Genomic DNA, 72,089 nt, shown 5'->3' with positions numbered 1-72,089 from the left:
CCTCCCTTCTTTCTTCCTCTTTACCTTCTCCCCTCTCGCCGTGAGGGATTCACGGTGAGTATTGGCAGTTGTAGCGCAACAGTCAGCAAGGAAGAGGAAGAAGAAAGGGGGGGAAAAAATAGAGGGATTGCAGATTATTCCCTCTTTTCATAAAAATGAAGCGGTGCAATGGGGGAAATGGATAAAAAGGAGGAGGGTGCATTCATTTTTTATAGAGACTCACATTTCTCAGAGTTCTCAAAGTGCCAAACAACAAAAGCTGCATGGAAAAGGATAAAGAGGAAACGGGTAGTGGAGTGGCTCACGCCCAACGCGAGCTGTAGCCGTAAAAATGTTACACCGGCCTTATTCACATGAAGCTTGAGGGCAAGCTGAGCTGGTGAGATGTGTGTGTGTGTGTGTGTGTGTGTGTGTGGGGCGGTTCAGTATACAGGGGTGAAATTCGGGGAGTAGGGGGGCTACACGGAACAAGGAAATGGGGTGGTTGCTTGGAAGGTGCGGATGGGAGAACCAAATGCCCTAGTAAGACATCTGAAAGGGCTTTGAAGGAGTGTGTGTGTGTGTGTGTGTGTGTGTGTGTGTGTGTGTGCAGAACTGTGTTGTATTTGACCCAGTTCATGTTAAGATACACACACTACTGAGATAAGGGAAGGTGTACTTTGTGTGTTTGCAGGACAAGTGTGCACAGTTGTGCTTCAATGCTTGCTTGTGTTTGTTTGTTTGTGTATGTGTGCGTGCACGTGTGTGTGCGTGCATGTGTGTGTGTGTGAGGCCTGCGGGCAGCGTAGAAGAGCTGATGTCTGGTCAAGTGGTCAAGGCTTCTGCAGAGTCGATTCTGCTCAGAGCTATCGACTGACTAACCCTCATCACTGCAGTGTAACAGGGGAATGTACACTCATCTATCCGTCTGTCTGTCTATCTACAAACACCAATAAAATGTGGCACGCATTGACACCGACTGCAGCTCACCTACTTTTGTGACTCCAAATGATTATCACAGCTATCTGCATCTGTGCCATTCTCTCTCTCTCTCTCTCTCTCTCTTTCTTTCTCCCTGTCCCTGTTTAAAGCACCACTGAGTGCTGGTCTATCATTAGAATAATTAATTGTTCAACCAAGTGGCGTATTTAAAGGGAGCCACTCGGGCAGAAGAAACAAGACAGCGGTTAGTGAGGAGGAGGAGGAGGAGGAGGAGGAGGGTGAAGTCAAGCGTGAGACTACAAAACACAAACAGGTTTTCCTGTTATGAGCCCGAGCAGCCGTGAAAACGGAAAAAAAAGAAGAAAAAAAAAAGAGAAAAAGAAAATGACATCCCTTCATGTGTACTGTATGATGAATAAATGAGTCAAGCTCATCTTTTGACCTTTTGATCTGCCATAGTGAAACTGCTTGTAGAAAAGACAGAGAACTGGTGAGGGAAGGAACATTGCCCAGAATTAACAAGCACATAAATTACACTGACTCAGGTTTGGTGGTAAAAGTATGATATAATACATTATATTATCAAAAGGATGTGCAAAATAGAAAAAAGGAAAAAAAAATGATAATGTTAAAATATTACAAAGAAGGGAAACGTATGCAGTATAATGTAAAAATGCTAAATATAATCTATCCAAATCATCCCACTTATTGCATAACCTAAACTTCTAAACAACAGCATCAGTCTTTTGGAATTAGCACGTCCACAGAGCCAACTACATCATATTTGGACATCTTTATCTTGCTAGCTGAAGTTTAACCTGCTATCCCCTAGCTTATCTTGCTAGCTAAAGATAGCAAGATAAAGAAGACAAAGAAGCTGAAAACACAACATTTGCCTAGCCGACCATATTTTCAAACCCCCAAACTGGGACCATTATGTGTACCACACGTTCATGCACGTGCACATGTATGGGCTCATGCACGCACCACAGGCGTTTTCATCAGGATGGGGGCCAGTTATTTCAGCACTTAGCACACCTTCTGAGCGCACCTTTCAACACCATGGACAACACCTCAGCAGACGAAAAATGATGTTTTGTCTCCCAAAATTCATCAAGGTATTTGTCAGTGTGCACACGACACTGGCTAGATGGCCGACTGTGACACGCTCTCTGCCAGCTTTCTTTTTTTCTTTTTAAAAAAAAAGAGGTACAAACTTTCTAGGCTATAACATAAAAATAACTTTAACTTACATCTTCACACACTATGCCACACGCTGGTCGCAAGTTTACAAAGATTAAAATGTCAAAACATTAAATCACATTGGCAGTTCGTTAATAACAAAAACAAAAAAGGAGTCTTTAAAGAAAGTTAGCTTTATGAAGATTGCCGGGTACTTTACAAAGGAAGGAGTAAGACTACTATGCTAACCGTTAACATACTGACAGGTTCTGTCAGAAAGAGCCGCAAGCGTCATAGGCTAGCAACAGCCTTGACAATGACACGTTGATTGAATGACACACATACAGACAAATTAGTGATGAATTTGTATACACATACAGGATAATATGTTGGCATTGTGGTTGTCTGCAAGAAAGTGTCATAAATTGACTTTTATTCAGTTTTAAGCCACATTTTTACGATAAACCTTTTATATCTTGATTGTTTTTTAAATATATCTTTTAACTGGATGAAGGATTTTAGTCATCGGACGCCTGGATCTTAAGTTGTCAGAGAAACTAGCTGAGCAGCTGTATGTTTGTTTTGGAGAGGAGGAGACCTCTGCGGATATTTCGGGCTCCCAGTAAAAACCTGCTGAACGTTTGTTCTTACGTTCTTAAGTCGTCAGAGAAACAAGTTGAGCAAACGTTAGCAGCAGCTTGGCTCGCAGCCCATCCTTGTGTCCTGTGTCCACCAAACAGCGTTGGGAAACACTAATTTTTTATGTGAAACTGTTTTATTCAATGTTTTCCTGGTTTTAATCACCGGGTGTTTGTTTTGGAGAGGAAGACAGGAAACCTCAGTGGATAATTTGGCTCCTGGTAAAAACATCCTGAACAATGAACACTGAAGGAATCCTAACCGCTACTTCACAATGTCATCATATTCCGTCTTTTGTTATTGTTTTGATTGAGAGACCTCTAGCGGCATGAATTACATATTCTGTGTTTTCAAATGTAGTGACTGGTGGTCACATCAAACATGTTTTCACATAAAGTACAACTCAGACAAACGCTGCACATAACTCATCTTTTACAATACATCAGATCAACTGACAGACTACTTGCTCCATGACTTCAACAGCAACTGATCATCTGAATTGAGCACTCCCCAAACTCTCTTATAAACTGTACATGCTCATCATATATTTTTAACATTCACATCCATTCTTCTGCCAATCTATATCTCACTTTTTCAGTGCTTTGCTCTCTAAACTTCCCATTCAGGACTTGAAATTAACAACTACATTTTCTCGGAGACCGTGAAGTCTCCAAGTTGCTTTGGCAATAATCCAACCTGTGCTCTGCCTTTATCACTCTGTATACTCCTTCTGCCCTGTGTGTTCACTCTAGAACTTAAGTCTTCAGCTGCAGAACAACATTTTCAATCTAATAAAATATATAGCAGATATAATATTTTACCATACTTTAACTTAAGGCACATTTGGATCTCAGAAATAAGAGATACTGATCTGAATGTTAGACACTTTAATTCTCAGTGCAGCATTACCACTGACTCCCAGTGTAAGAGCATTTTCAGGGAAGATGGAAGTAGTCAGAACTGACACCTATTACTTTGCCTCGATACTATCTGAAAGGGGATGCAAGGTGTCATAAACATCATCACCTTTCAAATAGTGCTGCTGGTAGCTACAGTCTATCTCCATTCTGTGATACTCCATGTGGTGCTGCTGTCTAATCAAAGAATTGGTGATTGGGGTTTTACACTGAGCTGTACGACTGCTAGGCACAGTGCACAGAGGAAATACAGGCAGTGGTGTAATGTCTTACAAATGGCACTAGGGTTGTAATTATGCACAATTTTGTGATACTTTGTGTAACTAACAAAACTAGAGCTGAGGAGCTGTGCCAGGTTTGAAGCTCTCTGTGTCTTGATTTCTACAAGCTACACCTTCTCATTGGGCAGAATTATTTGACTCATTGCTAATATAAAAACATCAATTAGTCCAGTACAAAAGCTAAAAAGCCAAAAACCAAAGACCAATGAACATCGACTACACACTGGTCTTCACCAGTTTGACCTTGACGTTGGAGAAGACCAGTGTGTGATTGATATACATTGGTGTTATTTTGAACCCTGTTGCTTTTTAACATTTGTGGTTTAGCACAGCAGTGTGCCTTGATTTTTAGTTGGGATCTATTCTCTTTATGATTGATTCATTGTTTTAGAGATCACCAAATTGTAATTTTATATTAACTAATTATTTTTATCAGCTCAAGACACTTAGTAGAAATAACCCAAACAACAGATGATATTTATCATCCTGCAAAACTGTTATATGGAACAAAAACCAAGTGGGACATTAATGTTTATTAATTAATTAACTATTAATGTGTCCAAATACAGAAATGGACACATTTCAAAATCTGGGGACCATGAAGGTCTTTTGAGATATTTCAGTTTGAACAAAGTGGTGGACCAACCGACCGACTGATCCATTACTTGAGCCATGCTGCCATTAAAAAACAACACAAAAAACCCAAACAAAAACAAAAGCAACTCATGTTGAGGTTCGTCCACAACATTAGTTACAAATTAGTTTCAGATACAAAATCTGCTGTCAATTTGGAAGTGAGGTTGGACTGATGTAAACACGTAAAGTGCTATAATTCGCCTCATCTGTATCACACAGAGCAGGAGGAGTAGGGCTGGTGGGTGGGGGTGAGGGGGGTAGATATGTGGATGACGGCTGGGGGGTGTTGTGGATGGGTGGGAGGGGGTACTCATCCTTTCTTATCTGCCATGTCGCCCAATCGATAACTAGGACATCAAGATAAGGCCTAGCAAGCCTTGTGCACACACAGTTATCCCACTGAACCACTGAAGGACACACACACACACATTCACACGGACATACACACATCCACAAACACAACCAGGGCTTCATAGACAGCAAAGCATATTGTGTGCACACAAATTCGAACACACAGCTTCATAAACAACAAAGGACCCTCAAGCACCGTATGCACACCTACACACACACACACACTCCCGATGTTCCTCTATCCCGCAATCTGTCGTCTCCTAAATCACCCTCCCAGCAGTCCACAGGTCTAGATACACATTTCTGATAGATCTCAGAGTAGCGACTGCTGCAGCTCCTCCCGCCCTGCCCATCACTTTGCCATGAAATTCGCCGGTAAGCTGTGGCGTTTTACGCTTGATCGAGCAGCGACTATTTCCTCTGGTGGAAGCCACATCTGCTTTCTCCATCCAGGCTCCAGCCGTTAGGGTCCCAGAAGGCAGTGTTAAATTAGGGAACACTGCAGCTTTATACAACGTTACGAACCAGCTATAATCTGGCTCTGACGTGACCCTGAGACCTTGTAGAGGAAGAGAGGAGAGGGGAGCATTTAGAGTGTGGATGAATGTGTGTGTGTGTCTTCATTTCTGTTTATAGGGGGAGAATATCGACTATATTCCACACGCATGCTGTACATTGGACTCACTTGACATCTTTAATCTCATTTTGATGGTGCTAAGGCCATATCTCACAGAAGTTCTTTTTGATCTTATTCTGAAATTCAGAGCAGCTCTTACTCCTCTTTACCACTTCCTTCTCTCTCTTAGTGCTTTTTTTTTGGGTCTTCCCTTCTTTATTTTATCAGTGCAGCTATGTGCATTTCTACACCAATGTGTGTGAGTGCGAGCTTGTGCACAACTATGTGTGTGCAGCTGGATGGATGGCTGGCCAAGGTCTTTGAACACTAAGACCTGGATGAAGGATTGAAAGGCCCCTTGAAGCCCCCTGGAAGCCCCTTCAGCCAGCGCTGACACCCTCCAGGGGCCGCGGAGCCAGGGAAGGGAGATCAAAACCGGAGAGAAGAGGCCAAGAGGTCGACGTAAAAAGCGAAAGATCCGGGGAGCATCTACAGTCCAAGGAAGTATCTGTGGTCTCTGCAGAATTTCTAAAAGGGTCAGTGCAGTGAGCAAAAAGGCATCAAAACCAGGAAGAGTATGCTGCTGTGAAATGTCGGCTACTCCTGAAGAACGGACTGAAACATCGCCCTGAGGGGCTATGCCAAGCTGAATGGCACCCAATTCCTGTGATGGTGAAGTTGCTCTGAAGACTATGACACTTGAAATTTTTTCAGATGCCTGTTGAATTCCTGAATCTTGAACTTTGGGTTGCCAAGAACAGCACTGAAAACCAACTTTTGATTGGGTTCATTTGTATTTAGAAGCTATGTTTTAGTCATGAGTTTATAACTTGTCCCATCATTAATGTATACCTGTCATGGTTTCTATGGAAAGTGTAACAATGAAGTGAAGTAAAGATGAAGTAAGATTCTAGCCCTCTCGTTTGCCTTGACCTCTCCTTAAGGTATCTTGTCGAAGCACAGTTTGTAAGTTTCGTTTCTAAGCCTCTTTCAATTGCCTCCCACTCTCTACTTTGCAATTCAACGAGAAACAATTAAAAAAGTGAGTAGCCTTAGCCATGACACTGAAACAATGAAGCACTGTGATGGCGATCAATAGTGTGTCTGCAATTCACCACTCGAGGTCAGTGAACTTAGCAGCACACTATGTAGGCTAATGGTCATTGAATGCTGGTCTGAACGAATCCCTGGCTGAATCCTCTGGTAATAATCTTTAATTCCTGCACCGACACTTTCCACAATTAGTCTGCCCTCGCCCCATCCATCACTGGCCAAAAAAAAGGCACCTGGGGCAGACGGGAATGAAAAACAAAAAAAGAGTCAAGAGAGCATTCCTCATTTAATTATTCATTCATTATTTTGGTAAACAGATGCACAGTTTGATGAATATTTTGTGTGTAATCAGTGGGCTCTTAGTCTCTCAATTTTGCTCATCTGTCTTTCTTTCTCTTTTCTAACCTTCATCAGTCCAGTGTAGAGCAGCTGAAGACACATATGGGCATTGATTTTCGCCCAGAGCCATGTGGGCTGAACTCAAAGAGAGTTCGTCAGAAGAGTCGGCAAGAGGGAGAGCGAGAGAGAGAAAGAAAGTAAAAAAGGAAGACAGAAGGGAGGACGGAAACCTCCCCAAACGAGCATCTGACAAAAACAAGGTGCTGACCTGACCCTCAGTACCTTCGACATGTGGAACTCTGAGAGGGGAACGATGCTTAAACAACAGCGAAACAAGAGGAAGGAGGCAAAAATAACAAAAGAAAAGAAGCTGCTTTCATTTCCCCACTTTGTGCTCGCCTTTTCTACATTTTCAACAAAGAAATTAATGCCCACTTCGAGTGTGTCCGTTGGGCCACAATCTGTCGGCATGCTTTGATGTGCTCATTGCAGCCTCCTCTGAAGTCCTGTACGCCGAGTTCCTCGAACAAAGGGAATAAAATAGGAGGATAAAGAAAGACGAGAGAGATGCCTGTTTTTGTATTTGGCAAGGCACAGCATGTATTCCTAGCGGACATTCTGCCTTCAGCTCTTGTTCCTCACACTCTCGTTCTCCTCTCAATCTCTCCCTCTTTCTCCTCTCCAGTGTTGGTCCTTGTTGGCAGGTAAGGACTTGGAGAAAGTTAATGATCAAACAGGTAAATTTCATTTTCGTTTGATGTTTATTTATGTCTTTTCTCCATCCCTGCAGCATTTTACCCGAGACCCCACACAGGTTTGTTCTTTCTCCTACTTTAAGTGCCAAAATGTACCTCTGTCAAAACTTCGAAACAGATGTGAATACTAATACACCAAGCTCTACACATGAATTATGTCAAGGACAAAATACTTACTTTCAAAACAACTTTTTGCATCATTGTTTGGCCACTTGGTGGCAGCACAAAGAGCTGTAAATACAACACCGACATGTCATCACCTTAAGTTGATATGGCAAATGTGTTAGCAAACAGTCACCTATTTACACATCCAGCAGACACGCAGCAACATCAACATCAACATTTATTTGGAATCGTGTTTTCGATCATCCAATGAATGTAGGTCCAATATTCATCTCTCTTTTAGCCCTGCTTTGGTCTCAACCAACTCCTGATAAAAGGGGCCGTAAAACCAAAATAATGAATTAAAAGATGCTCAAGTTCTCTGGAGATCTAATAACTGCAGAGTCTGAAAATAAAGCGATTGCTGTCACATCACATATAGCCAGTTTTTTAAAATCATTTTATTGATTTATTTTGTAAAACCTTTCTTACAAAAACTTAACAAAGCAACAAACAACTGATAATTGCTTAATAGTCCGCATGAATCTACCATATCTGCTGTTTCCAATTAGACAATAAGTAAAGCCAGCGGAAGTTTGAAATATCAAGACAAAATTTCTTGTAAATGTATAGTGCGCAAATGAAGAGAGTGAAACATACATCCACTTAAATAAAAAAAAGATTTAAACATCAGTTAAAAAAGACCTTGATGTGGTGTTTCAGTTGTGTTCTTTTCTCTCTCCAATGAGTCAAATGTGAAATGATGGAGCATCATCACATTGTCACATTGGACAACTGTCAGATGAATTCAGGTAAAATTTCTTAGCAACAAGTGTTTGCATCTTCAGAGCTTCCCCACACAAACACCTCAGGCCTTATTTGTTTCTTGTTGTTATTTATTTTCTTAAAGCAAACAGATCAAATCTGTCAGTACAGATTGTCCACATTCTTTATAATGCAAATCAGCTTGTTTCAGTTAATTAATGACAGTTCATTTTTGACTTTGAAAACATTTGTTTGACAAAAAACAACAACAAAATTTATTTTTTTAAATACATCTCACCATCTTTCTCTGTTTTCTTTCTCAGGTTTAACTCCATCTGCTGAGGAAGACCATGAGATGTGATTGGAAGGCCTGGAGAGAGCTAGTAAGTGGACTAGGAGTTTTTTTAAAAAAAAACAAACTTATTTCAAGTATTTTCTAAAATTAAGAAGTTACCTGCCTTATTCTTTCTGTTTCAAAAGAGGAACACTCCTTTTTACAAAACTCTCAAAAAAGAGTTGAGTTTAAATATTTGCACTTCACTGGCTGATTTTTTCATTTGTTTTAAGAAAAAGAGAAACTATTTGATAAGATGGCGATCATAGCAGTATAATGCTGATTTTCATTTTTAACTTTTAAATTATGTCATTATGTAATATAGCACATATCCAAACCTTGTGGTGAGGACTTTAACAAGGGCTCACTGGAGATGAGACAAAAACACATTTCTGACGCACAATTGTTTCCCAAGCTGTCCTCTTTTTTTTTTTTTTTTTTTGCTTTTTTCCTTGTGAATTACTGTATTTTATCTCCTCAAGCCTCTAAAAGTTATTCAAATAAAACAAAGTAGGTCATTTTTCATTTAACTGGTAGACAATGCAGTGTGTGACATGGGGTTCCAGGTAAACTTTGCTTCACTTTGAGGAGTCACTTGCCAAAAAATCACTGATCTATACAAGCAGTACAGTAGCTGTTGCTTCAACACACTACATAGTGTTTGCTACTGAAATGGTATACTGCAAGTCCACTTCTGCACAGCTAGATTCCTGTTGTCTGAAATCAATCACCGCCCTCAATCTGAGAGACACACACATCCCTTGTTTCACATCAAAGGTGTGTCTGTGTTTTCTGTGTTGTGTAAGCCTGTTCTTATTCTGTACACTTGACCTTCTGGCACCAAGGCCCAGTTATGGCTGATAGAGACAACAAACAAAGAGCGATCTCTATCTCCCAGATCATTACACAACCGACGCCGGGGAAGGCATGGTACAGAAATAGCCAAAGGGCAAGGTGGACGGCCCATCGTCAGGGCTCATCTTTCATACAACCTGTACACCTGCATGCTGACACACACACATACACACACAGATACATCATATTCGGGATGTCAAGCCCTCACGGGGGCATAGTACATGTACAGTACACACATGCACATGCAATAGTAAAACCTGTTAAAACCTTATGAACAAGTTTGAACTGAAATGGTATGGGCTGAGAGAAACCTACGACCCTTGAGGCTTATGAAAACCTTTCAAACTACATTGGATAAGCTGAAAAAGACATGGAGGTCGAGCTCAGAACAAAGTTGTCTTTGTAGACCCTGAAAAGCTGACCTTTTGGAGATATGAGGGTGACCAGTGGGATGGACTTGTGCACACAGTTATGTCCTAGAAGGGTGTCCAGATTAACAAATACAACAAAGATTCTTGTATAAAGGATAATTCATTCAAAACACTTATTTTTGTTGTTTTGTCCATCATTCCTATTGATAATAATATTTTATTCACCAAGTTTATAGTGCAACATCACTAAAAACTATTCAGATGAGGCAAGGACCATGAGTTGTCAGATGATCCGATACAGCCAGCTTAGTCAAACTTATTTGGAAGAGAAAATGACAGTAAACGATAAAATCACTGCCCAAACTGTCTCTTGTTAACATCCGCCATCAAATAAATTGTTCTTGGAGTCCTTTCTGACTTTGGAACGATCAGTATTCAAGGTGCCATTAACACCATGCCACCTCTAGAACTTGACCGGGTTCTCCAACCGTGCATAGATCAAACTCATCATGGTGTTCCTGTTCAAAGCAGTAATGACATCATACTGTTTAAAGCCACCTTCAGCCACTTTAATCTGATCTTGAAGCTCAAAGAAGTCATGAAGATGTATCACACAAAGAAGCTGGTTTCTCCTCCACTAGTTACACCGCAAAAGCCGATGATGTACTTCTTGTGTTTGGATGGGGAAAGCTTGTAAAAAGTCGTAAGACAAAATGTCAATAAACTGTTTGTGGTTCAACCTTGACCTACTGTAGTTTTCCTGTGTACTCACTCTCAGTTTTACCTCCAAATGAAATGGTTCAGAATCTGGCTAAATTCTTGATTTGTTTACAACCTGTCTGATTACCTGACTGTTCCTTTTCAGACTTTGTTTTAGTGTTTAGTCACCATGTTCCCAGATGTCAACAATGACTTAGCTGAGTACAATATTATAGGTAAAAGAAATGATGGTCAAAATGACAAATAGAAGGCTAAAGTTGTAATAAACTAGAAATATCCTTTAACTGCATGTCTGCCCAGACATCAGCTAAGAACACCATACTGTAAGGGATTATTAATTTGTTTATTAGGCAGTGCCCATGGCTGGCCAGTAACCAACCATCAAAGGCTTTGCCCCAATACCACAGAGCCATCACTAAAATAAAGCCGAGTTTCTTATTTCTCCCTCCCTCTCACACTGCCATCTCTCATTCCTCCCCTTAGGGGTCGTCTATGAAATTAAAATAAAGTGAATGAAGTTCCCCTTTGAAGAATGGACAGATAGAGAGAAAGGGCTAAAACGACAGAATGAGAAAGAGACAAGGGGGAGGCATGAGCAGTCGGGGGCCTTGTGTAGAAAGGGTGAGTGAGGGGCAGTATGTGTGAGAGAGAGAGATATTTGAGGGACTGGGGGGCAAGCGATGGGAGTGCAATTAAAAGTGCACACACTGGCAAAAATCTGGGTGCTTTCAAGGCAGAGTAGCCGCAGACCTCTTCGGGGAACTCATCACACTAAGGCAGTGTGTTTGAAGATGTGGAGGGCTCCGCTAACTGACGGTTTAAAACAGTCCAGGAGGTACTGCAGCACTCTATTAGGCCTCTCTGAACCCCCTGCTTTCCTCTTTTTTCCTTTCTTTCTTCTTTGCCTGATTCCTTACTTACTAGTTGGCATCATGTGCATGTGTTAAGATTACTGGGTCACTTTAGACCAAGTTTGGCCATTCTGATAATCACAAGGGATGTCTTGTCTTGTTAAAGGACCAGTGTGCAGGATTTAGTGGCATCTAGCAGTGAGGTAGCAGATTGCAACAAACTGAATACCCCTCCCCCTGCCCTTTCAAGCATGTAGGACAACCCACGGTGGCCATGAAACTTGCGAAAAACTTGAAATACCCTTTCTATAGCCAGTATTTGGTTTGTCCAATGTGGGCTACTGTAGAAATATGGAGGTGAAAACACAACTATTCTCATTTTCAGGTGATTATAAACTAATTAAAACATACATGTCAATATTGTGTTCCATTTCTGCCAACTCCGTTCTACTAGATGCCACTAAATTTTACGCACAGGACCTTTAAAAGAGTACTCCACTGATTTAGCATTGCACTCCTATAATATAAGGTCAGATGTAGCCTACTAATGTAGCCTGGAGCTGCTAGCCTGTAGCAGAGACGAGGAGCGAACTACAGAGGTCTATAACCTAACTTCTTTATAACTCCACACCTCCAGATTTGTTTCATTTTCAAATTTATAGTCTTCAGCCCCAACCGACTCTGACTCAAGTGACATCACTTGAGGCAATTTATCAGATTTCACACATCTCCCTCTGGGGACACTAAAGGCTTTATACAACTTTCTTTCATATATACAGTAGTGCTCCCCAACACCTGGAAACACACTTTGATGTGTAAAATCGGTGTAGTTCCCTGTTAAAACAATACTCTTTTTGAGCGTACATACCACTGGAAAGCTTACAATGGTGGTGCTAGTTTGAAGTTTTTTTCTACATGGAGAAAGCAGCAGTCAGTGGTCAGCTTTAATTCACATTAGCCACAATGGATTCCCGTGGTGACAAGTTTTTACTGCGAAAAACATTGTCAAAATGGCCATTGAAATTCTGTAATTCACTTTTTACATTGTCCATTTACATGCACAGTATGTTCATCAAAATTACTGTCCAATTTTCTTGTAAAATAATGGGTGTTTAGAACATGGTGTGCAGATGTAATGGAAAAGTGAAAAACTGATTGGTCAGCATGGGCTGCTTGCAATTTCTCCTACAAGTTTCTGATGCTGGTTGAGACTGTTGTGAGTGAAGACAACATTAAACAAGTTGAAAAAAGACTCACACGTCTAGCAAATCCATCTCCACTGCAATCCTTCTGCTCGCTGTTCTCAGTCAGAGTTATGAAAGCATATACCTGCTGTCTGCACGGCAGTAGTCTCCTATTCCATAATGAGACAAAGCAAACCGTCCCACCGCCTCTCCATATCACAAAGTGAATGGAAGAATGTAAACACAATCACTGTGTGGTGTATAATTAAAGCAACATATGGCCTGATCATGTACAATACATACATCTGGTGTTGTGGTGGTATCAACAGATGAAATCTGACACTGAATATATACATACATCACAACCTGTGCATGTCTACAAAGAGCGACCAAAGAGTGATTTTTCCTTTTCAGGCGCCTGAAGACGTAAAATGATGATTCACTAGAAAAAAACAGAATAGTCACAGAAATAGTTTTTTTTTAGTTTTCTTTCATCTTATGACCCCTCAGACTTATCTTTTGACCTGACATGCTTCCTCCCCGGGTTGGGACACACTGATCTATTTAAGAGTAAAGAATGAAGGTGAACATTTCCGACACTGTTCATTTTTAATCTCATTAGACCTGACAGAGCAACTTTGACCTGCAGTGCTCATCAGTTTTTAAAATGAGTCTGGACTCCAGTCTTCTTACTTTGTCCCAAACATTACTGACGATGTTCCACAACAGGATAATTTTCCATGCAACAAAATATTTCCGAGTGTCCTTGAGCAAAATACACAACGTCTACCTCCTCTTCTGGCGCCATATTAGCTGGTCGGGAGTTCATGATGGCCAAAGGGAGGAAAGATAGTTTCTCCAGTGTTGGACAGTGTTAGAAAGCATAAGCTGACTTGCTTACTTGTTTCCCTGCTTATGAGCACATCTGTGTTTTCATTTTTGGTCACAAAGCTGTCGGACACGGAGGCCCACTTATGTGTGTGTGTGTGTGTGTGTGTGTGTGTGTGTTGCTTGCAGTATCTATGGGCCACTCTCTCCTTTCCTCACCTTGTGGAAGCCATAATAACCAGTGATGGATCGCAGAGCTGACGTGTCTAATTGCATTCCTTCCTACTCTGTTCTGTAATGACAGCTGTTTTAAGGGCAAACCTCACCCACTGTGAGTGTCAAACACTGTACAGCATACAAGAAACATACATAAGCCTGCATCAAAATACACACTGTTAACCCACATGTGTGTGCATATAATGCAATCTATCTGCTCTGTAAAAAAATTACTGGAAAAATGTTGAATGTGTTTATGCAAAACACCTTGTAGTATCATGAGAGGATTTAACCTTGTATCTGTAGGAACAGCTTCCTATAGGTTGTGGTCACAGGAAGCGCAATAAATTTTACCAAAAAAAGAAAGAAGTCAAAAAGAATATATAAGAAGGAGAGGAGAGGAGAGGAAGGACAGGGGGAGGGGAGAGGAGAAGGGGACAAGGAACTAAGGTAGAGGAGTGGAAGAAGGAGTTAAAGGTTATACAGGAGGACATGGGAGGGGAGAGGAAAAGAGGAGCAGAAGAAGAAGAGAGAGAATGAGAGGAAGGTAGGGGAGAGGAGAGGGGATGAGATGGGAAAGAAAAGGAAAGCAGATGACAGAAGCGGAGGGGAAAGGAGAAAGGAGAGGAGATGGGAGGAGAGCTAGCGTTCTTTCATGTCATAGTTAGTGTTCATGCCGGAGATATAACGCATAAAAGATGACCAGGCGCGGCTGTGGACGATCACAGAGCCGGTGTGGCAGAGCGAGGTCTGAGAGGACAACTCAACAGGCCATTAGTGCTCCATAAATGATAATTTATGCGTCCATGTTGAAATCCGGCCACGGGAGCTTCATCACTGGCTCCTTCAGAGTGTCTTCTGCCACTAATTACGGGGTCAAAAAAGCAATTTGTACCATCCGAGAACAGCTTCCGTTCTTTCCCACATTCTCTCTCCGTGTCTCTCTGACACTCACTCACACACACACACACACACACACACACACACAGACACGGAGAAAGATGAAAAACGCACATAAACACCTCGCACATTATGCAAAGACACCAGCTGCTGGTGACACCTCCCCAACAGGCTGGCAAGAGGGCGAGGAGAGAAATAGTGGTGGAGCTGGTGGCGGAGTGGGGAGATCATGGATGGGTGGCTGCGTTGGAGGGTTGGGGTGATGAAAAAGTGAGAAGGAGTGAGAGTGACGGCGGTGAGAGCAGGCATAACGAGTGCTGTTATCAGCTTTGTTTACGGGCCTTTCTGAAAAAGGGTTGAAAAGTTGTGTTGGATGTTAGGTGTTAGGCACCACATCACATTTCTATATCCCACATACAAGTATCCCACACATACTTATTGTGTTGCATACCGATTTTTTTCTTCTGATTTCTTCACCAACGTACAAAACAAACAGAAAAGACAGAAAAAAGAAACTCCAAAGAGTCACTTCCAAAACTGTGTAGGCACTTATGTAGCGGTGCTTCCTCCCTGTAGCAGAAACTGAGGTTGCAAGACATATTTGTGCTGGATGCTTGATGTGGCTAGGGAAGAGGTTGAGTGGGTACACACACACACATGGGCTCACAAGATTTGTGTTTGCGTGCTCTCCCTAGCCCTGCACACGGTGTAAGGGACAGGCCAGTGCTTTCAGAGGCATGTCAACTGGACACATTAACTCATAAAATACCCCCCTCTCCATGAAATATGCAGCGCCAGGCCACGAGGATGGAAGTTGACTATCCATAATTGATGTAAATGAGGAGCTCTCCCACGGCAAACACTGTGCGTGTGTGTGTGTGTGTGTGTATCTGTGTTGCAGGGGAAATAGACTTGTGGGCTGAATTTTAAGTTGCCAGAGGTAAGGTCATATCTTGTACCATCATGCACCCAAGCTTCACAAGACTTTCAATGCAGTTAAGAACAAAACCAAGACAATGTAACACACAGTGTGCCACACAGTTGTGAGAATATTAAGAAATGTGATGGAGCGGGAAAGGTAGAAAGCAGGAGAGCAAGTATGTGAGCCAAACAAGGAGAAATCTTTGTCTTGACACTGGCACAAATTGAAATCTTCCATATTGACCTTGTATGAATTGATAACATCCTGGCACTTCAATAATGTATGCACCCTGCCCCCCGTTCTTCTTTTCAGTTGCCATGTCTGCCAAGTAGCTGGATGTTTCACTTGGCTGGCCTGCAAGCAGAATGAATATTTTACTGAGCATAACCGCCATCTCTTTCTCCATCAGCATCTCTGACATGCAAACGAACAAGACGATCGTGTTCACACAGGATAAGTGAGGTGACGGTGATAGCATGCTTTACAGATGATCTGATCTCCCTCCCTTTTTTTGATTCCTCACTTATTCTCTGTGCCACCGGTAATCAAGCTCTACTTCACCTGTTCTGAGGTGTCCTAATAGAGGAAACATTGCTGGTGACTTAATCAGTGTTGGGCAACATAGTCAAAAAATGGTATTAATTACTCATTGTGTATTGCTTGTTGAAAAGGTAACATTATATTTTACAAAATTCATTCTTGAATATGGAAACAGCACAGTAACTGAGAGAGAGATTTGCAGTCAAAGGGCCACTTACTAGCCTTTTCTGGAGCTTTCAGACACATAGTGCTTCATCAGTGAATAGATGACTCAGAGCAGAGACAGGAGTTGCAGTCTTTCCCCAACCTGATTTAGAAGTTCAATACTCTGATCCATCCTGTTTTTAATGAAGACTAAGAGATGTGGTTAAAAGTTCAGGAAAAAGCTTGTAAGTGGACCTGTGAGTTAAGATTATTCTTTTATACTAATTAGTTACATTATATGTTGGATTACATTGTACACATATCCATTTAACGCATGTAGAAAGCAAGATGATTTAATAAGTTACCAGCCTGCAGGTATTTATTGAACATCGATAGCTAGCTTAGTCCTTTTCTCACAGTGAGCCATTTGTTAGGAGTAAAGGGGGCGGGGTTTATAGTTCCTCTTTCTTCCTTTCCCTTTTCTTAAACTGGACTGGTTTTCATTGAGAAGATAACAAGGGGGTGTGGTTAAGCTGCGGGTTGATAAAAGGACGCCACGGTGAGGGGCGTGCGCAACCACTGGAGTAATGTGAGACAGCTCAGCTGGGAAAGCGCGAACCTTTGAAAGTGATACGAGTGAGTTAAAGCCCAGAGAGACGTCCTTTGTAGAAGCGTTCGAGACATTACAGCCGCACACCTTTCCTGCACCCGGACCCTTTAGTAAAACCAGTTTCGGTCTTCGGGGACCCATCCCCCAACCACCAAAACCTGAACTGAACCGCCAGAAGGAGCTCGCGGCTCACGAGAGCAACGCCAGAGCTGGCGAGGCCGAGTCGGAGGGACTTGCACTGCTAGTCGGCGTGGCAACCCGATAAGGTAACCCACCTCCAGCCTGTCTATCTCTAACACTGGAAACCAGTCCGTCTTTCTCTGATTCCTTCCTAGTTTTCTCCTTTTCTACACCCTCCAGGTTAGGACTAGTATTGGTTCATTGATACTGAATCCCCTAGACTTGACTAGTCCGTAACACATTCAACTTGGAACGAAACCCAAGTGATACTTGTATATGCACCAAAAAATACACAACATTTAAATAAAACACCTTTTGATTTACTGGAATGTGTATTTCTTCTCTTTTGGTGAAGGCTAACTGCGCCAAGCTAACATGTGTCTGACCAGAACAGACAAAACTGATATCAATGATGTCATCCATCTCCTCACAGCAAGCAAGCTGGCCCCTAAAAATGTTGAAACAGTTAAAGTTTAATGGGACTGTAATGAAATTACAGAATTTCACCAACTAAAATAATTACATTGCTGTAACCTGTTACTTTGTAGTGTATTACTGCCCAATACATGTTCTACAGTAGTATGTGTCCTGATGAAGTTTGGGTAACCTATCACACATTTTATTATTACAATACTGCTTGTACCATTAATAGAAGTAGCATTCTTACAAATATGATGACTTTGACTAGTGCAAACCATTCATAGAGACACCTTCCTATGCTATGACTATTGGTTGGTTGCCTTATTCAGTCAAATATCCAGCCTGTGATGTGGCTTTCTTTGCAGGGAGTTATGACAGCAATGGGTGGAAGCATTTCAAAAATGTGAGAATGCTCCTGTCTCCTTACACCTTTTTGAATATGCTGATATGCCAAAGAGAGAAGAAATTCCAGCAGTTATTATGCAGTCAGCTCTGAGTCTGCAGCTGATTTTGAAACATGCAAGATATGTCTGAAAAATTTGCAGTCATAGGGAAATACCTCACTCCTACACAGAATGTGCTCAAAAGCCAGAGCCAACTAAACAAGTATCACTCTATCCAAACTGGCGATGTTTAGTGACCTCTCAGACCACCCTTGTGACTTTTTTTCTCTCAAAGCAGAAATAAGACTGGTGACAAATGTAGGGACTTTTTCAGACTGCTAAGGAAAATATGGTGTCAAGGCCTAGCATTTGGCAACAACTAAGCATGGCTGATTATAACAGCTCCTCCCATATGCAATGAAGTTGTACTGTGTTAAAGTGTGTGTTAGTGTGCTAAGAAGGCAGAATCAGTGTCACAAACATATTCAAATAACATATGTGAGTAGCTCACAACCAACTTTTTGAGTATATGGCAGCAGCTTTCCTTGAAGAGCTGGCAAAACTGACAAGAAGTAAGAAGAAGAAATGAACTGAGTTACACATTAAACTCCAGAACTCAGACTACTCATAACATCTGTCTTAAATATTAAATACTTGCATCGACTGAGAAGGGGTCAAGTCATCGACCAGGAGTCAGATTCCTTTTAACTAGGGCGTATGGCAGTTCCATGAGAATCTCTTTTGAACTGTTAAAAACAGAAGAGACCTGCTGATAACCAGTTACATTCAAGTCCAACATTTCTCACTTACCAAGTTTTTTGACACTCAGTAGTCCCGAGAGACTATTAATTTGCTAGTGTTCTTCCAGCTGTCATCTGTGTACTAAAATCAGCTTTGTCTCATGAGAACAAAGCTGCCAGCCATCAGGTTTACGCTCTTAAAAAATATATGTTGAAAAATACTGATGGACACGTTGAAATCTGACACAAGATGGACACATTCTTAAGTATGTTTAAAGCTGTTATCAGTGCAGTCTGGCCTGCATCGGTGGCTTTTCATTCTAATCCCACTTTTTCTTGTCTTTGTTTCAAACAAAGTGTAGATATAAAATACATTAATTGAGGAAATAACTACCAGAGACCAATCATGGCCAAACCATTACCATTTTGAAAGAATTGCGACTTTACACAATCCGGCATGTGTTAAAGTGTATTTTTTAAGAGTGTAATGTGACAATCACCTAGGCCTTTCCTCCCCGCCTCTTCAGGGCCAAATCAATGGCCATTGTTTCCCTCTTCTGACCTTGTGAATAAACCGGGGGACAGAGCTTGGATGTAGTTACCGCTGCCTCTCTCCTGCAAAGACTTCAAGGTCATTATCTGATTTATGCCGAGCTGGTTTTTCCTTTCTTCCGACTAACCTTTTTCTCTCCTTTTTCTCTCGCTCTCATTCTTTCTCTGCCATGCCTTCTGTTGAATGGCAACCCCTAATCAAGCCTTGACTGGAGTCTTGATTTTAATCACCCTCACACACTCCCTTGCCAAATTCCTACAGGCAAATAGCCATGAAATATTTGCCAGCAATTCTTCACCTTGTGCTGTGCAGCTATTTGTTGTCCGGCTTTAAACTGTGTAAAATAATATATTATTGAATTCCGGGGGAGGAGAGTAGAGGGGAGGCAGGCGGAGGGAGGGCAAGGCACAGAGGGAGACCAAGGTCGGCTCGTTTTGCCCGAGGAGCTGTCGATCAATATCATTTGGTCAATAACTTCTTTATTACTACCACTATCACTCCGAGCAATATAATTTTGGAGTTAAAACACTTTTTTCTCTCTATCTCTCTGGCTGTAAATACTGTTCAAATATTGAATCATGTGCCAACTAAAATGCAAGGCCCCATCACATAAAAGCCAAATAGATGCTTTGCTATGCTAATGTTTGCTATTCAAACATATTCATCTGACTGGCGAAGAAATGAGATGTGCTCCATCTCCATATTATCATTTGTCCTTATTTTATATTTCACATATTGATTAGTCCTGTGTTTGCATAATTATTGATTGAGGGCATGACTTGCCAATGTCTGATGATTCTTTAATAGAAGTATGAACTCATAATGTGAAAGTCGCAGCTTTGGAAAGAACTTTCCTCACAACCCCATGTGACGTTCACATCCAGAGGAAATTTTTTACAGATGGAGCAACAGTCAAGTTTGCCAAAATATCTTATATTAGATAAACTATCATAAATCTTATATTTATGTTTTATGTGTTTTAGATAATAATCATTTGCTGTGTTATGGCACTTTTGAGCATTGTCACTTGGTCATATGATTAAAATCCTTCAGTTTTGGCTGACCTGGTGACACATTGAGCAAGTTAGTGTGTTCCAAAATATCAAAAATAAAAATGAAAGGAGTTAAAGGAAAGCATTAAAATCTGTAAGCAGCAATAATCAGTTTGTTTGCTAATTGAGCACAGAGCTCCACAACAAACTGAACACCACACACTCTTGACATATTACGGTCTCATTAACATGTTATGGCTAATGTGTTAGCAAATAGTTACCTATTTATACAGCCAGCAGACATGAAGCAACATTACTATTGATTTAGAGTTGTGTTTTGATAATCACTCTCCTTTTAGCTTCACCAACTCCTGAGAAAAATATCTGTGTCTTTAACTGCTAAACGCTCCACTGTGTTCACTAGCTAATTACAAACTTTGCCTGGGCAGATAAGGTAAGATGAGTTTTTAGAGCTTTATTGGTGAAAACAGGTGCCTGCTGGTACTGGAAAGAGGGCTGATGAGATTGAACCAAAACAGTGAGGTGAACGCTGTGCAGAGCTGAGGGGCGCTGCAGGATTGGATGATAATTCTCTGAGTTCTTTGAGGAGCAGCACCTCTCATAATACACACAGTCATTTGGCTCATTGTTAATATGAAAATATTGATCAGTGCAGCTTTCATCAGTTCAGTTCTTCCATGTGATGAAACAGGATTGTAGATACAGTACATTAAGCGCAATGGTTGACTGGTATGATGGTCACCACTGTTTTAGTCATTCCAAAAGTAGTGAAGTAGCTGTGGACGTGAAATTGTAACCATCTTTTACGTCATCCTCACCTCTCCGCTGAAGTGCCTGAGGGGATTCACGGCTGTCTCTGGTCATCAATGTTGCAGAAATCTTCTGTGTTGAGCCTTTCAGTGTCTACAAATATCACATCTGTGGTGTCAAAACATACAAAAAACACAAATACGACTGAGTTATGAAGCTAATATGACTAATAATTGGATTCCCCGTCCTAAAACTATTGAAGGGCTACAGTGACAGTAATTTCAGTAATACAGATTTAAAGACTGATGTGCTGTTTAAAAATAATTTCTGAATATCAACAAGAAAACAGTGAAAGAAGAGGAGGTTATTTAAGAGTACGCTGGGCTGAACCCACCGGTCTTGTCTTTCTTTTCTTTTCTTGCAACACTGACAGTCATCATACACAGAGAGACGAAGTAGCTCCCCTGAGCCACACAATGTATTTTACAACTCAATCTCAATGCTTATAGCTGTGCTATTCTTATTCCCCTCCTCAGCCTTGCCCTGCCACCTATACTGAAGGACAAAAAGGAAACAACAATAAATACAAATGCAAAAAAAGTGCAATATTGCATAAAAATTATGGCCACTTTCAAAGACCCCAGAAAAGGGTAAGGGCCTCTTTACAACCTTGTGTAAAACAGGTTTACAGTCTGTCATTTTAAGCACAGAGGAGAAAAAGAAGGGTCTCTTCTACTGAGACATTACATGGAGGATGATGGGAGAGTTCATAAAGAGATGCGGGTCAGTTATGATATTTTTATGGAGTTCAAATAGAGCAAAATTCACTTTAGGAGATGTGTGGTTCTTCCGAAATTGCTTTAAATCTGCCATGTTCCATAAGAATATCATGTAAATGTAAATGTTTGAGGATTATCATAGTACCATGGAGTATCTGCAATTCAAACACAAATCACACGTTACCTAAAAGGACCGTCTTTGTTCTAATGGTACAAATAATGAGAACCACTGAAAAACAAAATTGTTTGTGCTTCATCAAGGTATGCAAATGAGGATTTTTCCTTTTCATCACACCATGCTCCCAACAGATCAGCACTTCACAGAACAAGTTTAGAATTTTTATCTGGTGGGTAAAAATACAGAATTCAGTTTTGTTTTATTTAATGAGCATCAAGCATTGTTTGCCTTTTTCTTTACTTACCACATTATATTATTTCAAGAGTTTGATGTTGCAGACATTGAATATAATTTAAATCACATTATACTGTATATACAAATTTAATAATCATTATGAGTCAGGCTGTAAAAACACTGGAGTTAGTATGTAGTGTCTAAAGGGATCTAGCAGAGGCCCCTTCTTCTGTGGCGGAATTTGAGAAATTGGATAAGAGTGACCCCTGACCTCTGACCGCAGTAATTGTTGTATTTGTTGACCTGGTGATGGTATTTCCCCTTTATTTTATTTGCTTTTACCTAAATGAGGAAATACTTGAGCAACAAGGCCTTTTGTCCCTGCAGCAAAACACTACAAAGTGTTACTTTAAACTACACACAACATTATTTTCTCAAATTAAAATCTGGTAATAAGGATCGACCTTGGCAAGAAAATGAACCGATTATTGCTAAAAAATAAAAAAATAAGATAAAAAATGAGAGAAAACAAGACTTATCAACAGCAGCACTATTACCACAACATACAAATACATGGCATGATATAAACTTCTCGCCTGTAAAATGCATTAGATGTATGAAAATAAAGATTTCAAACCGTTACCACCATCTACCATTTGGGACCATTTGAACCCACTGTACAAAAACTGACTGTTTTGACTGGAAACTGCTTATGCACATAATAATAATAATCAGGACTCCTTCCAAAAAATGTGCACCAAAACTGCTTGTCAGAAACAGATTTTAAATCCTCATTGTCCAAACATCCTATTTGCTTGCACCAGTTGTCAGCCATACTCACAACCTGCATCCAAAACCTACACAGTGCAACTAATACCTTAATGATTCCAGAGTTCTTGGACACTCTGTATAGGAATAGAAACAAGACAAGAGGAAGAGAAACACATATGGAGGAGAAAACTGAGATATAGAAGAAGCGACAGCTGATTTCAGTTTCGCCATATTAACGGTGGTGTTTGTTCTGCAGTTGCTTCCTTCCTCTCCTCTCATCCTCGTAATCCCTGCTACAATGAAACATCAACAAAGAAGGAACAGAGGGGAGGAGGGAGGAGTAAAATAAGAAGAGGGGTTGAGGTCTACAGGTACCTGCAGCCTCTTCTTTCACTTTCAGGGTCCACAGAAAGTTCAGAATGCTCAGTCATATCTATGTCTATATGCGTTAAATAAATTGTTGTACACAGACGCATAGACATGTATCATGCAAGCCCACAAATACACAGATTCATGTCCACACACTATGTGCATGTTTAAGTGAGCACTAACAAACACTAAATACATATAGTAAACACATGCAACATATTTCACACAGATGCAGACAGACAAAGGAATACAAAAGGCGCTGAGCACAGATGGACAACTACACACACACACAAACATGCACGCACACGCACACCTGCCCCCTTCATAGAACCTCTGGGGGACTGAAGGCCTTGACCTCGAAACTCTAACTCAGTGTAGAGCAAAATGCTTCCACATTTTCCAAATATCCACAAAGGAGCATGTATGTTTTCATAGCAGGACTAACCGGACAAAGAGGACTGTGACACCTAACCCTGTTTTTAACGGACTTAATCTTTAACACACCTCCTGGCATCATATATTCACACTGTGGTGCTGTACCTGAATGTATCATGAATTTGTTACCACATATGCATGTATTGTGGTTAAGATTTGGTTAATGTTAATTTTACAACAATAACAATGATCTCAATTCAAGAATTCAAGCTGCATTCATTCATTTTTTTTGGCCAACATCTTGACACAGTATCACTTCATAAACTTGACAGGAGGAGACATGGAGCAAAATATGTTCAGAGTTGTTTTTTTTGGCTACCTGAGTAATGTATATCCAATTTTCACTCTCCTTTTAGCTCTGTTTTGGTCTCCACCACCTTAGATATCTGTTTTTTAGCGGCTAGATACTCAATATGTTCACCAGCTAGTCGCTAACTTTGTCTGTCTGTAGTTTGGTGCTGTACAATTATACAGTGGGTGTATCAGAGCTTTTTTTTTCCTGAAAAGTGCTGCCTGCTGGGTCTGGAAACATGAGAGTGCCATGAGAGCCAGGTTTTCTTGTTGAATAACCAAAACAATGAGCCAAAAACAAGCTAGAACACGCGATAGGTTTTAGCCGAGGGAAATTGCAAATGATAATATTGTCACTACAAAGGAAGATCATCATTTAATCTATTGTTAATATGAGAATATTGATTGGTGCAGCTCTAAACTATGTAGAATATATATAAATTTGTTTTAATTTTGTGCTAATAACGTAAAAAAAAAGAGTAAAAAATCCAAGAGATGCTACAAGTAAAACATTCAATTGAAACACTTAAGTAGTATACAGAAAGCTCAACATCACCTACTAGCTTACTTTCAGTTTAAATAACCAAAACATAGTATTAAATAGGTGGAGTGGCACTGTTTTTTTTTTTTTATCAGTTATGTACAAACATGAGAATTATGACAGTTACAGTGCTCAGCCTTTTAGCTTGTATCTTGTGTACAAGCCATAATTAGATTTAAGGACAGTGTTATAAGGAGTCATAGCTGCAGGACAAACATCAAACTGGTTTCCTGTAGAATGCCAACATTATCTGTCACTTTCACTAATACCGTATTTATGAATCAACAGCTTATACTTTGTGCTGCAATTTGAAGTAATAACCCCAATCTTCAGGCATCAGGTAGTATTCAACCTGATCACACAGAAATTAACATATATTTTTAGCAAAAACATACTTAGTTTCCTGAGCTTGCATCCATTCAAATCACTAATGCACAAAGTTGCCACAGTCATACTAATCCCTCTCTGACAGGGATAAAGATGCCAATTTCCATGTAAAAAGGCTTTCATTACAACATTAGGTCTCTGGCGGTGTGGTTGTGAAGTTCCACATGGCTAATAACAGCCCCGAATCTCCTCAGGACCCTGATCTTTTATTCAAGTCAGCCCTTGTGCAGTCCAACAAACTTCATTTATATTGCATGTCCTAGTCAGCAGTATGGAGAGATGAATTAGCATACAGAGTCGCAGACACAGTGATTACAGGCTGACAGGCGACTTACACGCCCCTCTGCAAAGAGCCGAACATGTCTTCATTTTATTTTTTTTCCCCTCTTTCTTCTGTCCTTCTATGGCCCGGAGCAGCTGATACAAGGGTTTCTAATAGAGCAGAACACAGGAAAGACGAGGCGAGGGGAGCTTTAATAATGAATGGATGACATTGGTGATGGGAGAAAGTAGAGGCAGAAAGTAAAAGGGAGCCAGAGAGAAAGAGAGAACTTTGATTAAAGGATCTTTGTGGAGTATTTTAACATCAATAAGACAGTACAAAATGTATGTTGAGACATTAGTAGAGTTATTGTGAATGGAGCAGCACCAATAGTTGGCAGCCAGAGATTGCTTTATGGCACAAACAAAGAACTGTTTTCCATTGCTAACATTGCTAAAGTTTCATATTTTCTGGCCCACTTCAGCAACCCAGTTGACGTGAAGTGATGCGCCGGAGAAGAGAAAGACTCACATAAGACCCACTTCCTTTCTTTGGTGTCTGCAACAGCGTGGAGGTGTCTGTGTTTGATTGACAGCAGCTGGAAGGTTGAACTCCGGCAGGGCAATAAAAGACAAAGTAAACAAACTGCTGTAGGCTACTGGTCATGGACAGACAGTGTGTTGTTAGCAGTACTTTTGAAGAGTAAGAACTGACATTTGCATGTACACTTATACACAGTTTAATGTGCTGATGCTGAGCAGCTATTTAGCTACCTAGCCTGCTAACTGACACTGGCAGTGCACTTTTCCTCGCTGAAATGTTTGTGGCTCATTTAAAAACCAAATATGCAGGACAAGATGTGTGTTCATGTTTTTAAGTTAGATAAGAGGGAAACATATCATCATCATTCCAGGACTACCTGAGCCATTTGCTTGGTAAATTGCAGATCAATGACAACAGCTTTCCTGTATGGAAGCAGCCATACCGACACACAGCTGTGGTGTATGACTACTGAGATAAGTTGTAATATGTCCTTGCCAGAGACAAGGGTCCTACACATGGACAATGTGTGGGGTAGCTGTAATAGTCAAAATTCCATTGGTTAGTTTGTCATTGTTCGCATTCTCATCAAATGCAATGGGCTGACAGACAGTGGACTTCCCTGGTATGCTTTAAGCAGTAGAGTGTTGGCATAACTAGAATTTTCTGTGTAGAGTTGGCGTGTTCTCTCAGTGTCTACATGGGTTTTGTCTTATTGCTCCAGTTTCCTCCAGAGGTGGGACAAAGTGATTGATTTAAAGGTCACAAGTGAGTCTCAAGTCTTTGCTATTAAGCTCCAAATTAAGTCCTAAACATTATTTCCAATTATTTTCCATTATTCCACTTTTTTCCTAAAACAATGAGATTGGTTGCATATTGAATTGATTTTAAGTGTATCTGTTGTCAGGAAATTGAAGATTTGCTTTGCCGCAGACTTTTGTCTAAAATCATTTTCTAATCTTTTGGCTCGAAGAATTCAAAATGTTTAAGTGCTAAATTCACCAGATTCATGACTCAAGTCTGACTGGAGAGTTTCCTCCCACATGAGAGTTAAATGAACTGGAAACTCAGAAGTGAGTTGCCCATACATGTGAATGTGAGCACCAAAAGTTATGGTAGCCCTTTATAGACTGGTGACATGTGACCTGCTGCATTTCCAACATGTGCTGGGATAGTCTAGGAGATGGTGAGAGAGCTGTCAGTATCTGTGGATTTGTAGTCTATGTTTGTTATGTAACAATGTCTTTGTGAATGTGTTATATTCTGTAAAAAACAAAATCAGCTGCTATATCTCAAGGGGCTATCCTATTCATAAATTCAAATAAATAATGCCCCATTTGTAATATGTATGTACAGATTTATGTGAACATACATTTGATTTTACTATTGATCTTCGAGGGAGTCTAACCAACAGAAGGCTAGCCTGACTGGCCTGATATTTGGTTTAACTATTATAGTATTTAGACATTTTATTATCTATTATTAGTCATTAGAAATATTTTAAATGTTGCACCTTTAACCTTGACAGAACATGCAAACATTCCTGATTATACATTCCAATAACTTGTCCATACATCACTTTTCTCCTCCACTTTCCAGTTCCAGTTATTCTCCAACCCAGTTACCTTTTCCTGTTTACTTATTTTTTTGTATTATTTATTATGCCATCCCTTGTAAACGTGTAGATTACTGTGGAGGAACGAAATAAAAAGAAGGGATGAGTCTGCACTGCTAGAAAAGTGAAGCTAGTAAAAAAGAGATGTGGGAAAGAGGAATTCGACAGGAGTGTGTGTGTTTGTATGTGTGTGTGTGCATGTGTGTATGAATGTGAGAGTTTCAGGAAAAAGGGGAACAGTGTGTGTGCATGTGTGTGTGTGTGGAGGGAAGTGGGAGCGGGGGGTTGTAATGTATTCAGGACAGGCCTGGCCAACCACTGCTATCAAAGGGACCTGCCTGACGAACTGTAATAACTGGAAAATTATTTTGATAGCCTGAAACAATCTTGGATATCACAGAACTTTATTAAAATAATATCAAATCAAATTAGCCTGTATCCCCATAATGAATTAAGTAACAGGTTACGCCGATATTAATCTCCTGGCTGGCTCGCAGGCATGACGGCTCCAGCATTTAATCAGGGCTACCGCTCTCTCTCTCTCGTTCTCTTGCTCTCCCTCTCTCTCTCTCTCTCTCTCCACGGGAGGGTCTTTTAACACACACATCCAGGAGAAATCCTCGACAAGCCGACAGCCCCGTAGCTGTGTGGCAGTTAAGCGAGGAAGGGTTCAAAAGACACTCTCTCTCTCTCTCTCTCTCTCTCTCTCTCTCTCTCCCTCTAAATAAGGAGGGTGATTTTGCCCCATTCCCCCCCCCCTCCCCTCCCTCCCTCATCCCTCGCCCCCGGTGAGGTTATTCAAGAGCAGAGGAATCGCTGTCTCGGATGTGTGTGTGTGTGTGTGTGTGTGTGTGTGTCAGGGTTTAGGGGGGTTTTCGGGTGGGGATGTGGGGGAGCGGGGGTCTCGAGAGAGTTGTGATTAGCAGCTGACCCACAGGGAGAGAAATAAGAAGCCTTCCTCTCTCCCCCCTTCTTTTGCCCCCCACCCCCTCATCCCCATCTTCATGTCAGACCAATGTAAATTAAATGCAAACTTTCACTTAAAGTCTGTATGTTTGATATGAGAACATATGTTTCATGACATTTTTACATACCAGAGGAAAGCTACCAAATGAATAGAAGTTAAAGCTGCACTGGAGACAAGATGTTTTTGTAAAAGTCCATCTGTCTTATAAGCTTAGACGACAGAGTGAAACTTGAGGTGAGGGTGTCATCTTCACCTTTTGGCCTGATTTGCTCTCATGTGATGGGGTCATGATACATCTACTACATTTACTTAGTGAAGCTGCTAATGAAATTAAGGGAAGTTTTGGTTTTGTACGGTATTCCTTGTATTGCAATTCATTTGTATAGCACCTTTCAACGACGAGCCAATTCAAAGTGCTTTACATAAGACATGAAAGGCATTAAGACAAGATATAAAGAAACACAAGGAAATACAAAACGACAGGATTTAAAATAATGAAATAAAGTAGAAGATAGAATTAAAAAGAATAAACAGAGGAATAAAATGTGGCGGTGTAGTTAGTCTAGTGAGAGATAAGTACAGTAAAATAAATACCCCAGAGTTATAAAATGCAGTATAAAACAGGAAAGTTGTGAGTCTTGAATTAAAATGACTGAGAGCTTTCTGGAAGTTTCTTTCATATACATTATGTGGTGCATAAAAACTGAATGTCCATGCTTAGTTTTGACTCTGCTGATGACCCGAGAGGTCAGCAGCAGATCTGAAGAGCAGATCAGAAAGTACTTTTTAAACCAGCAGCAATATTTGAAAATACATTTTTTGACAAACAGGAAGCAGGAAGTGCAAAGATCTGAGTACTGGAGTGACATGATCTGCTTTCTTGGTCTTTATGTGGAGTCTGATGGCAGTGTTTTGAATATGATTTAAGTACATTCTTTAATTCTTGATATATTGTTAAGATGATAGCAGGCTGATTTCGTATTTGTCTTAATTTCAATGATTTCTGGCTGTGTTTGTGGTCTTTAACATCATTCAAGGTGACTTTAATCAACTGTTAATACTTCATCTTTGGAAGTGTCCAATCCTCAGTTTGTTTAAAAGTAACATACTGACCTTTTTTATAGCCAGCTTTGGTAAGACCGGGAAGTAAATACTAGAGTGATCCGTAAGGACAGTTTGGCTCTTCAGTGGGACAGATCTGAAGACTTCATGGCTGCACTGCTTAGCTATCTCAAGAAGCAGCTCATCTTAATAACACCCCCAAGAACATTCAGACTCTTCATAACTCCAACAATGACCTATTGGCTCAGCCGACGTTGGTCACCACATCCATGCCATGCTCAAAGAGGAAGGGGCTGGCGTTACTTATGTCCTTTTCTATTGTCTTCTCTTTAAGACAAGGACATACCTTTCCCTTGGACAAGAGACTGAATGAACACTGGTAGCAGACAACATCAGCTATCTGTGAACACCAGACCAAAACCAGTGGCAGCATTGACAGGGTCATGCCCCAGGAAACTCCATTCATACTCTATTCACTGATAGAGACCATGAGATGTGGTTGAAAGCTCTGGGAAAAGCTATTAAGTAGACCGTGAGTTGAGATTTCTTTGTCAGATATTTTTTTTTCCTTTTGTCTTCTAATTCTCCAAGCGAGCTGTCTCTCAGTTTACTGCTCTTTTCTTGCACACTCATGAATAGGCATAAGTGGTAACACTGAGGTCAGTGCACGCTAATTTGGGTTGGCAGCTTGCTCAAAGGCTCCATTTACACATGCCATTAACATATGTCTCTTATCTGGGCTGTGGCTGCGTATTATTTAGCTGAATTACAATTACAACTCAAAATAGAATGTGTCTCAATACAGACAGTGATTCTCTGTAAATCTATCAGCATCAGGACCCATTTTCATCAAAGTTTTAAGAAATATACTTAAGAATGCTGTAAAGTGCCAACCGAGGACTAAAAAAAGTTATTCACTAAGTGTGAACAATGAGATACATTTATCAAGTGACTAGCTCCTACTGACTGGGAAGCGTAGGAGTAACATTTAATAGCAACTATCAAATGATCACATGGATGCTCTTAACAGAGCTCTGGAGCTCTCTTAAATTTTTCGAAGAATTCGTGAGTCGTAACAAATTTGATAAATAGCTTTTATTTATAAGTTTGTGTGTAGGCGTAAGAGGGAAGAATTTTTACTTTTATCTTTCACCAGTCAAAAGGTGTGTCCAAACTTTTGACTGGTAGTATAAGTCAAAAATGTAACTTTTAGGAATTTGATTAAGACTCATACTTAAGTCTGTTTCTTTTGCTTTCATATGTGCGTTTACATTTTGCTGTAAAATGTGGGTAAATGTGTTTTGCACCGACTCCATGAAGATGGAAAGATCAGACATCTGAAGCATCTCTTGAGCTTTTACACCTGGATTCGATGAATAGTTACGGTTTGAGCCAGGGTCAGGAAGACATTGGCAGAAGACATTTCCTTTTCTTACCCTGAGACAGCAGAGACTTTTAAAACCGTTGTCCTGAGCCTGGTCTCTCGAGTGCAGCTCATGAAGAGGTGAAAAAGGAGAGCCACTGTGCCTCTTCTTTCTTCCTCCCACCACCACCTCTTCTTATTCCGGTCCCTCCTCCCCCCCCCCCCTTGTCCTCCACCTCAAACCCCCCTGGCTGATATTGCTGTCGCTTCCCTCTTATCTGTCCCCCGCCTGCCGTCTTTCTTCTGCGCCTCCCCCCCCCCACTCCCTCCCTCCTTCTTGTTGTGTTGCCCGGCGGACTGCGCCACACAGCCCACCTCGGGGTGGGAGGGATGGTGGGGACACTAAATCTTTTGATGCAGCCGTTTGTGGCGATAGCATCTGAACTCGCCGCGCCTTTGCCAGGCAGCGCTGACAGATGTAGCAAGACCCTTCCACAGCTCCCAGCTATTGGATATCTATTACTGCTGGCGCTCTGTGTGTGTGTGTGTGTGTGTGTGTGTGTGTGTGTATGCTATCCAAGCAAAAGGTAGCACACAAATATCTTTATGAACAAATCTGTCACAAGCATCAGGCCACACATCTACAGTCACACACATGCAAGTTCATGCCCGCACAAACACACACACACACACACACACACACACACACAAAGGAAAACAAAGTCATGTCACTCATATTCTCATATTCATATCATATAAACCCATCTTTCCTATTAGAGTCCCAGCACTTACAGAAGCAATAGTGAAATATGAACCGTTTTATCTTGCAATCCAGGTACATTCATTCCTGCACGTCAGGGCGTGTGCGTCCTTGAACTTCTGCACTTCGTACACACACACAACCCGAGCTCGGTGCAGATTCCCTTTTTATGGTCTCAAAGAGTGACACATTTGGTCTCGAAATAGAGCTAAGACAGCGAGCGACAAAAACGTCACACGGTGATGCATTTCCTAAGTGTCCCTGCGCCCATATGGTGACACGTTTCAATGACAGCATGAGGCCCGCTGATATCTGGGATGAAATAACCAGCCATAGATTCTATGGAGCACTTTGAAGGAGAATTATACTGACTTCTGTAAATGGGGGGAAGCGTTTGTTTTAGAAACACAAAGCAGGTGATTTGTTGGATTAACTGGTCGAAGCTGAATTGGGGCGGCTCTTCTTTTTAAATGTTTTTGGAGTGTTTGTGCACCTGTGTTCATGTGTATGTGTGTGTGTGACTGACAATGATTGGTGTTCAAATATGCATATGTGTGAGTGTGTGTGTGTGTGTGCTGTTTCCTCCACTGGGGGTTTGAGTGTGTGCCATCTGGCAGCTCAGGAGGATGAGGAGGCAGGGGTTGGTAGGGGGGGTGCTTCCCCTTATGATGGCTCCTCCGCCCTCTGTGCCCTCCCCTCTGTGGCCCAATAGACCCCTGTATCCCTCACTCACTCGACACCCCCTCACACACACACACAAAAACACATACAGACATACGCCACAACACGCACACACACATAAACATGGTCTGCATTTGCTCACCTCCTTCCTTTCCATTACCAACTTTTCATGGTGGGTTTCAAGAGTGTGAACCTCACGCAAAACTCTGGCTTTGGATCCACATTACCAGACCTTCTAACAACCATTACCTCACAAAAAAGACTTTAGAACACAGCAGACATGAGAAACATATGAGGAATAACAACATTGCATCCATTATTGCCCATCTTCACTGAAAAATACACCAGTTTTATAAGAACAGTTTGGTTGAAACTTATTCTTAGATGGACACTGCTCAATCATTTTTGACTATAAAGAAGGCGTTCTTGCAGCAATTTTACCTGCATTTTGTTGCATTTACTTTTTCAGAAAAAGATTCAAATAAACGCCACTAAATTCATGACTAAAAAAAACATAAAGAGATAAAGAAAAAGATAGAGCCATAACCATTTCCTGGGACTTCATGTGCATTGAAAATGGACAAAAACACTTCAATTTAAACAACAGAGCCCAAGTCAACAGACAGTGTTTTTTACACTGAAATATCAATACATATTCTTGGAGCTGCTCTCTGTGTACACCTCGAAAGGCAGTGATTTCAATAACTGAATCTATTACTATTTAAAGCCTTTTACTGGTGTAGGACAAGTGATTCTGTCAAAAGTCAGTTCTTGAAAGGTTTTTCATTCTCTGCTCTGCTTCTAAACACTCTGAATACAGTATTTACTGGGTAAAAATCCTCTAATTCTTGTGTTTGTGGATTTGTTTGAAAAACCGTGTAGTCAGTATGAACAGTGACTCCAATGAAGACAGAAAGAAACACCACCTACACAAACTTCATAAGCTGAGGGGAAAATGTGAAGGAACAACCAAAGAAAAGACGTCACAGTTTGGCAGAAAACTGTGTGAGTGACAGGTGATCTCTGGGATATGCACGGCGTAGCCCGGACCTCAGCGACATGTACATTGAGGTCACTGTGGTCATGTCCAAAGTATTTTTTGGAGAGGTCTTTGAAACAGCATTTCTTAGGGAAATACAAAAGGTAACGCTTTAACACCTTTTATGGGTCTGCAGTTTTGTAATAATGTTCCAGGAGTTTTCCTGGAAAGGATCAAGTCATCTGGTACTTATTGTAGGAGAAATAGAAAGAATTTACTAAGATACTTTAGCTAGAAACTTGAAATAATATTTTGATTTTCAGAGAAGTGTCCTTGAAAGAATTACTCCATTCAAATAAAACTTGCACATATTACAATAATTCAAATAATAAAAAAGACATTTTGAGACCTCCTTTATTTATTTACAGCCCTGGATTTGGTGCCTTAAAACTGTTCCTTGACATTTCTTTAGGTTTCATATCAATATGCCGTATTCATTTAAATGATGTCATATTAAGATTTATTCACTGTTTTACGATTTAAAGATTGACAAGGTTACTTACCTGTTTGCTAACTTGATGTGGAGAAAGAAAATTATTTGTATTTATCCTTTAGGAGGGAGGCAATATTATGTTGAGATTTTCTGGGATGGACACGGGGTTTAAGATGAAGGATGCAACAAGTGCAAAAAACCAAACAGCACACACAACCAGAGACGGAGGGAAAAATCAAGCCCCGAAATGAGGAACTCGCAAAAAACTACTTTTTTTTAATAACTAAATAAATCTAACATATTAATGTATTAAATATAAAACAGTCCAGTACAAGTATCAGCACCAGTATTGGTGTCAGCATCAAAGTATTCACTCTCACATACACACACGCACACTCACACACAGATAAAAAAGAAGTGCCTGGTCCAAATCATCATCTAGCCCACTTTAAGCAGCATCTCCTGCCCCTGTGCTTCACCCAGGCGGCATCATGCGAACAATGGGCTAATGAGATTTAAGGATAGGGGCCTGAGCGGCTGCCAAATTACTGCCAGCCAAGAGAAAATCTTCTCTAGCTCCCTCTCTCTCTCTCTCTTCTCTCTCCCTTTCCCTCCACTTCTTCTTCTTTTTTTTTTTTTTTTATTATTTTTTTACACCCACCCATATTTGTCATTCAAACCAGCTTTAATGGAGAAAGATCTATGCATATGTAAGTGACAGAGCTGGAAGCCCATTACCGGCATTCAGTGGAGCACTGTGGAGAGGGCCTCTCCAGGCTTGGATTACTGACCATTAGGGCTTATTTCTGCACCGTCTCCAGGCAATTATTCCCCAACAACCCACCCCCCCCCACCCCCCCCCTTACACATACACACACATACACACACTCTCTAACCTCCACCACATCTACATCGTCCCCCTCAATTTAACCATTTCACATCTCGGAGAGTCACATCTTGGAGAGTCTCTCTCTCTCAGTGTAATATCTGTCTGGGTGTTGACTTGTACATGCGTGTTGTTCAAAGTCCCTCATGTGCTCCCAGCGTGGCGGCCTTGTGGGGGCGGATGGCGACCGGGGATGACGAGGATATTGATGATGGCGATGATTAGGTCGAGTCAGGAGAAAATAGCTCCCAGTGTGTATGCGCACACCTGTAATTAATGTTGTCACCCGAGGTTCCGCTTCCTCTCTAATGAAGTCACCGGAAAAAAAAAAAAAAAAAAAAGAAATAATGCGTGGAGTCGAGAAGCAGGCGGATTTGCATTTTGACAGTGGAAAAACATACAATATGTTTTGGCATGTGTGTATGACATGCATAAGTGTGTGTGTGGAGGCGAAAAGAAAGAGGAAATTATACAGTCTTGGCTTTCATTAGGTATATTTGTGCGAGTGAAGGCACAAAAGAAAGTGGAAAAAAGGGGGAGAGGAAAGAAAGATGACAATAAGTTGTTTTAAAGTGTGTGTTCATTTGTCTGAGTGAGCATGCATGTGTGTGTGTGTGTTTGTGTGTGTGTGGAGCCAGGTGAAGGCTTTGAGCAAGTGTTGAGCTTTGACCTGGTTAGTGTGAGACGCACAGTAACCTAAAGGCTAGTTAAAATCCACATGACATTGGCCCATCTCCAACAGCTGTGACCTAGCTGCCCACACACACACACAGACACACACAGAGGAAAAAAGGAAAAAAAAAAAAAAAATCATGGTTGAGTTGCATCATTTGCTCACACACACACTCAAATGTAGATACTTCACACACAAAGTAGATTAAAACAAGACTAAAGCTTTGCTTTGTTTCATGGTTGTGTTTTAAGGGGTTATGGCGTAACAATGGAGCCTGCGCATGTAACATCTGAAGCTACACCTTAGATGACATGCACCTCCTCATAAATGGAACTACATGTATGGGCTGCAGAGATATAATGTGAGGACCAAAAGAACTGTGGTTGCCTGATTGTCTTTTCTCCTACAAGGTTCTGATGCCCGTCAAGATTGTTGATTGTAAGATTAAAGAAGTAGAAGAAAGATACAGTACTCTTCTCCTGTTCAGTAACACACATCTAGAAAAGCTCTGCTCAGCATGACCACTGTTCTCTGTGAATGAATAGACATGATTCTTATTCAGTAATGAGACAAGGTGAAACAGAAGTTACCTCGATGCAACTCTCAGTTCTTTAAGTACACTGTAGCCCACTGTTGTGTCACAAAGTAAATGGAATAATGTAAACACAGTTGCTGTAGGGAATGTAATTAAAGCACAATGCCTGCCTGATCATGTACGATACATCTGTCAAGTGGAGCCCTCAACAAGTGAAATCTGATACTGAACTATGAATCAAAACTGACTTTTAGATGAACTTCTTACATCAACGCAAATCATGGTGGAGGCTCTGTGAGGCTGTAATGCTCATTTTAAAGGAACCCAAACTGTTAAATATATAACAATTGAGGTGTTTTTGGTATTTAGGATAATAATAATATATCAAATTGTTCAGGTCATGTGTTTCACTTTATAGATATCCCTGTTTTTAAAACACAAACAGTATATAGAGGGTAAACTGGTTTAAAAATATATGAAATATAGTCAATAGTTTTAGTACTGAATCATTGTATACTTCTAATTATTATATAAGTAATTCATATTTTTTTATTGTTCATGTCATAGAATTCAGCATTTTGGTTTAGCCGATATGCAAAGTAACACTATAAACAGAGAACAGCTGGTGCTGATGGGAATGGCATTAATCTGAAGGTATGTGGTCATAAAGTATTGAAGAAACTGAAATTTCGACATGATGATGGCGCTAGATGAAACAGTCAGAGGATCATCAAAGTCACCATGAATGTATTCACAGTTAGCATAGCAATAAATTCAATTATTATAGAAGTCTATAGGTTAAAATATTTCTCTCTGAACCACAAATGTCAACCCGTTGGTGGCACTAGATGAAAAGTCAGGGACTCCAGAGTCTGTGGGTTTTATTCTCTGGGAACAGTAAACATCTGTATAAAACTTCATGGTGATCCATCCACGGTTCTCTAGATTTTTTCAGTCTGAACCAAAATGTTGGACCAACCAACTGACACTGCCATCCCTAGACCCATGCTGCAAGTGTGGTTAAATATAAGAATAAAAAATAAAGAGGCTGCACTCAAGTTCACTCACAAAATACATGCAGACTCATTAAAGTACACACACACACACACAGTGAAGCCAATCTATCTCGGATGAAGTCGGCATGATGAAATTACTCCAGTATAAACACATCAAAAGTTGAACACCTCAATTATTTAAAAGCACAGTGAGTGCCTCGTTAAGGACACAGTAATTATCCTCCATCTTAATGAAGTTTTCATTAAGACATCTGCATTATGCTATCTGTCTCCACAGAGATTGAATATTCTCACTGTAGACAGGTAATGCCCATGCTCCAGTCATGTATAATAGAAAAGCATTGTGAACCTGTGAAAGGGTGTAAAAGGGTTAATCAGAGGCTGACAGAGTGGGGTTTAGAGACCGAAGGCGAGTCTGATTTTGCTGCTATTCACTTTTAGTGTTTTTTTTTTTTTGTGAATAAACGTTACTGATTTAGTAGTTGACATATCAGGAAATGGGAAATTATGATAATAGATTTCACTCATTCAGTGGTACATCTATGCACCTCAGGAAACTGGATGTTGAAAAGGACAATCAGATACTTACAGGTTGATTTAAAACTCCTGGTCTTCCTAAGAGTGCCTTGCAGGATAATTCCACTTTATTTATATTAATTTGGATCATATTTTTGCAGTTTTGGCCACCATTTCTAGGATAAATTCTAGGATTTCTAGGATATCCTATATTTAGGATATAATTGTACTCACCATTGTAATCTGAAATCTGTGAACATGGCAACATTACAAATTAGATCCATATTGTGATAAATCAGAATGTAACTTTTTAATATGACCAGTAAATCACCACAAGTCCGCTTATTTTCTACAGAGCTGAGAATCCAGTACTGATGTATAGATGTCATTAAGCTTTTAAAAGAAAGATGTTATAATCAAGGTGTTTGTACTCAGTAACCAGCCAATAAGCTTTTCATGCTGAATTTAATGAAAATACATTTTACCTGACAAAATAGTTCCATTACAACCATAAAAAGGTTGTCTACAGACGTGAGGATGGACTGCTGGTAATAAAAGCAATGGTTGGGACATAGATGTACAGTATGTGTGAAGACTTCCCATCTATACTGTTTGTGATTCTTGGTCTCAGTGATCAAGAAGTCCATTCAACAACCTTCCAACTTTTCGGATAGATATCAGAGCTGACTTTGGCAATAATATAGTCTTAGACCCTTGTAACCTTAAGATACAGTGCAAGTATGGCTCCAGGTTATGTAGCAGGTCAGTTCTGAATAGGTTTTCTGTTCAGTCTGGTTGTCCTTGGACTTGATTCTGTCCAAAGAACTAAGATATAAAACAACACTATATCTCTCATATTGGATCTGCTGGATTTTCACCCTGGAAGAGTACAAATACAATTCCTTGAAGTGGGTTTCAGGTGTCTGCAATGTCAGTTAAAACATACTGCAGATATGATACTACTGTACCTGTATTACAAATATTTTATGTTTATTTGTCTAATATTATTCTGGATTGCCCAAGTAGTACTAACCAGAATTTTGTATGTAACATGGGAAAAACACAAACAGTGTATTGTAGGTACCGTCGGTCAGAATGGGCCACTCCTTTTATCTGTGTCCTCTGTGGATCGTCCCCTTTTTGATGTCAAATTAGTCCTGGAATAGCTAATTCTCCCTTCCCTACAAATTTGGCACTAGTGCAAAACTTGTGCTGCTGTGGTCCTGGGAGGCAAACAATGCTTGGAGGAGGAAAAGGAGATGAGAGAAACCCAACGGAAAGCCTTTGATCCTGGAAGATATTAGCGAGAACCAAAGAAAAGGGAAGCAAAAAAAGACAGTCATGTTGCATAAAATACAACTTGGAATCAAAATGCAAATCACATTGAAAATGCATGAGTGTTCCTTTTTATTTTTTCTTCAAACTCCATTTCTCAATCTCCCATTGTAATTAGCAACACCAGTAGTGTTTGTATTCTCTCTATTCTCATAAAAAAAAAGACTTTCTTTTTCTTGGGGCACAGGTGGGGGCGGGGGTGTCAGTGGATATTTAGATCAAGAGAAAATGAGAAATGCCTTTTCAAAGTTGCTTCAACATATTTATGTGTCCCAAAATTAATGATAAAAGAAAAAAAAATCAAATAAAGGATTATGCAAGGGCACAGAACAAAGCAGTGAAAATAAAAGAGGGGATTAGATCGAGTTTTTTTATTTCCTCTTGTAGGGGAAGGGGTTTTTTTTTTATACATTGTTAATTTTTCCATCTTTGGCACATTATTGAGTTGTTTCCTCAGGGGTGATAGAGAAGTGAGGGTGTCTCTTGCTGGGCCTAGCCTCTCTAATGATGCCTTTGTAGGGACGTCAGCGCCGTGTTCAAAGGCAGAGCTCCAGCCAGCTGACCCAGCCATTTACAACCTGACAATGAGCAGCTGTAATTGAAAAGTGTTGGAGGAAAAATACACACACACACACACACACACACACACACACACACACACACACAGACTCTCACTCTCTCTCTCTCTCTCTCTCTCTCTCTCTCTCTCTCTCTCTCTCTCTCTCTCACACACACACACACACAAACCCTTCTTGAGATTATGGTAACTAGCTAACACTGTGGCGGCTCGTTCCAGTGCTCTTAAACAGGCTATAATGCCACTCACAGACCCCTACCTGTTTAGCATGCTAACAAGCTAACAAAGCCTTTCCATTACTGTAACACGGACTAATGCACCGCACACCCCTTGTCCATCTAATAGGGGGTTATGCTAATAAGCTAACAAGTGTCATTGCGTTGTGGTAATGTAACGTGGCCTAATGCCATATAGCTCCCATAGCATAAGTTCATGCTAACAAGCTAACGAGCTCAATCTGCTGCTATGATAAGGGCCTGAAGGGGCACATTTCCGCCTATTCAAACATGAGTTAAAATGCTAACGAGGTAGTGCCTCAGTCCATTACTGGAACATGAAATAATGCGAATCAAGGCCATGGCGCTGACATTTTGTGGTTAAGGCCAACTATTTTCAGTTTCTTCATTATACTAAATAAAAGAAAATATATGGAAATGTTAATTTTTTTATTTTTTTGAAATCACAGTAATAGTATTTCTGCTTATATTAGACAGGGATGCCTTAGCATTCCCATCACAATATTCAGACATGGGACACTCAAGCCATTGCTTTGAACCCAGGATAGTAATGAAACTCAAAATGTTGTATTAGAATGAATTCAGATGAGGATTTGTAATAGACAGCCAGTGTTTTGTTTACAGTGTATTTAAGGATAAATAAAGCATTCCTAAAATATTTTGAACCATACACTACAGGCTTACTGGTGTGATTTTGTCTGTTTAGCAGTATGCAAATGGTGGCCTGTGGGCCAAATCCAGCCCTCCAACAAAACTCCCCTAAAGAATCAGGAGTTTTCCATTTTATACTTTATAAGAAGTCTTTTACAAGAGATGCATCATGAGTCCACTTTAGATAACACTGTGTATACAAGGCTGATGTAAATCCCAATAAATATGACCTTGTAATATCTAATGCTGCCGCCCTCACAGAGAAAAGCGTGTAAACCATGGCTATTGTGTCTCATTCTGCACCAGGTTATTTGAACAGTGCATGGTGCTGAAATTTAATCTGATAAATTTACCAGATGAATAAAACACATGAATAATATCTACTTTATTGAAATAAAACAAGTACCTCTTGACTTCAGTTTTGATTCCATGGCTTTAGCCTGTTTGACCATAACACATCACACAATCATAAAACCATAAATGAAGCATAATACTGTTGATTGTGTGTAGATAACCTATCAATTATATTTCTGATCTTGTAGTGCAACACAGAACATACATTCACATATTTTTATTTGCAAAATAAGCATTAACATAAAGTGCTATAACTAGATAGTCAAAATAAACCAAATGTATTCTTACTAAATGAACAAAATAAAACACGCAGATCTAATATATTGAAAGCATACAGCCTTGTCTTTCCACTGTACCTGTAAAACTCTGTCCACCCTAAAGAACAATGCTTGAAATGAAAAAGAATGGACAGAATGGAAAAGAAAAATGTCAGCCACCCAAAAACACCCGATATTGGTCTAACATTACAAACATGTTATCTATTCAATAAAGCATGGTGTTCTTGTACATAGCTGCAGTCAAACCTGTCCTTTCATAAAGCTTCTTACGTTCTGCCTGGCCGAGTGAAGGGCTATCACACAGCAGACTCCTTGCCCTGGGAGTAGATAGATGTGTGTATTTGGCATCACATCCACCCATCCTTTCATCCTCTCTGTCCCCCTCCTTCTCTCGGCCCCACCGCCCCACACCACCCGCTATCCAAATAGAGAGATCTGGAGGAGGTGGGGTGGCAAGGTGGCAGGCGCCCCAAATGTAAAGCGTACGCAATCACTCAGATACAAGTGGCACCGCTAAAAATTGCCTTCATATATCAGCTTATGGTTTACGGGCTGTGGCAGAAAGGACGGCAAAAGGTCAGGTGGAAAAACATATAGACGTGTCAGAGCCACTGCTCGGGGCGCCGGAGCTCTGGGCTGATGGCTGAGGAGATGGGCTGGCTGTTTGTGTGTGTGTGTGTGTGTGTGTGTGTGTCTCTGTGTGTGTGACAGAGTGTGAGTGCACACGTGTGTGTGACAAACTCAGGGACGACAGGGCAGTGTTTGATGGGGGCCCAGTGTATGCGTATGTGTGTGTGTGTGTACGTGCTTACTTTTGTACCTCCAAATGTCCTCACAATGGTAGTAATCTGAGAAAAGTCCCCACAAGTCAGGACAAGAGACAAGTTTAGGTTTAAAATGTGGGTTTTGAGTTAAGATTAAGATTAGAGGTGAAGTTAGTTTGCAGTTGGTACTCGGATTTTAAAGGATTATTTCACCACTCATTATCCAGTATGTCCTACTGGTTTATTGTCCAGTATAGCAACTTGGGCTGAAGGTGTCATATACATCCACAAAGAAATATCTCCATATTATAATTAATAATCCTTACTCAAGGTCCATTTACTAGCCTTTTCCGAAGGTTTCAGCCGCATTTCATGGTCTTCGTCAGACTTATCATTGTTAGTTTTGGTCTAGATATGAGATGTTTGGTTGATTAATCGATAAGTCCGTTGTCAAAAAAATCATCAGCTACTACTCTGATAATCAATTGATTGTAAAAGTAATGTTTCAATCAAAAATGTAAAGCATTCCCTTGTCCCAGCATCCTAATTGTAAGCCTTTGCCTTAAATTGTAAACTGAATATTCTTCTGTTTTGAACAGTGTTGCTAGATTGGACAGTATTCTGCCCAGTTGGGCTACTTTTTATTGAGACAAAAATTAGTCAAACTCACTGGTGTCACAACATGTTGGTAGATGGTGGAAGGAAACAAAGCTTCAGCTGCTGGCTAGATTCAACATCTACTGATACATGGATGATAAAAATGAGCAAAGTGATCCTTTAACATTTAAAAGATCAAATCAAGACTAGGGTAAAGGTCAGTTGTTATTGGTGATTGCATGTATGAATGGGGTTTGGGTTCAGGAGTGAGACTATATCTGAATAGGCTGTAAGAGAAACACGTTTATTTGTTTGTACTGTGTACCTGTATACTTCATATGTCATCATCTGTGTTTGTCTTTATCTCTCACTTTGTGTGTGTGTGGTGTACTATAGCTAGTTCCCAGAGTCAGCAGACACACGGACACACACACACACACACACACACACACACAGGTATATGTTGGATACTGTAACCTCTCGGTCGACCTCCGCTGACAAGACAGATCGCTCCATTCATCTACGGGTGAGTGCACCGAGCGCTCCATTCATCTGCGGCTGAGTGGATCAGGCCGACCAGCATTTTTCACACCGCTGGCCCATGATGCATCTGGGGCTCTGGAGGAATGTCACTGGCCTGAATGCCCTGATCTGTCATGAGGCCCTGGCTGCCACACCACTCTATATACAGTGACACACACACACACACACACACACACTGTATGCAGCGGCAGCACAGTGGCCTGTTGGCTTAAAGAGACCATCCCAGTTCCCTGAGAGGTTGCAGGTTTGATTCCCATGAGTTCAATTGAAATGTCTTTGAATAACACTGTATGATTTCATTACTGAAGGATGAAAAAGTATAATTTGAGATGATCAGTTTATATATTTATAGTTATATATTAACTATACCTGCTTTCACCAGTACCCATTTTTACTCTTACTGTAATCCATAACTTGTGATAGAAATACTGTATAAACATGTTGTATGGCTTTTGTAACATAACAAGACTGTCTACAGCCACACTAGCAGCTATGTGAGGCTGTACACACACCAATATTCTCTCAGTGACAATGCTAACAAGTTCATGTTTAGCAGGTCATGTTTACTATGTTCACCATCTTAGTTTAGCATGTTAGCATGCTAACATTTACCAATATTAACACTAGAATAAACTGAGGCTTACTGGACTGTCGGTAGTTTTGCAGGTATTTAGTTATACATTAAAGTACTGGAAAAATAAAAAAAAATCTGACCTGACGGTGGTGCTAGATGAAACGTTGATGGATTGCAAATGTTGTTGCCATTTGTCCTGAGGAGGAATGTCTGTAGCTTTCATGACAATCCATCCAATAGTTGTGGAGCTATCTCACTGAAAACCTACAAATGTCAACCTCATGGTAGTGTTAGAGGAAGAGTCAGGCAATCACAAAATCCCCTTGATTTTGGATTTGTTGTCTGGGAACCATAAATGTCTTTTTATTTTTAATTAATTTTATGACAACCCATCTAGTACATGTAGGAACATTTTACTGGACAACTGGAAACTTTGACCTGCTGGTGATAATAGATAAAAAGTCAGGACATCACCAATGTCAGTCCGATTCATCCTCTGGATATCCTCATGGATATCTGTACTCAATTTATCACCCAAAAGTGACAACCTGCTGGTGATGCTACTGTAGATGAAGATTCAAATGATCACCAAAGTCAGCATCCTCTGAAAAACCATGAATGTTTGCACCAAATTTAATGGCAAGCCCTTCTATAGTTATGAAAAATTTCAGTCTGGACCACAGTGGTGGACTGAATGACCGACCAACTTCTTATCCAACAGATCAACAGGCATTGCTCTCCCTGTAGACATGCTGCTAGTGGGGAAAAAGGTGACATTAAATCCAAATTGGAAACATCTCAAAGAGAAGTTACTGTTCAATACCAATAACATAATATTTATGACTGCTAATAAGGTTAAAGAAATGTACACAAATGATATACACTTTAAATGTGTCATGTGCGCATGCAATATAAACCATACATCCTTGAGAGTGAGCAGTTAATGAACAAGTCGATAATGATGGAAGCATAATCAAAATGTGAAATATAGAATAAGGACAAATGGTAATTATAAAGATTTAGTGTATCTACTTTCTTCCCCAGTCAGATATATAGAGTATGCTTGTAAATGAGGCATTTGAATAGCAAAACATCCATTTGGCATTTATGTGATGGGACTATGTAGTTCTTCTGGCATAGGTGGTTAAATATTTGAACACCCAGAGGGATATACCTTGATTTCAATAAAAGGCAGCAGAAGACATATCGTCACTCACAAATGTTCAAGTCACCTTGAAGGTACATCGGTCGCAAGGTATACAAAGTTTCAGACCTGTTGTTCAATGCTGATGCAGTTTATAGGGACCTCTTTCTATGAGATGTTGGTCACCTGAACAATGCTTTGATCTCTTCTTTGACAAGACAATAAAACAATCAGTGAAAAATGTTTGGCAACTTTTTTTCTGACTCAATTTATGAATAAAGTCAGTATTGTGTAACACTGACTTTAATAGCCAGAGTTTAGTTTGAAAACGTGGCTGAAGATGCATCGTTCCACTGATTTTTGTGTCTTATCCCGTCTAAGGTCTGCTGTGTTACAGTTTGGTCAAATGACTGAATGAATAGAAGACGATGGATCCAAAGTTTAGTCAATTATCAGTTATAACAGTGGTTGAGCAAGAAAAATGCTACTTGTGATACAAAAGGATGAGTTATGAACACCTCAGTGAACAGAGGGAGCACCTCTGGAGACCAGCTGACCTGCAGCTTCACCCTGAACAACTGGAGCATTCACAGTGACCTGGCTGTCACCAGCCTCAGAGAGAGAAAGAGAGAGAGAGAGAGAGAGAGAGAGAGAGAGAGAGAGAGAGAGAGAGAGAAACAAAACGAATGGGAGAAAAAAAGACAGATATATTTCTGGGTGTGTTTGGTCCCAAGCTCTTCACCGTCTGTTTGTTGTTGCTACTGTGTTAATACACACAGAGCTGATGCACACATTCACACATACACTTATACTCCCCAGGTTTAGGATATGTTTCCTTCGTTTTGTGTTGTCATTGGAGTTTTTCCTTATGCAAATTGAGATTCAGACAGAATCAGTTGTTTGTGGCACAGACTGTTGACTTGGCTATTGTCACTCAACACTAACATAGAGTGAACTACTAGCATGGGCAGTAAAACGTGATCCCCCGTGGATGTGTGAATGATTTTGGTGTCTGACATTAGGCGTTAAATTGCAACTTTGTTTAATTTCCAGTTTTCCTACGTTTCCTCTTCATTTGAGTGCAATGAAGCAAACAACACTAAGAGTCTCAGACCCCTGCCAATGGCTCTTTGAGGCCACAGTGTTCACTATTTGAGTCCAATTTCAATATGAAGGTGGTGTTTTGGAAAAGCTAAGGGAATCTTCAAAATGGAAAGTTTATTGTCTGGAGAACATGAATGTGCTCGGTAGATTTAATGTGGTTTGCCTTTTAAAAATTTGATATTGTGCACAAACTGAAATTGTCAGAAGCTCTCATTCTGGATACTTTGAATATATCCATGTCAAAAGGTATCTAAGGCCCTCCCATCTGTTTGGTGCCTTTCAAGTGAATTCTGGTGTGTTTGCCCATTTGGTTCACTTCATTCACTCTGATACTATTATTTGGGAAATAATTAAAAATCAAAGTATTAAATTCATCTGCTGATTGTGAGAATTGTTAAGTAAGGGATCTAAGCAATCTACGTATATACTGTATAGGCAATCCATATCATAAGTAATAATAAATAAATGCGAGATCCTTTGGTAACCATAGTAATAGAAGTGCAGCCCAGCCAAAATGACCACATGGATCTCCCTCGTGTGTCTGTCTTTATGGGGACATCTGATCCTCCAAAGTCTAGAGAAGCTTTCACATTTAGTATAATTTAAAGGGAAACGAGATAGAGATGGATGGGTGGAAGTGGAGTGATGATGGTGGCCGGTCTGGGCAGAGTGTGTGAAGCTGAAATAATGATGATGCTGATAAAGTGCAGAGCGGGCATCCAGTGGCACAGCTGGCAGCGACTGGCAGAGGTGGCCCAGTTAGCCCAGTTAGCCGGCTGGCTTCCACTGGACCACGCACAGATGCCCATTTACTGCCCTGCTGATGACACCCCTGGGGCATAACACACACACATTTACAAAAATACATTAACACACATATTACACAAAGATATGGATATAACCACACATGCAAAAGACACACACCTGAACGATAATTAGATACACAACACATGCATGTACAGCTGTGGCTCTCTCTTTTTATATTCTTGCAGATGCACACACACACACACACATAGTAAAGGATGACTCACTGAAATCCAAACATCGCTAAACGCATAATTTTCACAAAAATATGCCCCCACTCACACACACATGCACACACACACAGACACACACACATAAATGCAAAAACCAACTCAAATCTCATGCTGCTCAGCCAGTATGTTCCAGCAATCACCACAAGGACCCTGTGACTGCCCACACACACATACACACACACACAGACACACACACACACACACACAGACACATACACAAACTGCAATTCTCACCTCAGGGCAGAGATGTGCTCTGATGTTTCCGGGGCAGTGGGCAGTCACGAGTATGTGTGTGCCTGACAGCTGTTTGTGTGCTTGTCCATGTGTCCGTGTGTCCGTGTGTGTGTGTTTGTGTGTGTGTGTGTTGGCGCTGTGCCCTAATTTGACAGAGCCGGAGCAGTGGTTGATCCCCAGTGCAGTTGATTTGGCTTGATGTTGACCCTACAGCCACGTCAGCTCCAACATGCTCCCTGTCTCCTCATGTATGAGGTGTCAAACCATTCAGACAACTAACATACAGTACCCTTACTGCATACCTGCTATGGCTAAAGTACAAGTATACATTTATATGTGTACTTCAGCGAGCTGTAGGAAACGCCACATCGACACACTACACCTCAGTTAAAAAGGATATCTAGGCGTGCATATAAGTACACGTTGTAAGTGGAGTGCATGTTACATTTAGTGTAGCAAACGCCTACACACCAACATGACTAACCTAGTATTTGTATCAAGAAAGCTCATTGTGTTTCCACTGCTATTCCACTATTCCACAAGGGGGCATTTGACTTTTTTGTGAGAGGTGCTCGCCTGTTGGCATCCTCTAAATTCATGTGCAGGGTTTGTGTTGGGTTGTCATTTAAAATATCAAAGCAAGCTGAATCATAATTATTATCACTAAGTCTACAGTTCCTCTGGCCAGTGCATGTGCTGATATTCCTAAAATGAAAAAAGATGGAGAAAAATAATAATAATGTTATATTGTCCATATATTATGTTGGTGTGAAGGCGTTTGCTGTAGAGCACCAAAAGTAAACATGCGCTCCACTTACAATGCATGTAGTGCGTTGATGTGGCGTATGTGTGCATCTGAAATTACATGTACAGGTAGGTGTGGCATATGTTGCACTAAATCAGGTGTAGAGTATATTATGCGCACACAGCCTGTCAATTTGTGTAAATGCCACATCTATATATCAAATGACCAACACCTACGTCACATGTGTGTAACGTGTGTCTTCATTGTGAGTCTGTGTAAATTGTTGGCATGCGTTCAGAGGCTGGGCCACATTATACATGTCTTAAGTAGCTGCTAGTGAGGCGTTTGATGTTAGCTGGCTGAATTTTTTGACACCTCATACTCACATAGCCCAGTACAACACTGAGAGGACACACACACCATGCACAAAACAATGCACACATTAACACTCGTATTCGCTTATTAATACTGTTTACAGTATTCTTGCACTTTTTCATAGTAGTTTTCTATTAATTTATTAATAGTCATATTAATAGTCACATTATTTTAGATTTAAATACATTCATATTGTATTTGTGTGTGATACTGCCATTATTGAGACTTGTGACAGTCTCCACTTATGCTTATGCAGAAGTCATTATACACACAGGTATGTTCGTACATTTGCAGATGACAAGTTGTTGTCAGTCAGTACCCTGGTACCTATGCTGTTCTACAGAGGTTCAATTTTTTTAATGTGGACAGGAATTATTTGGCATTGTTTTTACAAATCCATCATAAAATCTTGACCGTAATGATTGCTTGCTATGGAAATTTAAATGTGTTAAACAGAAATCAACTGAGCTACATTGTCAAGGTTGTCTGTAAAATCACTGGTGAGCAGCAGATCATCTTGTCTTTTTGACCAAAAATCAGCAACCATGAGTGAGAGAGATTTATATATTTATGTTTTTTGGTTTCAGAGGGTGCCCCTATCTGTGCATTAATGTTATTGGTTCTCTGTCTATGCTGAGAAATTATTTGCATACACACATTCATATCATATCATTCAATCACAAAGCAGTTCTATCTTACCGTTTTATCACGGCTGACGGTGACAGTCACTAAGAGAGAGATAAAAGTTTGAGACAGAACACAAACAGAGTGAAGTTCACATGAAGATCAACTTGATGTGGTGCAACCCCGTTCACTTTCCATGGTATGCCAGTTAATCGCCTGTTGCCACAATGCTCGTGGTTTTTATTTGTCATTATGACTGCCAACAAATCTTTGCTTGTCTTTATCTAAGCTGTTGTCAGGCTTTGTTGGAGCAGACCTGGTAGTCCTGGTTTCACTCTCTGACTGTCGATTGGTGGGTCAGTTGATGTAGGTCACACCCTCTATTGTTGCCTTGCCTTGAAAATCTGAAAGGGATGGGTTCAGCTGTGATACTTCCTGGTACTTAATCACAAAAGCTGCGCTGTAGCGTCAGCGGAAGCATCAGCCCTCGTGCATATGCCCTTATTGTGTTAAGACTAAATTCGGTAAAGACCTATGAGTCTACCTGTGTGAGTCCACTGAGCAAGGACATTGACTTGTTATTCCTTTTCTACTATCTATTCATGTAGCCTACCTCACTCACCATGTGCTACAAAGACTCCTGTCATCCAAGGCTTTCGAAAAAAATCACATCTGTCGCAGACAATGCAACCCTGAAAACCTCTATTCACTCAAAAAAGCCTCCTCTACTCACTCCTCCTTTAGTCTTGGCCTATGGAATTGCCAATCTGCTAAACAAAACTGAATTTAACTAAACACTTGCTAATCTGTCAGACATTCAGGTACTAGCCCTGATGGAAACTTGGATCCATCCAGAAAACACTGCCACACTGGCCACACTCTCTGTTGACTCCACTTTCTCACGCACATCCCTTACTGTTGGGCACAGAGGTGGTACAGGGGTCCTCATCTCCAAAGACTGGAAATTCACTAAGATTTCTCCACTAAGCAACAACTCCTCCTTTGAATACCATGCAATCAGGGTTACTGTTCCTATTAAGCTATTTGTGGTTGTCATACACTGCCCACCAGGATGTCAACTGGGGAACTTTGTAGTCGAACTGACAGAAGCAGCTGACTTTCTCTGTCCTCATTTGACCTCAGACAGGTCTCCACCCCTCCCACAAACAAAGCAGGCAATAATCTTGATCTGATTTTGACTCGGAACTGCTCCATAGCAAATCTGACTGTCACCACCCTACATCTGTCTGACCACCTCTTTATTCAATACACCATCTCCTTACTGGAACATCCTCATGTTCCCCCGCAATTGGTCTCCTTCTGCTGACACATCCGGTCTCTCAATCTGGCTCATCTGTCCAGTGAGGTCTTTGCTACCATGCCTCCTCATAATGAATTCTCCTAACTTCCTGTCAATGAGGCTACAGACACACTCTGTTTCTCACTAGCCTCCTCTCTTAAAAATCTCTGCCCTCTAACATCCAAACCTAGCAACAACCCCCCCTCGTCCATGGCTCACTGAAGTCATCAGAGAGCAAAGGGCGGAGCTCAGACCAGCACAGAGAAAATGACATAAATCCAGAGAGATCACTGACCTCAGTGACTATCAGTGTCTCCTGGCATTATTCTCCTCCAGTTTAAAAACGGCTGAGAGCACTTAGTATCACAACAAGATCTGTGGCGCCACAGATGTTCGGGAAATGCTCTCTGCTTTTAACTCACTCCTTAATCTGCCTCTTCCTCCGCCCTCCACTCTGCTCACTGCAGACACGTTCGCCTCGTTCTTCACTGATAAGGTCTCTGCCATCAGTAACCAGTTCTCTGAGCCTGACCAACTCAGTCTGCAGCTGCCAGCTAACAGGGCAGCACTCTCCTCATTCTCCCCTCTGATTGAGGAGGAAGTCTCCAAACTTCTGCTGGACTCTCATCACACCACCTGTCCACTGAACCCAATACCATCCAACCTTCTACAGACATTTCCCCCACACTTAACCCCACAGTCACACGCATCATCAACTCCTCACTTACAATGGGTGAGTTCCCCATCGCACTGAAGCAAGCTCGGGTCACTCCGCTGCTTAAAGAACCTACACTCAACCCAGTCCAGCTTGAAAACTACAGACAGGATTCATTCCTGCCCTTCCTATCAAAAATACTTGAGCGCACAGCCTTCAACCAAGTCTCTGAATTCCCTTCTGAGAACAACCTGTACAACCTGAATCAGTCTGGCATTAAGTGGGGTCACTCTACCAAGACAGTACTCCTGTCAGTAATGGAATCACTGTGTTCAGCTAGAGCTGCTGGTCAGTCCTCAGCTCTATTGCTGCTAGACCTGTCAGCTGCCTTTGACACGGTTAACCACCAAATCCTCCTCTCCACACTCACTGAGCTTGGTATCTCAGGATTTGCCCTCCACTGGTTCGTGTCCTACAGGGAGATCTTTTAGAGTATCTTTGAGTGTCCAAACCGCATGGCTTATCCACAGGCGTTCCTCAAGGATCAGTGCTCATTCCCCTTCTCTTCTCAATATAAACCACCTCACTTAGTGTAATAATCCGCTCTGCAACTCCTTACTGACAGGTCTCCCTGCATGCACGTTCAAGCCTCTACAGATCATCCAGAACGTGGCAGCACGGCTGGTCTTCAGCCAGCCCAAAACAGCACATGTAACCCTGCTGTTCATATCCCTCCACTGGCTCCCAGTTGCTGCCCTTATCAAATTCACTTGCTTAAGTGATCAGCTTAAGCAACTAAAACAGCTCGCGCCTACCTGAACTCCCTCATTCAGGTCTATGCTCCCTCCCACTCACTACTGCCAATGATAGGTGCCTTGTATTACCACCACGACAGGGCCCTAAGTCGCTAGCTAGACTCTTCTCTTCTGTAGTTCCCCGGTGGTGAAACGAGTTACCAAACTCCATCTGATCGGCAGAGTCCCTCTCAATCTTTAAAAGAAACTAAAGTTCCACCTCTTTTGTGAACATCTCCACAATTGATGGACTGAAAAAAAAATCTGCTTCTATGCATCCTATGCCCTCTATGCACTGCCTGTTCATACCTACATCCTATTGGACTTGAATTTAGCTTTATGGCACTTACTCAAATTGTTCTCTCCTGACTAGATCCTTGCTGGTGTTGTATCAACACTCAGATGTGCGCCCCTTTGGAAAAAAGTGTCTGCTAAATGAAATGAAAATTAAATTGATGACTAGTAAGTCAAACATACTGTGTACACCAACCTGCCCACTCAGAGGCTTGGATGCTAAAGGAGTATTTCTGATGTATCTCATAAGACTTTTTTTATTCCTTTGTTAATGTAAAGATATGAATGAATTTGAAAATCACCTGACATGAATTTTGTTGGCAAAAAAGTTTGATTTCAGTTGAACTTTTTATATATCGCCTGTTGGTTTTGTTTGGTTCTGTGATACAATACACGGTCGGTGCGTATTTGGAAGGTGACGTGTGTGTGACTCCTCATTGATAAACAGAGGGCCAGGGCTAATTTTCCGACCCAGTGAGGAGGTTTTTAAATAGGGAGGAAAACCCTCTCCACTCTGCGTGCCCGACACTGCTACGCCACTGTGTTTGTGTACTGTGTGTGTGTATGTGTGTGTGTGTCTGTGATCGTCTTTCTTCTTCTCTTTCCGTCCTTCCTACACTTCCATCTGTCTTTCATTCTCTCGTCTGTTAGAAATACATTTAATGTGCTTTCTCTGGTTTCTCCAAACATTTCTCGTTTTTTTAGACCTTTTGTGTATGGACGGATTTGTGTATGTGTGTGTGTGTGTGTGTGTGTGTGTGTATGTGTGTGTATGTGTGTGGGGGGTGGGGTGTGTGGGTGGGGTGGGGAGGTTGTGTGTCCATCAGGCTGCCCCTGCTGGAACGGATCCTCTGAGGAAAAGGCCAGATTTTAATCCCTGGGTCCATCTAATCTCCTCATATTCACATCTCAGATTAACACACACATATACAAACACACACACAAGTTTGTGCAGCTATCCTTGTTAGGACATTGCATTGACGTCCATTCACTGTGAACAGCCTAACTCTAACCTTAACCAATTCATGCCAAACCCTAATTTTAATCTAACCTCAATTCACACTTTACTCCTAACCTTAACCATGACCTCAAAAATGACGTTTTGCCTCATTAGGACCGGGCTTTGATCCCCATGAGGACTACTGGTCCCAACAAGGTCGGTGTTTATACTGGAAAAGGTCCCAATGAGGTAACATAAATGCACACACACACACATACAAAGAGACATAGCAGTTTGATGCCTGTCATCATCAGCCCCTGTGTGTGTGTATATGTGTGTGCGTTTGTATTTGAGAGATGGTGTGTGAAAGAGTTTTTAGACTCATTCTGCCCCTCCTGGCTGAAGGAGATTAATTGTTAAAAAATTAAGCCTGTCTAGGGCCAGAGACCTGTGGGTCAACTGTATCCTCGCTATGTTGAAATGCACACACACACACACACACACATACACACACACACAGATCCTGGTGCCATCTGCCCTGGGACGGCTGGCCGGCAATGTCAGCGTGGTAAGAAGGGTGGGATCAGAAATGAGAACAGCATGTACTATGTGTTTTAACATCAAAGGTGACTGGGTGCACTCTCTCTTTCTCTCACGCACACACATGTACGTACACACACACACACACACACACACACACACACACACACACAAGCTGTCCATACATGAAACAGGGAACGGTGACTGTGGTCACTCTCTCTCTGCTTTCTGCTCAGGGTAAAAGCCGACAGAGGCAACCAAAGAGGGCAGTGAAATGGGGAGGTTTCTCCGCCAGGCCGCATGAACGCAGACATAAACACACTGACTAATGAAATGCAGCCCTGGAAAGTGTGTGTGTGTGAGAGAGCGAGCGAGCGTGTGTGTGTTCTCTAAGTATCTCCATCTGGGTAGAGGTGGCACCAGAGATGTTTACTGGAGGCTTTAGCCCATCAACTTATTGTCAACAGTTCAAGGGACTGTCAGCGCCCACGCTGTGTATATGTGTGTTTGAGGGAGAGAGCGAGAGCGAAAGAGAGCGTGTCTGGAGGGGGTTAGTGGTTAGGGGCACTGAAGAAAGAAGTAAAGTTGAACAGAAAACAGAGGAGATATCTGAAATCTGAAATCGACCTTCAGGATTGTAAAATCTGACGTCAGAAGTGGTGAAAAAAGAAAGTAATTACATTTCTGGTTGCAGAAATCAAACATTAGTGTGTTTTTGTTGGTGATGACAGGTTTAATGAAGAACTGTGAATATTAATCAGGTTTAATACATATATGTTAATTACCTCTACTGTAGGCCACCCAAGAGTACTAGTGAAGCAATATAGTTGTTTTTCTTCCAACCAAATATTACATCAGGTGATTTAATTGACTAGCCCCTCATTTATAAGTACTTATCATTGAAATGACTGTTTTTAAAAGGTAAGAATTACACCTTTAGTTTGGTTTATTTGAATATATTACAAATTACTTATTTTTTCCCCTGTATGGATTGCAGTTAGATTACATGAATTAACAAGTTAAGTGAAGTGCTGTCCTACTCCTGATTTTTGATTGAACATATAAAATCAGACACATTCCTTTATTTTGTTGACAGGGGGGGTTTCTCCTTTGAAGGGAAATGGTGATCTGTCCATAATCTACCTAACTCCCCACAGAGTTGTGAATTTTGATTTAAATCCTAATTTCAGTTACACTTGACTAAATCACAGTGTGACTGCAACAATGAAAAGATATGTCCCCTGATTAATATCAAAGCAAACTGAATGAAAACACCTTTTCTTCGCTGTATTTCAGGATGATGTGCTTTACATATGTAATGCAAGCCCTATTCTACAAAGTCTTACCTAGTATCCCTGTCTGATATTTTCTACAATGCTTGAGAATTTTTGATTGGCAAGTATAGTCACACACTACAGGGATTCTTAACAAAAGGTCAAAGTCTTGTTCATCCAACACTGATGTGGAGCTGTTTTCTTAGGTGTACACCATGACGTCACTGCTGGGTGAGGTTACAGGTGCATCAGAGCACACTTCTGATGACACCCAATTACACCTATCAGTGATGCTGGGTGTGGCCAAAGGTGCTTTCAATGAAAGTGAACAGCCTGGTATTAAGTTACTTTTTCAATTTCTTCCTTAAACTTGGTGGAAGATTACTGCACAGCTGTTGAGAGAAGTGTGGTCACACTCTTCATTGAAAACAATATCCTCGCTCTGCACAAGGTCATACTTGTATGTTTGGTGTGAAAGCATTGTGTAATAAATCAAGTAATTTACAAGGGAGAGGGGGATACTTTCACTGGTATCATTGAAAGCTGCTCCACTGCAACCAATAAACACTCATAAAATGGACTGCAAAAGCAAATAATTGTAAACTTTCACACTGCTCTCTGACTGTAGTTTATGGCTGTAATGTTGTGCCATTTGTGCAGAAAGCAAAAAACAAAAACTATATGTATGCATAACAATAAGCACTATCCATGCATTCTATAGAGCAGCCAGATCATTGTACTGATGCCACACCAGTGAGGGTGCAATGCCTTAAACCTGCATTGACTGGCAGCAGAAACAAGCTGCAAACACTGACAAACGTATTTTAAAGTTTACATGGCGAACTTGTTAGCAAGCATTTGCCTATTAATACATCTAGCAGATACAGACCAACATTAGACCACATTATCATTTGAAGTCATATTTTAGTCATAATTTATGTCCAAATGTCAGCTTTGTTTTGGTCTAGAAAAACCTCCTGAGGGAAATATCTGGCTCTTTAGCTGTTAAATGCTCCAATATGCTACTTGCTAATGTTGTCTCTCTATAGCTTGTGCTGAGCAGGTAGTGTTCAGTGAATTTTTAGATGGTTTACACTGAAAGCAGCTTCCCACTGCGGCTGTAAACGACACCATGAGAACGGTGAGAGTAAACTAAAACAGTCATGTTGCGAACTGCACAAACAAAACAATGAGCTGAAAGACGCTAAAAACGTACGTAGAACTGAGGGGAACTGCAAGGTCAGGTGATGATTCTCTGTGGGTTCTTCACTACAAGCAACCCCTTTCATATACGAGTAGTCATGTGTAAGTATAAAAATATGCATTATATCCACTTTAAGCAGCATTTTGGATGACCCCCCTACAAATACCACCTTACCGCGAATTTGATCTAACGTCATTTAGATATTAGATATGAATGTTGCAGCTCTCAAGTCATTGGTACAACATTGGCATTTGCCAGGAATTGTAATTCTGCCTGTTTCACTAAAGTGATATGCGGGCACTGTTTGCACACACATCAAAAATGGTGGCAGTGTTACGTTTGGTTACGTTTGGCTTGCATTTTCCGTCACTTATCTGAGACGAGGTTGCAGTGGCATCGGACTGAGTAATGAAACGCAGACATTCTTCACCCCAACAACACCCTTCAGCTAATCCTTTGGGATTCCAAGGCATTCCCAAGCCAGAAGAGATATGTCGTCCCTCCAGCGTGTTCTGGCCGCTGCTCCTTTCGATGTGAAGGAGCAGCGGCTCTACTCCGAGCTCCCCCTGGATGTCAGAGCTTGTCACCCCTCTCAAGCTGAGCCCAGATACCCTCCGGAGGAAACTCATTTCGTCCGCTTTATATCAGCGATCTCATTCTTTCAGTCACTACCGGAGGGATAACGCTGGCGGAGCCCAACACCCACTGACATTGAGTCTGACTTACTGCCGAGAACGTGGACACAGCTCTCACTGCAGTTATATAAGGACCGAATGTCTCGCAGCAACAGCCCCCATACTCCCGCAGCACCGCCCATAAGGTGCCCTGAGGAATACGGTCATAAGCCTTCTCCAAGTCCACAAAGCACATATAGACTCAAAAAACTCCCATGAGTATCCTTGTAAGGGTGAAGAGCTAGTCCACTGTTGCATGGCCAGGATGGAATATGCATTGTTCCTCCTGAATCCAAGTCCTTTCCAGCCCCCTGCCATGAGCTTTCCCCAGGAGACTGAAAAGTGATCTCATGTTGCAAATCGTAGCTAGCATGTTGCAAATTTTGTGGAATGGTCCCCACAATAATAATGGACAGATACAGGTTCAAAATAGGGTCATAAGTATTGTAGCAGTGTATCACCATATCTGAATGTGTGAAAACATTTTGTATGAATTCAGTCAAACGTGTGAATGTGTAAAAACATTTTGATCAAATTAATTCCAATCTTTGAATAAGTAAAACATATCTGAACAAATAGATGTAATTCTTGAATCTGTAAGGAGATCTGTAGCTGCATGACATTTTGTGAACAAATGAAAAAGATTTGCACAAATCATTTCCGATGTGTGAGCGCATAAAGAAGATTTACACAAAGGATTGCAGTTACAAAAAAGGTTTGCAGTTACACATCTATCTGTTGTGGGTGAAAAAAAACTTCACACAGAACTCAATTGTATGTCTGAATCCCAAGTGTACAGCTACAAATCAAATCTATGAGTAAAAATCAAACCTGTGAGTACAAATACTTTTGTTCCACATTTGACACTTCCTCTTGAATAGCATATGGGGATGCTCTGAAATGCTGGGAGTGTGTTCACTGAAAGCATGGCCCAACTGAACAGCCTCTCAACACTAATGCTGAGCTCCCAAATAGGCCTTGTTTGTAGGTGTATGTAGCCCACATATCCCTAGTCTAAACAGGGAAGGGCCCTGAGTTCTTTATATCAACTAACTTAATGTACAATAAATTATACTTAAATGTTATCCTGTTTCTCTTTTGTTTACACATACTTTTGTATTTGTCTTGGGTTCCTATATTCACTGCTAATGAACTGTATTACACTTATTAGGCTCACTTTTATTGAACCCTTGTATTAAATCTATGCACTGTAATCTACTTGATGAATTAGACTACTGCATTGAAATAGGTGTATCCCTCCTTTAAACAAAGCTGTCACTGATATCCACTGTTAAATACCTCTAGTGAAAGAAATAACCAAACATCACACTGGAATTAGTTTAAGAAATAATACACTTCCCTTTTTTACTTTTGCAAATTTCCCATATAAACAATGAAATAATATTTAGTTTCTTTCAATAACTGAGTTATGGCGATAACTCTCTTCAAATGTAAACAATACACTCAAAGTGAAATGTAAATTACCTCTGGGCTAAATCAAAATTTATGGGCCCACATTCACCAAGCACACACACCACACACAAGCCGGCAGGTATTAAAATAAAATAAAATAAACCCCCGTTGCAGGCCCGATTCGACGCTTGTGAACCGAGAGGCCCAAAACTATTTGGCCGCTTCACTCTGAGAAAACAACAAAATAAAATGTGGTACCTTGGTCATGAAGTCTGACTCCAATCAGCAGTTTATGCCAGCCTCGGTCTCCAAGAAGGAACAGGATGCAGTTTACACCAGCCTTGGTCTGCGGGAAGGAACAGGATGCACGCTGAAGTCCCAAGATGGCGGGTCCGGCCCATGTAGTGAAAAGTCTCTCTGAATGTTGACTTTGCAGCTCATAGTACTGTCCAATAAATCCTCAGGGTTTCCAAAACGATGGACTAAAGCCTTTAGCATAAACTGGGTTAGCTACACAGTGGCTATAAGTCCATTCACTATGCTAATGAATGCTAATAAATCACTCGTGTGTTCGTTATAGTGGCTTTGAGTCCATTCACTGTGCTAATGAATGCTAACAACACACGTTCGGCTAATGAGCTAATAAACAAACAAATGTGAACAACTGTACAACAAACTTCGAGTAGAAGTATCTTCAGCTGCTCGCAGAAAATATGTAGCATGAGTATCTTGGCATAGACTGTCGAGTAGGTAATCTCAGACACCAGCTACACATTTGTTTGTAAACACTGCGCATACTCAGTCCGTCAAGTTACATGACTTTTACTCACACTCTACTTCCTCTCTCTCTTTACATACACCTGTGTGAGCCCCACCCACTTCAACCAATGAATGACCAGTATTAAACTCACTCTGGAATACTACTTCCTTTTACTACCTTGAACTCTTCAAAATAAAACGAATATTTATAACTACACATCTGCATATTTTAAAACTTATATATTCCACTGAACCTTTTAATCTTTTAGGAAATAGCTGTTTTTAACAATTTTTATGATGTATCTTTTAACCTTAATTATTTAACTTTATCTTAACGTAAACTTTATTACAATATATGGTATTTTTAACCTGGCTACATGTAGGACAAGCAACATGGATGATATTTTTTTTAAAAAGTAACATTTTGAGCTACAGTTTAATTCACGTCCCATTTGTAGGTAAATGTGGACTTATTTCAATAAAAATGTAGCTTGAATGACCAGTTAATAAGCGATCCATTACCAATCATCTTTATATTAAATTGTCGTTTTTTTCAATGGAGTTTGGTGTTAACATTACTCACTTCTCTGCTGAAAACTCGCAAGTTAATACTCTCACTTACCAGTAGTTTTACAAACTTTCATCAGAGACAACTGGGATTCACGAAAAATCCACTGTTACTGGTGAATGGGGCCATTTTCGATCAACGGTAGCACTCAAGGAGATATTTCAAAACCAGCTGATTTATCTGTTGACAGGTTAGAGTCCGGGTTAAAGTGGTACCGGCAGCCACCTCTGGCTTCAGCTTCAGCACCGGCTATTCGGATTGGAAGTCCCCGGGAAGAGGGAGAGCATTTGCCGGGCAGCACTTTACAACTTGAGGGGCCTTTGCTCCAAGTGTGACCAAAATTAAGCTGCAAAGGACTCTTCAGGTACCTGATGTGTATCTGCAAACCTTTTTTGTAACTGAAAATTTGTGCAAATCTTCTTTAGGCACTCACACATTGGAAATTATTTTTGCAAATCTTTTTCATTTGCTCACAAAATGTCATGCACAGCTATAGATATCCCTACAGATTCAAAGATTAAATCTATTTGTTCAGATATTTTTTACACATTCAAACATTTGAATGTATTCATACAAAATGTGTTCACACATTCAGATATGGTGATACACAGCTACAATACTTATCACCCTATTTTGAGCCCACTGACAGAATGATTAAAATAAAAGAGAACAGAAAAAGCCTTGAGACACAAAACCTTTGACCTAAATGTCTAAAGGCACACTTTATATTTGTATTCATTCTCATAATTTTCACTAATTCAAAAAACTCCTCAGAGTCTGTTTCCTCTTTTCAGTTTTCTTGTCTTTTAGCCACATTCTAGACTCTCCTCTGAGACAGAACTAGAAACCCACTTATTAAAACAACCCCAGCAATGCACTTGATTTTCATACTATTACCAAGATGGTGCACGTCTGGGCATTTTTCTTCTCCTTGAGTAACTTTTGACAAATGTTCTACTGTCTGTGGCGGAGCTGGCAGCTGGGAATAGTGGTGTATCTGGATGGACTGGATCCAAGACAAGCAGGGTCTAGTTTACAGTGGTGCCCTGGCAGACTAATTCCAAACACACATGGTGAAGTCAACCGCCACCGTCACACAACACATGACACCGTGACTTCACAGCCTGGCCGGCCCACCCAGCACAAAGCACAAAAACACTGGATTTTCTTCTCTTGTTCTTATTTTGTCTTGTTTACTTTGTCATGTTTTTTTCTTGTCACTGTGTTTTTTACTTGGAATTTCTGTAACTCTGATACATTTATGTAGAGGAATATATATTGTAGTGTGGTTCACTAAGCTGTCAAACAAAAGCAAACATCAGTAGCACTACAGAGTAATTTAGTTAAGACAAATAGGCTACTTAAAAGTTTATCTTCTGTCTCAGTGAATGGATTGTTGCCATCGTTTAGTGGCTTGTGCAATGTTTCTTTTCAGCACTTTGACTTTGACTGGTAATTCAACTCCTCTTACTGCACTCAGATTGACACTAACTTCACTCAGTACATACATTTAAACTGACACTTCAGCATTGTTCAGTGTTTACACTTATAGGAGCAGTGTGTAGGATTTAGTGGCATCTGGCTGTGAGGTTGCAGATTGCAACCAACTGAATACCCCCACCTCCCCTTCCAAGCCTGTAGGAGAACCTACGGTGGCCACAAAACTCACGAAAGGCCAGTGTTTGGTTTGTCCATTTTGCGCTACTGTAGAAACATGGCGGTGCAACATGGCGGACTCCATGGAAGAGGACCTGCTCCCTCTGTAGATACAAAGGGCTCATTCTAATGTCACATAAACACAACAGTTCTTATTTTTAGGTGATTATACACCAATTAAAATATACTTGTGAATATTATATTCCATTTCTGCCAAGTCTGTTCCAGTAGATGCCACAAAATTCTACACACTGCACCTTTAAACTGAAACTTCAATTTTCAGCACTTCTATTTTAACTGCCATGTCAACTTTTTTAGGATTTCAACAATTTTAATTGTTTCAACTGCAAGATTAATAAGAAATAAAGTGAATAAATTAAAATAAATTAATAAATATAAAGGTGATTATGTAGGAGTCATGCCTTCTTAATGTTTAATGATGATACACTCTATGTATGATGAAAAAAGATTCTCACTTATGATGAATTTTGGAATTGTTGCTCTTATTTACATTTTGTTTATTTCTAAGCCTTTGACAATTAATACTGGAAAAAAACATTTGGCAGTATGTACAGTATATATAGATCTTGTATGAAGCTTGTTCATATATCTGATGAGGGTTGTTTAGACAAAAATGTCATATGAGATAAATATGAAATAAACCAGCAGTAAGCAAGACTGCCGTTTGACTCAGCTGTCACAGACTGATGTAATGTATCATCCCTTAGACAGCATTGTAAAATATATACCATACCATACCATATATACTAATGTCTCATGAATAGTGTATTCTTAATAGCTCTAATATTTTAACATCACTTTAACAGAAGAAAACAACAGAAAGAATTCTTGATAAGCTTGATGCAGACTATGATAAGATCCTTTAACACGCTGTAATTAATAATGTGTTCTAAGTTTTATGGTTTTGAAAATGCTGATATAATGGATCAGTAAGCGTTATGTGCTTCTATAAGGCACTAAGAATGGACATGAGAGGGTAACAGTTTTCTCATTCACTTCTTCCTCTGCTTTCCTCTGAAAACGGGTGATAAATATAGGACTTGGATTAAGATTAATATCACACATTTGCCGCATGTTGAGAAAAAGATGAAAAGAGAAAAAGGGAATTACAAAACAAGAGCTCTTTTATAGTAACTGAGAAAATAAAGTAAAGATTAGATACACAAATGAATATAGTGAGACAATGAATAATAGTTGTAGTTTTTAGATGTGTTTACAACAGTTTTGATTTCAGAGTAATACTGTGGGTTTTTTTTTTGATGAGCCAGTGCCATTCACCTCCATTCTGTAGATCTGCAGGGGCCCCAGCTGTAGTGCCCTTCATACACACACACACACACACACTCCCCTGTGTCCCCCTGCCCTGGGTATTAACTTCCCCCTCTGTAGCAGCTGGAGTCACATTGTGGCAAAACGTCTCTGTACCTGAAGGCATCACACACACACACACACACACACACACACACACACACACACACACATACAGCTCCATGTATTGCGTGTATTTACGTTAGGTTTCATCAAATTCCTACGGTTTAGTATTTTATGAAGCTAAAGAAATGGTTTGAGTAACCAGTATGAGTCAGCTCACTGGAAACCATTTTAAAATAGAAAAAGCTCTCTCTGTACTGAATGTGTCAGAAATCAAAACAGGCCTCTTTGCTGTTAACACAGAGGTTGTTCATGTCCATTACAGCCTGAGGCCAATCACAAGGGCTCTGCTGGTTTGTTCACATTCTGTTTCTGCTGTTTGTCTGCCTGCTGCATTTGTATTCTGACAGAGTGTCCTTTTAACATTTCTACACTAGTACTGCATGTATGTATTGTGTCTTTTTGACTCTGTATGTGGACTCTGGAGGGCAAATTTATACTGTACGCACTTTATGCATGTGTGTAGGAACTATATGCAGTATGTTTGTTATTTGTTTTTTTAGATTATGGGTTATGTTAAAGGTTGCCTTCATATACTCTGAAAGTGTGTCTTTATCATGCTTTTACTCCATTTGTAGTGTGTGTGTGTGTGACTGTGTTTGTGCATGTAGTAATTATTTTGTGCTTTTACAGGAAAACTATACCCAGGTGCATATACTTCATACTTCTACTTCAGCAGAGAGAGAAATAATGTACTTTATATTCCACTATATTTATTTGTTGTAGTTTGCAGTATTTACATTGCAGATGGCGATTTTAAAAAGCTATAGCATTAGCATTTAGCATTTATAGCATGATGGACTAGTATACAGTTAATTTAACTTCTCAGTTGTATACAAAATAGTTAAAATTGGCTCGACAACCAGCTACAACCTTAGAATGATACTTACACAAAACACAGTACTAACTTATTACAGTAATAATAATAATATCAATGAAAGGGGTCATTATGCTGCATGATAATTACATTTATGTGCTGAGATTACTTCTGTTTTATTTAAGTAACTGTGAATGCAGGACTTGTATATGTAAGATATTGTCCATACATTGTGGTATTACTACTTTTATTTAAGGATATAAATACTTCTTCCACAGCAGATGTATGGGTACAGTTGCACTGCTACAGTTTAAATGTCTGTACATACAGTATGTGTGTTTATGCATGAATTTTAAAAGAAAGGTTGTCTAGCCTGATGAAAAACTCACATGCTACATACATGTTAACAGAGATATTGGTCCTGTGATCATCCTGTCTATACTGGCTATGAAGAGACACCATCATAGCAAGACTACATTGTAAAAGATGGATAAAAAAAAAAAATCAACATTCTTCCTTCTCTGAAAAAGTTCAGCTAAAGCTAACATGAGTCCTCATCAGTTTGCTTTAGTTGCATTGAGGGTGTATCTTTGTCCTGACAGTCTTTGTTTTGTTCCAGCATGTTTTGTGAATGCCACAGCTTGGCAAGGAAACACTGTTAGTGGGAATGAGGGAATTTTGCACAAAAAAACACCTTAACTTTGGAGGATACCCTCTTGATTTAGCTAACTCAGACTGCTGAAGCTTCACATTTCAGCTAAACATAAAAATGTCTTTTTGCACAAAACAAGGGCTGCAGATTTTGTCTCATTTCTTCCAGAGCAGTCATTCTACAAAGGTATTGCTTCACAGTCACAATGGAGAGCTGGAATGATTACTGCAATACATCACTCTTTCAACAGACACATGATGAGTGTTGCATTAAGACTGACTTCAAAACTTGTCTTTTAAAAGTTCCATTATAGACTAAAAGTGTGTGTCCACTTTATTTTAATGCTTCTGCTGCATACATTTGTGTGCGTGTGCTTTTCAGGCTACATCTGCACGGCTCAATTGTGTGCATATGTGTGTAAATACAGCAAGTGTGCACACAAAGTTCACACCAGCAGTGACCGAACAAACCCAGGGCTGAATGTGTTGCGCACACCAGTTTTAGCCACTGAAATGAAGACGTCTGGATTTCATCGCCTCCTCTCTCTCCTCTCCTCTCCTCTCTCTCCTTCTCGGATATTGATCGGGCCGAGCGCTTTGAGTACAAAGAGTTAAGGCCTGAAAGGCGAAACAGCCGCGATTTCAGAGAAGTCATGAAAGTTTAAAATGCCTTCTCTTTCAGCCGGGTCCGGGGAGACGTGTTCGCTGTGCAAGTGACCCCCGGGCGCATTTGGAGATCCAATGGTTGAACCTTGCTCATCCCACGTTGAACCAGTCAATACCTATTATTAGCTACTGCCTGCCCTCTGCTACAGGGCCTGATGAGACAGAGAGAGAGAGAAAATACCTTCTGAAGGCCTAGAAGTGGAGGGAGCTGTGCCTGTTTGAGTGTGTGTGTGTGTGTGTGTGTGTTTCGTGGTTTGCCGATGGAGGGTGAAAGTGTGAGCATGTTGTGAGCATGTGTGAGTCTGTATGGAAGTTTCTGTGCTCTGCAATGTGTGTATGTTTCTTGGTATGCATGTGTCAGTATGCGATTATTTGTGTGGACGTGGGCCTGAGTGTGTGTGTATTTGTGCATTTGGGTGCCTTTTTAGAAATGGCAAGTGTGTGCATAAATGTATCTTGTGTATATACAGTTTTGTTTGTATGTGTGCTTTTTGCTTTTGCCAGTGGAGGGAGAAAGTGTGACCGTGTTCACTTGGTCAGTATGTTTTGCTGTAGGCATACATCCCCATATGTGATTACTAAATGTGTGAATTGCATAACTGCAGGTGTCCCTAGATGCAGGCGGTTTGTGTATGAAAGCATGTTACGTGTGTGTTAAGCACTATTAGTAAAGATACGTCTATTTGTGTGTTAACTAATGTTAGAGCAACCCTCCTTGTGACAGATATAGGCCACAAAGGGCTACTTTATTACTAATGGGAAACACACAAGCTTATTCCTTTGAATTACTGACCTAATTACATAAACATGTAATTACTACACTTCCTTTACAAGGCTACATCTATAAAATGATACACACACAAAAGCACTCTCGAAGTGTTTCTCAAATGGCATTTTTCTCAAACACAACACTTCCTGGGTGTGACTGTACAGCACAATAATCATATTCCCATTTGTGAATTAAGCCATACATTTTTTCTGAAAGGATTATCATTTAAAAACACTGCATGTAAGTTTAAAATACATTCTCCATCATGTATCCCACATGTTGCCAAAAACGTGAATTTAAAATAGATCAGCATGTTTAATGCTACATGTTTATTGGTAATACAGTACTGTGTGTTAACAAATACTATGAATTCAGCTCTGCTGAATGTATATTTGACATTCTTCACAGTGTTTTGCCTTGAGCGACATAATGCTAATCAGGTATACAGCCTGAATAATTGAATAATTAAATAAACTACAACTCACATTTACATTCAGTTTTGATGGATGGACATTAAAAAAAAGTGAGTAAAATAGTAAAAATACATTTATTGAAACATCATGTAATATTCAATACATTATGATATAAGATTAACCGATACAAGAGGAAAACCAGAGTCAAAAATACAGCACACACAACCACGGATGTGTATTTCTGTGTGAAAAACTGTAAAAAAACAAAACAAAACTGATCTTTCTTCACATAATCTTTTCTCTATGCTTCTGCCCAGTGAGTGTGTGGAACCTCTCTGTCGGCAGCTCTCTACATTCCCTGATCATATACGTGCTTTGAAGAAATGTTAGACTCTACCAGGTCTACCACTGCTTGAAATCTTCACATACCATTTGCTGTCTGTATAACGTGCAACAGTATCATTAAATATGCACCCCAAATGTAGTTAAGTTAAAAAGGCACTGTGTGCACTACGGGTTGAGTTAGGGCTGAAGCAGACAACCCTAGGTGAGTAATGCTAGCTTTACCTGCTAAGGCTTCCTCCAAACTATGCTGGAGCCTAATTTATTTCACACAAAGACACACTACAGCCATGTGGTTCAATTCACAAGAACACTAACACATATATCACTGTAATAATACCAAGCTTCAGATAATGAAATTAATTCTAAAGCAATGGTAACCATTAAACTAAATCTAATAAGCCGTATGTCCACTAGGTAGCTATTCCTTTAGCTCATTGCTTGGGAACTAGCTAAAAAGTTACCAGTTGTATCACTCTCCATGTTAACTGTTTCTGTTGTGGCGTAGACATAACTTTCTGAGCTATTTCTAATCTACTTTATGGTTAAAAAAAAAAAAGGGTAGCTGATTTGTGGCTGTTTTAAAAAGGTGAGTTTTGTGTAATAGTTCAAATTGTTTTCAAGTATGGATAAGAGGACAGCAAAAAATATGTTTTCTTCAAACCGTGGTAAATTGCATGAGTTAGAGGCTACCACTTGCTCCCACCATTGTCTTATTCTGTACATAAATTGTAAGAAGCTTTCACAAATTAATTTGGCAATGACATGGTGATATTAAAAAATGCTACACATAGCACCTTTAAGAGGAATAGTTTAGCTCCAATAGCCACAGCTTTTAATGGAGATAAACAGCTGGTGTGAAGGTGTCGATTACTGAAACACAACAGCAAATGTGTTCACTGCAGGAAATCAAACATGTCAGAAATAAATTCTGCACAGCATGCTACAACATGTCAAAGTGCCCAAAACAAAGCAGGAATGTTTCTCTTTCCTCTGAACTACTATTTCCCTCTTGAGTCTGAATCTCCCCTAAAGAAAGAAGTTAAGTTTGGCAGACAAAGTGTGGGCTGACTGAGCTTCCCCTCTCAAGACAATCTGTAACAGTTAACTGAAAGGGCAGCAATTACCGCACATCAGATGCGTTTGCGGACAACTCTCCAACACACATGCATGCAGATATGCGCCGCACACACACCCAACCTGTCACATCACGACATACTCGCCGTTCAGCGTGTCGACATAACGCCACCTGGAGCAAGGCCTGGCGATAATGGATTAGGAAAGTCCAACTCACACTATGTCTGCCCCCCCGACACACAAGCACACGCACACACTATTTCCCTCTAATTGCCAAGGACTGAGTGCAACCCCCTCGCCTCCCACCACCACCACCACCCTCCCCTTCCCTCTCCCTAGTCCCTGTCCCCAGCTTCAGGGGCCCATCCGTCAGCCCTGTCCAGTTGGTTCTGGTCATAAATAGGCAGACGAGGCAGGCGGGCAGGGGCTTCAGTCCCACGGGCCCCTGAGGACAGAGAGACACAGCACCCAGCATATGCTCCCTAAGTACTGAGCTGGAGGGTGGGTGGGTGGGGGAGTGTTCAAACATGGCACCCATGGGAATGTGTGTCCAAATGTGTATGCCTACTTGCAATGCTATCTTTATGAGGGCCAAAAGGTGAAGATAAATGTATTGTACCTCTCTACATTTTAAAGTCTAAAGTTTATATAATGATATTGATCATGATATTGATAAAGTGGCCTATCCACTCGTAGAGCCATTACTTGTGTAATACATAAAGTCAGCAAGGCAAGTTTAGTTGTAAGAAGACATTTGAAACACAAACGCATTTCAAAGTGTTTTACATAAGGCATAAAACATATTAATAACATCAAAGAGCAAAGAGAGAAGCAATGCACAGAGAAGCTGAAAAGTATTACTTAATGGGCGGGTCTCTATTTTTTGAGGTTTTTATATCATTCTGAAGCTTCCCAGTAGTGTTCCATATGTATTCAAATCAAAGTACTATGTTTTAGCGTCAAAATGCCATTTTCCCAGGCACTTCTAAAAACTTTTTCCCACATGTCCTGATGTAGGTTTCTGCATGATGAAATAAACTGATATAAACCCTCTAGCCTGACTAGCCAGTAGCCACAGTGATGGACTGAGCACTCATTGTTGCTGCTGCTCTGCTAAACATGCTAACCGACACACACAGACGGAGCACTAACTGTTGCTGCTAATCAAAGTTTAAAAAATAAACTCTGAGCTCTCCTCCGACCAGTAAACAACTCTGGATCGGAGCAGAATCCGGCTCTCTCTTCCAGAGCTCCCGGCACTCAGCAGCTGTCTGCCCCTCCGCTCCGTGGTAACCAGTGGTTACCATAGTAACAGCAACTTTAATGCTACAGTATACACTTCATGAGCAACTACTTTGTCAGAAATACAACAGATGTTGGTGATTTGCAGATGGAGGTGTATCTGTTTATAGTGCAGCCAAACAAACGGATATCATTTTAATGAAGATGCCAATCAATAATAATCACGAAGATGATCTGATTAAATGCTAGAAATAGTTTTCCACACAACAGCAGAGCTCAGTAAAGTTGGTTACTTTGCTGAGGAGTTGGAGTGTGGAGCCTGTTGCCTGCAAATGCCGAAAGATGCAATTTTGATGAATGATCAGTCGGCACTAAAGGCGGTGATGAATACATTGTGTTTCCTGTGAGTACTTCACAATAAAAGCCACCCTGTGTTTTCCCAGTTGAATGCTTTTAATGTGAAGCAGCAGTAAGACATGTTCAGTTTGCATTAACCATAACATAATACAGGTATGATAAAGTGTAATGAGAGTAGATAGTAAACACTGATGCCGTTAACAATGACATTAAATTATGATGGATTACATGCATGCATCATTTCCTATGAATCTCTTGTGTGTGTGAAGACTATTTGAATCCAGTGTGAGAATGATGGACTCAGCCACTAACAATTAAAGCTACAACATAGGGAGGTGATTATGGAGTCAGCTCAGTCTCAATATTAAAGATTGCACACAGAAGGATTCACAAATGTATTTCGGGATTTATATATAAATGACTCTCCACAAAAATATTTTTCTATGCACACAAAAATATTTATTGTACATAAAAGTAAAAAAATAAAATATCTGTAGCCAATCAGATGTCTCCTTCCTTTTCAGCCAATCACATGAGTGTAGATTCAAGGGTATAATTTCATGTGATCACATAGTGTTACATCTGTGCAGTCTGCGATTATGAACAGGAGGATGGACATCAAACTAAACCATGAACTAACAACATCCAGGTGCCCAGAGGGCAGAGGTCAACCTCAACATGGTGTCTGGTAATGGCTCTCTGTCAGTGATAAGTGTCTTGGCGTGCATGATTAAATATGATTTAAGTTATAGATGCTTGCTACATTAGTGATGTGGCATCATGGATGTATTATGTGTGGTATTTAACGCTAGCGTTAGCTAACAAGTTAGCCATATAATGCTAGTAGACAACCTAGGATCATTAGCTAGCCAGCCATAATATGATCCTAGTAACTTAACCATCAAAAAAAACAAAAAAACAACAAAACATTATGGGTAACTCACTTGTAAATAGCTTATCTGTTAAATATATGCAGTAAAATAAGTTGCTAGCAAACCAATATGTAACTAGCTTGCGACACATTGATCACACGGCAGTTTTGATTCGCTAACATTATATATAGGGTAGCTGACCATAGCCAGCTGTTAGGTACAGTGCTGACTATATGAAATGGTTAATGGAGCGAGCTACAATAGTTAGAGCATCAGTAAATAATGACAGCTTCTTAGCTTGCCAATTCACCAACCTTGCATTGGTAATGTAGTTATTCAAGAACTGCTGATAAGTTCATATTTGACATTAACATTAGCTAGAGAGTGAATATAATTGCCTTTTAAAATATTTTGAAGTTTTCATGTTGTGTGCTGTCATCTTAGCCAGCAGCTAACAAACAGTCATTGTCCGATTGATAGACTGTATATAAAGATGGACGTCATGACAGCTCCCCAAAAGTGAAGCCAAAACATTGCAATTGCCCCCTGGTGGCTGGCCGCAGTATAGGTCATAAGTCCCGCCCCCTCCATATTAGTGGATGGGACATGGGCCAAACTAAAAAATCTAAGTACACGTCAAATAAATTTTTCCCAAAGATGGTTTATGTCATTTCAGGTGGTTCTTATCATGCTGATGTTTGTCCAAGTGCTCATTTTTCTTACAAGTTTGTTTTTAATTAGTTATTTGATGATAGAGGAAGGGGGTCTGACATCATGATTGACAGCTGTGACAGCCTCTCTCAAACCTCTATCAAGCCGTGGAACAGCTGAGGGGGTGTCTTCTGCGAGCCATCATCCCGCCACCTGCCTCTACTGCGCAGACTCTGGCTCCAAATGACGTCACACAAGCAAGATGGCAACTCCCGGAAATAAGATATTTTGGCTTCACGTCTGCATAGCGGTAGGAAGTGGATGACGCGTCGTCCATATTTATATACAGTCTATGGTCCGATCCATGTTTGTCATGTTTTATTCATTTATTTATTCCCAAGGAATCACTGACGCGTGACATCCTTCAGAGATTGCATGATTGGCTGGTACACATCTTAGAGAGCCAATTTCTTGACATTGAAGGGTTACAGTTTGTGTGCCATCAGGATTTAGTTTTATTAAGTACTCTAGGTGACATAGTGGATGTAGGTGAGGATATACTGTCTGCACTTACAGATCTGAATACTGTTATCCAGCAGGTGAGAAAGAATGAACAGACATTTGTAACTGGATTTGAAAAGATGTTCTCGTGGGCGTCCATGATTGACAGTGTCAGTAGAGACTCTCACACATCTTATTGAACTTGGGCTGCCATCAAATTACATCGCCAGACTCCTTAGTCTAGAGCAACACTATTTAGGCGGGTGGTCGAAAACAATATCTGCCTCATACAGAGGCTGGAGTGACGATGAATTAGATTCATTGATGACAGCAATTAAGAGCACAATGCCTGATGCTGGGTACATTGTAGTCTGAGGTGCTCCACTTGCACAGGGACACAGAGTGCAATGGGACTGAGTGTATGCATCAATGCATCATGTGGACAGTGTTGGTGTGCTCTCCAGGATGACCTGTCTGGGATGTGTGGTGAGGAGAACATACATGGTTCCTTCCTACCGAAGTACATAGTGCACATTGACACCAATCACAAGCTTATCAGGTATGTCTGCATGCTATCTGTATGTAAATTGTAAACTTTTTTTTAATGTCTAGTACAGTGTATCTTGTATTTTGTGTATTGCATCACACCATTGTCTATCATTGACAGAACATAGCAACCAGGATAGTACTTTGCATTGAACGTCATTGAATTAGAGCACCATGAACTGATTTTGTTCTGCTTACATTCCCCCAGATATTGTATCCTGAGAGCTATGCTGTTAGACATGTTATGTCTTGTGTTTGGGAGTTATGTCTAATCTTGTCTGATTTGTTTTTACTCAGGTACAACTTTGATATCTTTGGGGAATAGATGGCTATTCAAGGAAGGTAAGACTTTTCACTGTGAAGGACAGACAACTGCAAAATGTTGCTGAACATCCCCATTTAAGCAGGGAGGATGTATTACTCCTTATAAGCTTCAGTTTATATTCTGTACAAACAGGTTATGTTCCTCAGATAAAAAATATAACTTGTACATAGTGACATTTTGCTTCTTTTGCTTTTCTCTCATACGCCTGTGACCTACCCTTTTCCATCGCTGAGGAGAAGCAAATTTTTTTTGTTGACAGGATGACAGCAGTTCCTGTCCCATCCTATGTTAACTTTGAGGCTGTGCTTTTAACCTTTAACAACTTTCCTGTCAAGTGTCCATCTATCCTTTTCAGCGAGCTTTGACTCACAACTATTCCTCATTGGCAATGCAGTTTATCAGCGCTGAACCTCTGCTTTCATGATTTCTCATGTCATGAGACTCATCTGAGCTGTCATGAGATCCCATTATACATTGAATGATTCAGTATTTTCTTGCTGTTGCACCTGTCATTTGAGCATTGATTGTTTTGGTCCCTACAGAACTTTGTCAAGGAAAACTGATTCATCAAAGTACCAAATTGTTCTTCTATTTGTGCTTGTATGTGTAGATTATGTACCTGAAGGTAGCAGACAACAACCGGTCCAACGGCCACTTTCCCTTCTTCAATGAAGCTATGAATGAGCATGGGTTTCCACTGAGGTATTCATCTTATTTCAAATGTAATTATCAGTGTGATTGCAGATCTATGCATAGAATTTAGATGCTCCCCTCAAATAGCTGCATCAGTTAAAAAAAACATTTGGACTTAACTTATTACT

At 40.5% G+C, this 72,089-nt stretch overlaps 2 long non-coding RNA genes across 2 annotated transcripts in view; one reads left to right on the top strand and one right to left on the bottom strand.

The window, feature by feature from the left end:
• Positions 1 to 40,513: 40,513 nt before the first annotated feature.
• LOC122997303 lies at positions 40,514 to 58,494 on the bottom strand. Its single transcript, XR_006407201.1, has 2 exons — positions 43,394 to 58,494; positions 40,514 to 42,817 (listed from the first exon to the last, which is right to left on the bottom strand). It is a non-coding gene; the product is annotated as an uncharacterized LOC122997303 (long non-coding RNA).
• Positions 58,495 to 68,975: 10,481 nt separating this feature from the next.
• LOC122997196 overlaps positions 68,976 to 72,089 on the top strand; it is a 6,217-nt gene continuing 3,103 nt past the window's right edge. Inside the window, exons 1-4 of the long non-coding RNA XR_006407176.1 lie at positions 68,976 to 69,061; positions 70,862 to 70,956; positions 71,241 to 71,285; positions 71,879 to 71,970. This is a non-coding gene — a long non-coding RNA (uncharacterized LOC122997196). The remainder of the gene's footprint in view (positions 69,062 to 70,861; positions 70,957 to 71,240; positions 71,286 to 71,878; positions 71,971 to 72,089) is intronic.

Source organism: Thunnus albacares, chromosome 14 (assembly GCF_914725855.1).
Source record: "Thunnus albacares chromosome 14, fThuAlb1.1, whole genome shotgun sequence".
Classification (NCBI taxonomy): domain Eukaryota; kingdom Metazoa; phylum Chordata; class Actinopteri; order Scombriformes; family Scombridae; genus Thunnus; species Thunnus albacares.
Note: the sequence above shows the minus strand (reverse complement) of the source record. Positions and strands in the feature narration are given on the sequence as shown.